This window comes from Acipenser ruthenus, chromosome 14 (assembly GCF_902713425.1).
Source record: "Acipenser ruthenus chromosome 14, fAciRut3.2 maternal haplotype, whole genome shotgun sequence".
Lineage (NCBI taxonomy): Eukaryota > Metazoa > Chordata > Actinopteri > Acipenseriformes > Acipenseridae > Acipenser > Acipenser ruthenus.
In genome coordinates, this window is record NC_081202.1 from 30,949,141 (window position 1) to 31,000,622 (window position 51,482).

General features: G+C 39.9%; 1 protein-coding gene across 4 annotated transcripts; it reads left to right on the forward strand.

Moving 5' to 3' along the window:
- Positions 1-414: 414 nt before the first annotated feature.
- dusp16 (dual specificity phosphatase 16) lies at positions 415-51,251 on the forward strand. Of its 4 annotated transcripts, XM_058986343.1 has the most exons (8): positions 415-956; positions 13,244-13,408; positions 13,653-13,934; positions 15,110-15,248; positions 36,741-36,904; positions 39,449-39,608; positions 48,124-48,247; positions 49,967-51,251. In XM_058986343.1, the coding sequence occupies exons 3-8, from the start codon at positions 13,704-13,706 to the stop codon at positions 51,144-51,146; spliced, it is 1,998 nt and encodes a 665-aa protein (XP_058842326.1). In that variant the 5' UTR covers positions 415-956; positions 13,244-13,408; positions 13,653-13,703; the 3' UTR covers positions 51,147-51,251. The 4 variants fall into 4 exon arrangements, with proteins under 4 accessions (XP_058842326.1, XP_058842325.1, XP_058842327.1 ...); XM_058986342.1 differs by having other exon boundaries at positions 13,244-13,934; XM_058986344.1 differs by having other exon boundaries at positions 949-1,028; positions 13,244-13,934.
- The last annotated feature ends 231 nt before the right edge of the window (positions 51,252-51,482 follow it).

Genomic DNA, 51,482 nt, shown 5'->3' on the forward strand with positions numbered 1-51,482 from the left:
CAGAAATGAACAGCTACAAAAATGACCGTATACACATAATTGTAGATTCATATTGAATAGATAAACAAAATGAAAACGCAAGGAACACTGGGGAATAAGCACGTACGCCTGTGTTAATCACTTTATAAAAATAATGTTATTCATTAGGTACAGTACACCTGGACCTTTGATGGAAAAACGTGACGTCTGGACACCTTAAGAATAGGTGAACTACTGTATGTTTATCTTTGATTGTTCCTGGTACGGTACCTATCGTATTAGCACATGTTTGTTTCTGTTATATTATCTTTATATTTTGCCAATACTATTTGTCAAAACATGTTTAACATCCAACATTGCTGACAACTCTGCACATGGGAAACCAACAAAGAGTTAACAACAGAGCGGAGCTTTCAGCAAAGAACTGGTAACATTCCCTGGCAGTTAAGTGACTACGATGAGCGAGTTAGCAGGTCATTTGAATACAGCCTGACTTGACTGTATTCGGGCTTCGTTCGAGCTCCTCCCATTATTAGCACAAGCTTAGAGAAACCAAGTATAAACAACATAAGAATTAAAAGTGACCCAATTAACCAAAACTAACGCTGCAGGTCAAGCTGCAATTTTGTAACAATTTCTTGTTCGTTTTTAAGAGTTTCAAACAAAAAATGTATAAACTATAGAATGATAACGTTAAATTATGGTTTTGTTCCTTTAAGAAGTTCGGTTTAGTCAGAGTGGGATTGGTTTCAAATGACGCCATCCTTTTATTTTTATCTCAATTACCTCATCCATGCTTGAAGTTTACTGACCAGTAATTCTTTTTTCTTTTAGTTTCAATTCTTGTTTTGTTTTTTTTGTTTGTTTTTTGTATTGTTTTTAATTCGTAAGTCAAAGCTGGAGCCAATTCCAAGATTTAAGATTTGAGAAGAGTGTGGGCAAATGGACTATCCGGCTACCGGTTTTAGAACAGTGAAGTAAGTTACCAAAAAAAAAAAAAAAAAAAAAAAAAAGAAAGGACAAACTTGAATGTGTGTCAGCGGGGCCTGGTAAGTGTTTCACATGTGTTTGGGGCGTTGGGGAAATTGAAGGGTAATAATGGTACATTTTGGAGACGGGTATGTACAAACAGAGCATTTATATCAAGTTTTTACCGTCTATTATTATTTATTTATTTATGAAATGAAGTATTCTGTTAGCGTCGTTGGAGTGGTTTTATTTTGTTAACTGGTTAAAGTTAACTGGAATCCGTTTAAAACTGCTTGGAAATGGTATCATTTTTATTTAGTACTCTCGAGACACCATAAAGAGCGATATGTAACGTGTATAATCATACAGTGAAAATACGAAAGTCCCCTCCACCTCCCCAAATTATTAATGCTGTGTGCTTATCAGTATTGTCCCATGAAAATGACTTGTCTTGGTGGTTAATGTGAAGACACACTTTTCTGGGTTGATGATACGACCTGTAATGATGGTACAGAGGAATGTGTTCCAAAAAAGTAATAGAAATAGCAGTGTTTTGGGTATGTTGTGTAAGTTTACAGCTATGGCCAAACGTTTTGCATCACCTAGAATTTTAGGACTGAGACAATTGGGTTGAAAAAACCAAACCAAAAAAAACACTACAAGAACATAATTTAAATGTTACATTTAACATAATGTAATCTCAAAAGTCTACCGGTCCATAATAGTAGTGCAGTATTTCATGTTAGATTTCGAAATGTCACATATTTAAATTTGTCTGCTAGCTGCTTATATCTACGCGGTACTACTAGATACACTCCGTATTGTGTAGCTTATATTACATACAGAAATTGATTAACTACTAATGTGATACAAGAAATATGCATGACATTGACAATATTAAAACAAATATCACTATACTTGAAAACAGTTATGTATAAACTAGAATACTAGAAAGCTTTTCTAAATGTTTGATATATAAATGAGAATGTAATTGTCGGTCTATATTAATATCTATATCGTATCATTTAAAAACTTTGCTCTCAATGTTCAGAATTGTGGAAAGTAATAAAACTTTAACGCGTTTTAAAGTAAGGATCTTCTAAATTTCCCAAAATGTGGAATCTAAAGCAATACTATAGAAGATAAAATCTGCACAAGAAGCAATTTGTCATCTAGGTTAGACGGCCAGCTATTGTATTTATTTCTGTTTGACCTTTTGAGAGCAAGAAAACCTGACATTATATAAACAATGCATTACGAAAATACACACACACACATATATATATATATATATATATAGAAAGAAAGAAAGAAAGAAATAACTTCTCTATTTAGTGGTTAGGTAACCTTATATTCCCTCACCATGAGGAAGCTTTGATTTTCGCTCTTGCAGTATTTGCCCTCAAGGTGCAATGTATATTTAATTGTAACAATAAATCAAAGAGTATGCAAATTATGTAACACTGTAGTAAGACAATCAAGATTAAGGTTTACAAACTTTGACTGCACTCAAATTACTTTGGATTTTAACTTTTTTTTCATTCTTTTCAGTTTTAAAAGCAGCATGTTACTAAAATATGTTTTCTTGGTATATACAGTTAAAATAAGTTAAGTTGCCAAGCACCTGAAAATATGAATGTTGTATTTTATATTGTCAGAAATTCCTGCACTGTGAAAATAATTAGTATTACTGAAATGACCGTTATTATTAAAAATCCCTGTGAGGAAAGTGGTCAGTTCATAAGCCATTTGACTCCATATTTTCAGTGTTGTGGAAACTCATTACATCTAACATTTGACCTGTGACTTAAGATGGCTGCCATAACATAAGAAAAGTTATGAACAAGAGGCTGTTGGACTCATAAATGCTTATCTTGTTCATAGTAATTAATTTATCCCACTACTTTATGTTGTTGGTTCTTAAAGAGTAAGTAGCGGGGTTCCGAAAAATATAACGTTTTATGTCCCCACATGTTGCTACAACTGTAAGTAACGCACCTGCAATTTCTTTTCATTGTTAACATCCTGACAATGTTCTACCCAATGTCTTTAGTCTGTTTCAAAGTTATTTTCAAAATGGCCGCTCTAGTGCACTGGGGTTTGAGATCTGTCCTCCTAAATCACTGCAGGAAGAGCGATTTTAATAAATAAATAAATAAATAAATAAACTTTTCTGTTCCGTACCACATCATGGATCATTATTCAGAGGTGCAAATCATTTTAAAAATTGGTGCTAAACTGTTTTGAAAGTTTAGCACCAGAGAACCTGCTGACGCCAAATTATCCAACCCCAACCTAATCAAGCGCCCCCCTCTCCACTCTACAATCCTTTTTTAGTGTTTTGTGGATGAGTGTGGGTGGGACGTGTGCAGGAGCACCCAGAGAAATATTTCACATGGTGCGCAAAACCGAACCACACTAACATCCCTCCATGCTGATAAAGACACTGCCTCACCATGCTGGAAAGTGTTTCAGCCAATCAGAATGCTGCATTTTTGTTTCACAGCACCTACACTGTCACACTTGAAAACTGCAATCAAATTGCATTACCGTTTCCCTTTCTAAACATTACTTAGGCTGGTTCGTTTGGATGTGAACTAGTCCTTTTCCATTTTTTTTTCAGGACCGAGTCCATTTGTGTTCACAATGCAGTTTTCAAGTGAACTCGGTTCGTTTATATGGTGTGTGAACCAGATGTTTACACTGTTCTGCAAGGCGTATTGAAGATGGCAGCTATTGATGTATTACTCTAGTTTTTAATGTAGCATGTTTTAGATTCTTACATATTGGAAGAAATCACTGGGGGAGCACTTCGCTAATTTAATTAATACATGTCAGGGGTGTGCAATTCGTATCTCCCAACGCCTGGGACAACAAGATTTGCCGTTATACTTTGCCCATCAGACAAGTTGTTTTTATGTATTTATATGTCTTATGTTCGTTCTGTTGCTAGAAAGACACTCCAGCTATATTTCTAGAAAGCCACACAAATTTCTGAAAACTGAATTGTGGAAGTCTAGCACCTACACAAACAAGTGTTTACGTCCCACCGCATCACTTCTGACTGGCTAGCTGTGGGAAAAAGAACTGATCTGCTATTGGCTACAAAGAAACCCAGAAATGGATGCCTGAGAGCCTCTGGCAACACTCAGACTAATCTTTTAAACATAAGGGATTTTCTATGTATTTTGTAAATTAGCAAATAAGTGGTACTGCTTTCTTTATGCATGAACCTGACGTTTTAAATGCACCAATCTAGTAAAGATACAAAAAATAAACACAATAGTGTTTACTGTTTAGAAGCATTTCGAGACAAAATTTCCCTGGCAAAAAAAAAAAATCTTTAGATTTTAGTATTGCTAACCAAGTTTTCTGTTTACTATATATATATATATATATATATATATATATATATATATATATATATATATATATGAGTTATCCCTAGATTTGAACAGAAGCGATATTAGTTATTTATTGGACATGCACAATCCATTGATTTGTGAAACTATTAAAACATGAAGATTGCCAAATATGTTTAATGATAGAAATTAAATGCATATATATCATATTTTAAAATAAAATACACTAAATCTAATGGCACTGTGTATGTATGTATTTATTTTTCAGTGAGAGTAGTGCAGGGAAAGAATCTTGCCCTCCACAAACCAAAAAAAATAAAAATAGAAATATAATAGAAATAAACAAAAGAAAAAACATTTTGATTGATTAAGCCTACTGTAAATATTGTGTGCATTTTGGTAGAAAAACATTAAACAAATGGAGAGAAACTTGACAGGTTATACACCAGTCCTTTAAAAATCTGGGGTTCAGCAGTTACAAAACTGAAAGAACGTCAAGAAAAACCAGAATTCCACAAAGCAGCAGTAATAGTTTTGTATCTGTGATGCAACAAAATCAAACACCTGTACATCAGGAGTTAGATTCAGCTTAGAGAAAGAGTGAAAAAAAAAACCAAAACAGGCAGAAGCTATTTTATATTTGAATACCTCCCAAGTATTGCTTATTATAGTAGTACTCTTAGTATGTTACTTAAATTTACTAGCAAATGTGTTCCAAACTGAACGGAAAGGAACATTTCCTTAAAGTATGTTACAAATTTGTTGAGGTGAGGTGAGGTCACAGGGAACCTTTTGTGTATCTTGAAGAATTTAGTGAACCCGTCAAGCTACAAGGCTAGATCCGCCCCTGTTAATCCCTAATTGATTGATTGTGTTCACTGTTAAATAAAACCAACATCCTACAAGTTCTATTCTACTTTTTTTGCGTGTGTTTTGTGCTACAGGGAGGGAGCAAGTAGATTTTTTTTTTTTTTTGTCCCTTGGACTTTTTTTTTTTTCAGAAATTGCACACCCCTGCATGTATTGAATGCCTAGGAGAATAATGCAGGTTACACAAATCTGCACAGTTCTCCTACTGTCGGCATTAAACAAAGTAATTAAGAAACGACTGAATATATTTTATTTTTGTGAGTTTTGTTTTGTCCAGTTTGGTTTGGATTTTGGTGTCTGACCAAATTTCTGTCAGTTTCAGTTTCTCCCACTGTCCAGATTTCCACAGTGAAAAACTGGGACTTTTTTTTTTTCTTCAGTTCACTGATGCCATACCAGCTCTGAAGCCATTCAAATAACAGTATATAACACAATAATAGTTTAATAATTAAACATTGAGGTGGTCTCTGAGTGGCTCATCCAGTTAATGCGCTGCTGCGGGGAGTGCAGGATGAGTCACACAGTTTGGACGGTGCCAGTTTGCATCCATGCTGTAGAAAGATGCCGAACTTTGCTGGGGACCCTGAGGGGGGTGTCACATTGGCTCTGGCGCTCCTGGGGCGGGGGGTGGGAAACCGGCAGGGACTTGTTCTCCTCATCACGCAACAGCGACCCCTACTGGCCAGACACAGAGCACAGTAGATAAGAAGCGGGACGGATCTCTGTCTTCCAGGATCGGTAACCCACCCACTTCTGCTCCGGGTTGATTGGCGTAAAAGTGATTCTGGCTTTAGGCTTGTGAGATCGGATGACGTTCATACGCCCTCAAAAGGTTCGTGTTGTGTTAATACATTACTCTGCTATTAACTTGTAGATCACACTGATTTTGTTTTGTACTTTTAATAAAAAGCAAATTACAAATTAAGTCTGAAATGGACAATCCCAGTTTTCACTGGATGTCTGGTAACACTAATGTAAACTACGCGCAAAATGTTTACTTCCGAGTCAGGTTGCCTTGTGTTGTTCGTTTCCTATGTGCACAAGGACCGAGTAAGGCTGTTGTTCTCGTTGACATTTAGCAAGTGAACCAGACTCGGTGTGTTTGCCAAACAGACCGAGACCACCTTTTAGGTGGACTTGGTATGGTTAGTTTCCCAGACAGATTTTGTTGTTCACACTTCACACCAAACGTACCTGTGTGGACCAAACCCTCTAAACGAACCCAGTGTGAACACAGTCTTAAACTAAGGGGAAAAACTATCGCTCATATTTCATGCTGGTTCCATTTCTAATCATTACTCTTGCATCACTACAACTAATGTAATCCTTACTCGCCCCCGAAGCATGGCGTATAATTCGTTTTTTGTGACAAAACACCCAGTAAATAAAATAAAACATCAATAATAACACAACTTGGAAATGATGTGTTAATGATTAGGAGAATGTATATTTAACTTTAATATAAAACACTGATAAAATTACATTTTAAATGTGCACTTACCATGCTCAATCCTGGAATTCAGAATTCAGATCATGCAGTTCTAACATTCAATGCCGCCAATGTATTTTACGGCACTTAAAACTCCACTGCCATTACTGCCAGAATCACGGTTTGGTGCTTTTACTGTTTTCCCCTCCTCATCCGATATTTTTTCTGGATCATCAGAAGAAAGATTTTTGCTCTTTTTTTTTTGAAGGCTTCAACCAAACTTATCTGCTTCGTTTTGCTCGTTACTACCACTAAATAAACAGTACAATTCTATAAGCCTAAAATGTCTGTTTCTTGTCCACATTATGAAGCCAAAATTTTGCAAAACAATGGTAAGCACAGTGAGTAACGTGCATACGACTTAGGCACCAATTGTCATGTAGTCCAGACCCAATGAGAAACGATCACTATCGTTGCTGAGAGAAAAAAAAAAAAGTAAACATGTCTACTGGCGCCAGAATGTTATGTTTTTTTTATAACCCCTGTTATTGATGTAACAGTTTACGTAATGTATTTTCACTGCCTAAATCCAACTAGTAATGCTTCTCATTTTGTTTGCCAGTAGTGAGAGTTATTGGTGCACAACATAGTGGTTGAGAATGCTTGTGTCCCTACAGCTAGTGTTAGAGAACACACTTGATCAGGTCTGCATTTTTATAAAGTGTAGTATAAAGGAGGATTTGTTAATCTTTTTTAAACAATCATATTCAGAGGTGATGCTATAGTAACTAAATCAAGTAGACAAATGTTTTAGCTAATGCCTCAACCTAACACAATAAGAGAGATATACTATTCTCAAAGAACTGTTGACTATTTTAACAAAAAATAAAATATGATCATAAAAACATTCTTTAACTGAATATAGGAACCAATGTCTGTCGTACAGATGGCTCTAAGAATGTCGTAAACTGACATAATGGGGTGCTGGTGCTTTTAAATGCTATCTTGCACAGTTACAAAGTGAGTTAAGGAAAATGTAAAAAAAAAAAAAAAAAATCACTAATGCTGGATATACCATATAACAACACTGATCTGATATCTGACTGTATATAATGACATTATTCTTCATTACTTTATGGGATAATGGTCTGTAATCACTAAGTAATACATGCCATAGGTCTGTTACACAGTTTAGAAACTGGCAATTTTGTGAGCTCCGTGGCTGCATATTTGTAGCTGTAGATTTTTCAGAACCAAACAAAAATGCATAATGGCAATATTTGTATTGTACTGAAATCAAGGCAATGGCCACAACATGCTAATAATTTAATGAAAGGTTTTTGCATTGCCTAAATGTGGCTAGTAGGGCAGGTATACAGCTGATCCACAAACTGGCAATATTACTGGTACTGGGTGGTTTATAGTGAGCATAATACAGTATGTGAGACATGTTACAATTCACTCCTATATTTGGGCTTGTGAACTTGCAAGATACCAGTATAAATAGGGGTTAATTTGTGCGATCACACCGGATCCCAGATCCGGCACCTTTTGTCTGACAGGTGAGAATTGAACAGGGTTTGTTGCAAAAAAGCGCTCTAGTCTCAATACACAAGATGCATAGAAAATGTTTTTCTGTTCCCATGAATTGAATAACAAAAGTGTACTGTAACAAATATTACTGGTGGTTCTGCATTCCAAATGGCAAAACGCAAAAGTACTCAAGTTCTCAACAAAAGTGTCATCACTCATTAAGGTCTGAAAAAAGGGTAGCAGACCAGGCATGGGTTACATAAATACATGCATGCTGTATAATAATTAACTTTTAATGGAAGTATAGGTGATTTATTTTATTAAACTGTCTGCATACAAGCAGCGATGTGTAAAACTATGTTCTTAATATAACTCTATACAGAGACACACACACACACAAACTTATTTTTATAGGAAAACTATTTCAAAATGTTTTGACTTTCAATAGGTGTATTTTTATACCCACGTTTTTTAAAATGCTTCTTGCATGTTGACTATAATAATAATAATAATAATAATAATAATAATAATAATAATAATAATAATAATAATAATAATAGTAATAATAATTAATAATTAATAAATAATAATAGCACACCACCCAACCGTGGGAATTTGGAAACTTGGCGCCTATGAAATCCGGTACCTTTTTGCTTAAAAATTAACCCTGGAGTATAAATATAAAAAACTGATGACAAGATTGGACTAAGACATTGGGCTCTTCACAAAGCTTTAACTCATGAGACTTGGCTTCTTTACAAAGACTACTGAAAAATACTCAGTACTTTAAAAAAACTTTTGAATTTTTTCATACAAGTTTTTAGTTTTAGTTTTACTTCATAGTTTTTAATAAAACAAGACTTTTAGGTTTAGGGTCAGCAAAAACAAAATGTTGTAAGAAGAGCCAAGGTCTCAGCCAGTGTAAATTACTAGACAGAAAGTTCATGTTCTGTTGCTTCCTGTAAACAATGATAACATGAAATTTCTCCCACTCCTCTATACATTCCTGACTTGTGCCATATTGAGAGCTGAATGTTAATTTAATGAACACAGAGGCAGGGTTTCCATTGAAAAATAAAAATGTCTCACCTTTTTTCACGCTGTTTTGGTAGTACCTACCTTTTGGGTAATTTGTGTTGCCATGTAGTTTTCTTTTAGGGAGAGAAATTCTCCATATATATATATATAATATAATATATATATATGAGTGAAGGAAACAAACCCACATATAAAAAAAATAAATACCAACATTCCTTAAAGCGCTGTGTACCACCCATGTATTATTTGCTAAACATTTTTTACTGCACATCTATTTATTATAAACTTAATATACACGTACATATATGATACATACACGTTTTCCTGCAGAACCATAGCTTCAGTATTTCTGGACCTTATCATAGTCTATGAACTGAGCTCAAATCCAAAATACTGGTATGGGGGTGTGGAATTAAAAAAGAAAAACTTGTCCATAGGACAAAATGCGAGAAAAATCTACTTGCCCCCTCCCCCGTCGCACAAAACGCACACAAAAAATTAGAATATAACGAGTAGGATTTTGCTTTTATTTAACAGTGAACACAATCAATCATTTGGTGGTTTTAATAAACATTTTTGCTTTATGAAATTAAAAAGTGGCAAAGGCAGCATTATTGCTGGCACTAGGTTTACAGGCTCGTCATTTTTATTTTTATTTTTTCTCTGATACATGGTTAAAACTAGTTATTTCCTGATGTTTTATTTAAATGCTATCTGTTATTATACAGCACACTTACCTCACGCAGAAAAATAAAAATAACACAGCTGCCTTCATTTTAGGAATAATGGCAAGTTATGATGACGTGTCGCTTAAAATAATAAACCATGCAGCCTTATAAAGACATGGGGAATACGAACCATTTGCATTACTGGCAGTCTGTAGTTTTCATAGGGCACATTATAAAATGCTTTGCTGGAGAGAAGGACACATCTGGTGTCAATTGGAGCCCTCCTAAGTTTTATAATATATATATTAAACACAAATAAAATAGGATTTTTTTATTTGTTACTGGGGATCCAATGTACCAGCAGTCAGAGGTTGCGTTAATGCAAAATGTTGCATCCTAGATGTAAATTAAGTCCAATGGATGGAAAAATATTTTGTCGTGCGTTTCACAGGATGCAGATGAAAATACTTAAACAAAAAAAATTAAAACAGCATTTACCAAGTACACTCCTGAAGGTGGCAGCATTAAGCCTGAGTACTGTATTGCTTTTCAGACGTTTGTGGCGGTCAGACTAGTGTGTGTCAAAATGGCAAAGCAGATGTCGATCGGGAGTTTCTTTTCTAAGCAGTCAGCATCTAATGAAAAAGATCAGCAGCCTTCTACTACTGCAGGAGAGTGTGTGAGTACATCAGTGACCAAAGCAGTAGGCAATAATGCAGAAAAACGCAAGTGAAAAATCAGTTCATATAACTCTGAATGGGAGAAGAGATACTTGAGGCTTGTTTATCGAGACGGCAAAATTTACTGTCACGTTTGTGAAAAGTTTCTGTGCAGAAAAATGCATATACACGCGGATGTACAGATTTTCAAGAATCTTCGCTTAAAAGGCACAAACATGGCGATGCTGTTATAGGAATGCAGAAAAAAATGAAAACGCTTGTAGGTGAAGGTAAAAAACAGAGCTCAGAATCCCGTCTGATTACCAGGCGCTCAGTCTATTGGATGGGGCAAGAAGAGATAACAAATGAGAAGTTCTCTCCAACGCGACTTCAGAGCTTAAATACAAACCTCAAACTTGATGATTTTATATAGACATCACTCACCTGTGACACGCATGCAGCATGCCTTAGCCGAGTGTGTAAGGGAAGAAATTATCCAGGAAGTAAGTGCAAGTTCTTTTGCTGGAATTTTCATTAATGAAACAGTCAATGTAAATATTAAGGAGAAATAGATTTTTTTATGTATGCTACATGAAATCAAAGCTGCTTCTCAGCTGATTGGTCATTTTGACTTGCCTGAAACTATAACCAATAAAATTACATGTGTTCTACAACAGCGGACTATCCCACCACATACATGTTACTTGATGTGATGCCCATCATGGACAGACTCAATAAATTCTTTCAATTAGAGAATGTAAACCTTGGCCTGATCAAACCGTCAGTAAAGACAGTTTAGATTTGCTTGGTGATTTACTTCCCTCTAGCGGTGACAGAGAGGCAGACTGAGCGAGAGATCAAAGACCAGCACTTCAAGGGACACAAACTTAAGTTCTCTTGTCAGACAAATGTAAATAACTATAAAGCCACGAGACTGGAAGTTATTCAAGAACTCGGATCAAACCTTGAGAGCAGGTTTGTGCCTTCTGACACGATCAATGCTTTCGACGTTGTTTTTAACCAGGTGGCATTTCCGACTGATGGTAGGGAACTACGCGCCTACGGAAAAGAAGCTTTGGAACATCTGATTCAATGTTTTTTGTGCAGAGACCCAAGGCATACCGCTGGTTACAGATGCTGACGACTTAACAAATGAATTTCTGCCCTTTTGAACTCGCAATAAAGAACCACGGCGGATTGAACTTCACATGTACTTGTCAGGCATTGACAACAGACTATGCGGATATTTTCCCACAGTTCAAGACTTTCAAACATAGCCCTTGTCATACCCGTCTCTACAGTGGAATGCGAATGTGGTTTCAGTGCTCAATCGCATTCTCAACTCCGAGAAGCCGTTTAACTGAAGCACACAGCGAAGACTTGATGATTCTTTTGCTGGATGTACCTTTTGACTGTGTTTTTAAAGGATTTTGCTCACATTTTTTCACGTTTTTTCCCCTATATGTGCCACTGTTGCTAAGAAAGAAAAACAACCCAGCTAAACTGCTCTATACACACTCTTCTCATTAAGAATACCACTGGGATATTTTGTGAAAGCTATCTGATAGGATTTTCTTCATTGACTCGAATGTTTCTAATTCAGAAATACAGGATGCAGTTACAACATTCCATGATCAGACCCCCACCTCACGGCTCTTTTTTTTTCTCTGCTGCATAAATTATTCTGGGACTAGGGCAGAAACCCATGAATGGGAGAATATTCTTCCACTGAAGAACAGTTTCAACATTTTTGCACCCCCGCGGGTTGCCCAGGACTGAACTGTGGTCACCAGTAGATAGTAAGTTGACCCATTACTAAACTTAAAAAACAGCATATGCGATGAGGTGGGGAACAGCTCAAAATGTAGTTGCACAAGGAGGAGGAATGTGGCAGGGCTGGTGTAAATAGTGAGGTGATGTGTTTTATTTAAGTTTCGCAGGGCTAGGGTTAATTCCATCCCTGCTGAATACACGTGTGGAATGTTGCTATGTCTTAGTTGAATAATGGATCATCAATCAAGTGCCAGTCACATGGTGTAAGAAGGAGAGAAATCCTTTGTTTGGTGGAGAGTAGGTTGAGTTTTTGAATTGTGTTTGTGTTATGGACTGTTTAGTGAAGGGCAATGCCCAGCCTGAGCAGTAGTGTTATTTTATTTTGGCCCCTGTGCTTTCTGTTGTGTATAATAAACGTGCACAACAGCACCCAAAACTGCAGCGTCTGACTCTGGGTTTGCTTTCTTGCCGCTGACGAGCCTTGACCGCAATGCTACCCTGCTACAGACTCTAAAATGCCATGTCATTGTAAATGCCTTAATTCTTCTGTACATTACTGCAATACCTATAAATAGTTAGTTGTGAAGCAAGTGGCTGTTCCACAGCATTGTGGTCTTGGCTGGTTTCTTGAAGTAGAACCCCTAAGAAACAAAACTTAAACCACCTGATTTTCTTTACTTACTTTATTGCTACAGTAGCAGTTAATAACATGGTCCCTAAAGCATTGGTGAGTGTAGTATTGCAGTCACACCCTACTTTTATAAACACAGTTGCTCAGAATATTATGAATAGCCTTCAGATTAGTAGAAGAGGTGCCACATTGAAGACATTTCAAAGTTTCTAAAAACATTGTTGTCAAGACTGAGAGGGAAGGCGGTTGAGTCACAAATAATGGCCACTCATAATCAAAACCTGAACACGGCACAAACTAAAAATACATGCCTTTTTATCTTCTCTTTGCAGATAAATACTTAAGTGTGAAGAATAGACTGGATAAGGGTGCAGAATGATGTAATCCCCAGGCTGCCTGAAGTGTCTTTTGTCCCAATTGTGCGATGGTGTGAAACTCTCCCCACCCCCCCAAACATCTTCCTCTGAATCAGATGTGGTGTTGAAGCAGCAACTGCGGTATCATCTTACTGTTTGGCAGGGATCCTGTTTTTTTTTTTTTTTTTTTTTTTTTTTAAAACAACCAAAGAAAATAAAACAAACACGCACACATAGAGCAGCGATTTCCTTTTGAACATTTTATTCCTTTTGAAATGGCCTCTGCTTTTCTTCTGCTGGGCTTCACCAGCATGACATCATGCATCTCTGACACAATGAAACTGTTTATTCCCTGAGGACCTTTCTACTTACGTCATTGTTCTAGATTGTGAAAGAAGGCGAGTGAGGGGGAGAGAGACAGGACTGTTTTAGTACCATGGCGGAACTGAAGAGCGGAGTTGAGGGGATGGCAGCAGAGAGTCTGGTGGCCCGTCTGGAGAGTGGCACAGGCAGGGTGCTTCTCATTGATAGCCGCCCTTTTGTGGAATACAACACCTCACACATCCTGGAGGCTGTCAACATCAACTGCTCCAAACTGATGAAGAGGAGGCTGCAGCAGGACAAAGTGTTAATCACAGAGCTCATTCAACACTCTGCCAAGAAAAAGGTGGGCGACGCCTAGACGTGGTGTTCTTTTAGTTGTAACACATCTAGGTGTTAAATGTTGATATTTTGATTAAATATGTCAGATATTAATGATGGCCTTGGACAACAGTACAAGTTAGTGTTACAGAACACTCTGCAAGGTTTACAAGAAACTTTGTTACATTTGCTGTGTCCCATTTTGTCTATCACAGTGTTCTATTTTTAAACATATTCCTGACTCCTCTTGAATTTTCTAATCACACATTATGGGTCATAAATCAACTCTGCAATACATTTCTCAATATTTAGTCAGGAACGTTCACAAATAAGGAAAAAGAATCTCCAGGTATCACAATGTATCTAGATCACGCTCCTTCCTGCAAAAATGGTGGTTTTCTATTCCCACAGTATGCCATTCATTTGGAGCACCAGAATTGTTGCAGGAGGGAGCATGAAGTGCATACGTGTTTAGAAGAGAGAATTTTCCTGGTGAACGTTCCAGAGAAACTTTTTTTTCAACTAATATTAGTTGAAAAAAAATTAGGTTTACAAAAAACCCCCCAAAAAACAGGAATATGTTAAAGAAATTGCTGCAATATGGACAAAGCAGGGTACAACACATTTAAAGTAATGTGTTTCTTTTAAACACTGCAGGGGGTTTGGTAACACTTTAATAAAATATTGATATACATATACACTGTTGCACACATGTAGTTTGCAGCATATAGTATGAGAGGGCTTATCATGGTGAGTTTTCTGATTGTCTAGTTAAATCATATAAACCCCACACAAGCTTACATTGTGCATGCCAGTTCCATTGTCCCTCACCTTGCCTGAGCACAAAAATCCCTAGTATTAATAATCTAAAGTAATTAAATAAACATATTAATACATATCTTAAGAACCTGTCATCCACCTGTGATGAAACTTTGCATGGATATTCTTTTGCACAAGTTGATGAATCATTTACATTGCATTAGTATGTGGTTCGGAAATAACATTTTGCATGGATATTTGTCAAGTTATTTTGCAAAAATGAATGCCAACCTAACAGAATGGGTAAAAGCATTCTATCCAGAGAAGAGGAAGTTATTTCACATGCTGTGAATGTAATTTTTCATACTTGAACTAGTGAAGACACTATTGTCCGTGATGCTCTGTACAGCTATTAATAGTATCTCCTGTTCATAATTCCAGCTGGAGATGGACTGCAGTCAGGAGGTTGTCGTGTATGACCAGAGCTCCCAGGCTGTGACTACTCTATCTTCTGACTGCTTCCTCACAGTGCTGCTAGCCAAGCTGGAGAAGAGCTTCTGTTCAGTGCACCTACTTTCAGGTAGGCCCATGCTTCTAAACAGCCTCAGCAGTTTTCAAAGAATTGAGAGTAGGGGCTAAGGTGGCCGGCTAATTAACTTTCTTCTACAATCTGTTAAAAGCTGGCTTGGTGCTCAAAACTTCTAGTCGTCCTCAATGATCCACATCACACAACCATAGCACAGTTTGATACAGATGCTTTAAAGAGACCGAGGACTGGATGACGGGGTGAGTTGAGGTCAGGACTAAGGTGCCCTCTCTGAGTTGTGGGGGAAACTGAATTCTACCCAAGAAAAACGCTTCTCAAAATATCCATCAATGCATCTAAAGGTTAAAGTGCAACTACAAACTGCTACATCCTATATTAAGCAATACAGTTCATGTGAGAGTGAGGACCTATGAGAGTGCATCTCAGTCCTGACCACAACAGCTTGTAAAAGACAACAGAAAGCTTTAAACAGGCAAACTGAATGCTTGGTTATACTATATATTCAAAAAGTGTGGAGTACAATCCAAAGGAAGTTATGATGAGATTATGAGTACCAAAGGAACATTGTTGTCCTTGAGAGAGACCAACGGAGAACAATCAGACTAATCCCAGGTCTTAAAGGACTGAAGAAAGGTTGAGGGAACTGAATTTGTTTAGCCTAGAAAAAAAGATTAATTGGGGAGGATTTGGTTTAAATCATAAAGGAGTTGACGAAGTTTACCAATACTTGAAGTGCAGCACAGAAATCAGGACTAGTTAACATTTGAGTGGAGACAGAGTGAGAGTATCGAATGGGTTATTTTGCCATGTTATTGATGCTGAATCATTGGAATACTTTAAGACTTGATTTCACAAAGTATTTTGATCAGTCAGCTACTAGAAACCAGACTGTCATTGACTCTGAATGGCTCCCTCTCATTTGTAAAATTCTTATGTTCTTATGTATAGGAATTGAAGTTCAAGCATTTTCAACCCTTATTAATATAACAAGATTCTTAAAGTTTTGTGTCGGCTGCAGTTCTGGTCTTGTGCAATTCATCTGTTTTGTTGGTTCAGTAAAAGAAAAACCACTGCCCATTTTTATTGCTTTATAGGAAGAAAGCTACTATAAAATACTATTAACATTTACACAAGGTAAATAAAATATGATGTGCAACATGAAAATGGAGAACATAAGAAATAAAAAGCTAGACAATAGTTTAATATACTTCAGGTTTATTACGTGTATTTTCAGAAACCTTATTGGGAAATCAATTTTAGAATGTCTGCTACAGTAAAGTCATGTCAAGGGCAGTTCATCCCTGTAAAGCAAAACGTTTGCATTATAAGGGTGAGAAATATGTCCACATTTACAATGGCACATTTTTGTATTGTTTTTAACAGTGTTTATAGAGACAGTTCCACAGCCAAAGTTTATTACACAGTAATCGCACCACTGCGTCATCATCCTCATAATATTGTCTCAAAAGCCCTTTGACACACAACTAAGGTCCATAACACTGTGTATGATTCAGAGGTTTATTCAGTGTGATACCAAGGTGGGATATGTCCAGTCATACAAAAGTCCAAAGAGGTAATGTCATGTGTAAAACCACTGGGATCTTGTGTAATTTTACTATTCTTTTCTATTATATTAAAAACTGCACTGTCCTCCAATCATTGTCAATTTTTACACCTCGATAATATAATTCAAAGTTGTCTGTCCATTCCCTTTTAAAAGGTTCCCACAGTAAAAGCATAGCAACGTGTAATAAAGCCGGGTAAAGCATAGGCAGTGCTTGAGTCCCAAAAAAGGAAGTGCCAGAACACACTATATTTCAACGATAATTTCAATGACAGTTAAAAATTAATTAAAGCCCGATTCACCCAGGACTAAAAATAGTCACATAAACCGATGATTTCGGAATTTTTACCGACATCGGTGAGATTGTCCCATTCAAACTGTCCATTTCTTTTTATCCTAGATAATTCTCAGGTGCTCCGATTTCGGATGCAAGTTTACAGAAAACAACAATACATGTACAGTGCCGTGAAAGTATTTGCCCCCTGTCTGATTTTCTGCATTTTTGCATATTTGACACTGAATGTTATCAGATCTTCAACCAAAACCTAATATTAGATAAAAGGGATTACTTTTTCACACAGGGGCATTGGGTGTTGCATAACTTTTAGCAGCAAAAACTGCAACCCAACGCTTTAGCAGCAATAACTGCAACCCAACGCTTCCTGTGGTTATTGATTAGTCTCTCACAGTGCCGTGGAGGAATTTTGGCCCACTCCTCCATGCAGAACTGCTTCAATTCAGTGACATTTGTGGGTTTTCGAGCATGAACTGCTAGTTTCAGGTCCTGCCACAACATCTCAATGGGGTTTATGTCTGGACTTTGACTAGGCCATTCCAAAACTTTAAATTTCTTGTTCTTCAACCATTCTAATGTAGACTTGCTTGTGTGTTTCGGATCGTTGTCTTGCTGTATGACCCAGCTACGCTTCAGCTTCAGCTCACGGACAGATGGCCTGACATTCTCCTGTAGAATTCTCTGATACAGAGCAGAATTCATGGTTCCTTCAATGATGGCAAGGCGTCCAGGTCCTGATGCAGCAAAGCATCCCCAAACCATGACACTACCACCACCATGCTTGACCGTTGGTATGAGGTTCTTACTGTGGAATGCAGTGTTTGCTTTTTGCCAGACATAACGGGGCTCATGTCGGCCAAAAAGTTCCACTTTTGACTCATCTGTCCATAGAACATTGTTCCAGAACTCTTGAGGATCATCCAGGTGCTTTTTGGCAAACTAGAGACGAGCATTCATGTTGTTCTTAGTGAGCAATGGTTTCCGCCTTGCTCCTCTGCCGTGAATCCCATTTTTGCCCAGTGTCTTTCTGATGGTGGAGTCATGAACACTGACCTTAGCCGAGGCGAGAGAGGCCTGCAGATCCCTGGATGTTGTTCTAGGGTTCTTTGTGACTTCCTGGACGATTTTACGCCTTGCTCTTGGAGAGATTTTGGCAGGACGGCCACTCCTGGGAAGATTCACTACTGTCCCAAACTTTCTCCATTTGGACAATATGGCTCTGACTGTGGTTCGATGGAGCCCCAGAGCCTTAGAAATGGCTTTGTAACCCTTTCCAGACTGATAGGCATCAACAACTTTTTTCCGGAGGTCTTCGGGAATTTCTTTTGTTCATGGCATGATTTGCCTCTAGAACCTGTGTGCTGACAACTTCACTCTGATGGTAAGGGCCAAAGTTAGTCAGATTTATATTGGGCAGAGCTGGCCCAAGTCAGGCCTGGTTGTTAACCAATGCACTCAAACAGCTGACCCTAACTATGCAAGCAAGATATTTCAGTTTTTTATTTTTCTTACATATTTCCCAACATAAAACCAATGTCACCTTACAATAATTGATTTTGAGTTTCAGTGTTTTAAAATAAAATATCAAACAGGACGAAATTTCAATGTATTATTTGTAATTCAGTAATATGAGAGAATTGGTCAGGGGTCTGAATACTTTTGCAAGGCACTGTATATAGATGCCTATTTCTGTATCCCCATAAAAACCGCTGCACTTGAGTACCTGTGGTTCGCTTTTCAGGGAACAGCGTACGAGTTCATGGTCTTCTTGTTTGGCCTCTCTCTCTCGCTCCCCATGCCTCTTCAAGTGCAGGGAAGCTATACAGGCCCCTTTTGAGACTCAAAGGTATTGGATTACTCTTATTTGGACAATTGGCTCATTGTGCCCAGTCTCCAGCTCTGGCAGACACTCACACGTAACTGTTGGGGCTTGAATTATGTGAAGAGCCAGCTCACGCCTTTTCAGACAGCCTCCTGTCTAGGAGTATGCATGGACTCCGGGTCCATGCTGTCCACTCTGTCGGACGGCAGAGTGCAGAGAATAGCCGCCTGTTTAGAGCTATTCACCTCATGGTAGTGACATTCCACAATTTCCGGGCTTGAGGGCAGCAGCTTCTCAGACCCTACCTTTGGGTATCCTACACATGTGCCCTCTGCAAGCCTGGTTCAACAGTAGGGCTTTTTCAGTCCATATTATTATTATTATTATTATTATTATTATTATTATTATTATTATTATTATTATTTGTTTATTTAGCAGACGCCTTTATCCAAGGCGACTTACAGAAACTAGGGTGTGTGAACTATGCATCAGCTGCAGAGTCACTTACAATTACGTCTCACCTGAAAGACGGAGCACAAGGAGGTTAAGTGACTTGCTCAGGGTCACACAATGAGTCAATGGCTGAGGTGGGATTTGAACCGGGGACCTCCTGGTTACAAGCCCTTTTCTTTAACCACTGGACCACACAGCCTTCTCGCATTGAACCGCACCGTCTATTGACGTGTTCATCACTGTCTAAAGGCACTCTTAGTGCAAACAGCCTGCCCATCTGCGCCTCGGCGTAGTGTTACCGCAAGGGAGGCCATCACCACGAACATGCCCAGTTTGGGCTGGGGCTTTGTGCAGAGTGGCACTCCACATAAATTTTTTGGAACTGCAGGCAGTTAACTAGCCTTGCAGTATTTGTTGAAGAAGGTTTGAGGGAGGCATGGGCTTGTCCGTGCAGACTACGTTACTGTGGCTTAAGTCAACCACAAAGGCGGCCTCAAGTTGACCAGTCTCCATCGCTTGTCCCTTAAGCTTTGCTCTGGGCACATGAGAACCTACTCTCACTGCGGGCAGTACGTCTGCCCAGGGTGAAAAAAACTGGACAGCTGACCTCCTCTCAAGGAGGGTCCCGGCGCCTCAGAGTGGAGGCGAACCCCGAGGTGGTAGCCTCATTTGGGAGAAGTTCGGGAGAGCAGAGATATATCTCTTGTCTCCCAGGAATCAACCCACTGTACCCTCTGGCTCTCCATAATTGGAGCCTGGGACCCGCTGGTGGTAGATGCCTTGGCACACCAGTGGCCAAGGCAACTATTGTTTGCCTTCCCACCTCTCGCCTTTTTTCTGCTGTATGTGGAGGAAATCAGGCACCGGGCTAAGGTGCTCCTAGTAGCCTCTATTTGGCCCAGGAGAGACTGGGTTAAACCCTGATGCAGCTCCTGAGCAGCCAGCCATGGAGACTGCCCAAGCGTTGTGACCTGCTCAGTCAGGCACGGGGGACCTTATGGCATTCTGACCCATCGAGTCTGTAGCTCCTGGTCTGCCCACTGAACGGCTGAATTTAGCCATCTGGGTCTGCCCAGTAGGATTATTGATGTCTTGCAACGTGCCCCAGCAGCGTCCACACCTTCCCAGTATGGGTACTAGTGGAGCATCTTACAGACGTGGTGTCTGCTTTGTCCCATGGCAGTAATGCTGCAGTTTTGCAGGACCTGTTGATGAGTTGAATTCCTATCTACATTAACCCTTTGCGGTCCTATGTCGGACCTGGTCCGACATCGCAGTTTTCCCTTTCCGGTCCAATGTCGGACCCTGTCCGACATCATCGAAAAGATGCAAAAAACAGGTCTCTAGTCGTTTTTTCTCTGGAAAAAGCAGAGAAAACCATTCAATGGCCAAGTGAGACCGATAGGAGCCGAGAGAAGCCGAAAAAAAAGGGGGGCGTATCTCACGAATACTGATAGACCTAACACCACATAGATAACACGGACATACACAAACAAGATAGCTGCTTCCGCATCCAGCGCTCAGAGAATATCACAGACATTTGCAGAGCTTTTTGAGATGTTATTGTAATAAAATAACGACTTGGATCGCATTATTCAGGTGTTTGGTGATAAAACGAGTGATCAAGAGATGATTTATGGTATGTACTATTATTACGAGTTATTTGAAAAATATAGCAAACGAGGGGTGGGGCGGTGCTGGAGATGCAGTACTGAGTGTCCTGTTGATATGCAGTGCCTTTAAAACCTGTTTTTACTGTGAAAAAAATACTTTTAAACAGCGCGTCTAAAATAAACTGCGCGTGTAAAAATAAATCGGACCTGACGCGCCTGACACGTGCTGAATAAATGGACCGCAAAGGGTTAAAGGTCTATCTGGCAGACATTCAGCTTGCCATGTAAAATTGACTCGGTCTCCCCAGGAGCTCTGCTTCTTGGCGGGTCAAACGTTTTGAAAGTGGTTCAGGGGCTTTGGCCGCCTATGAACGACTGTTCAACGTTAAACGTGCTCAATGCACTCTTGAAGACTCCATTTGGCCCACGCATTCAGCTGAGCTGAAATGTTATCGCTCAACTGAGTGGGTGAGTGAGATGCAGGGTTTCTCCTTAGTGAGAACCTGCTTAGGCCAGGACAAAGGTTACACTCTGTACCGATCCTGCATTTTGCCGAACACTATCTCGGCATTCCGTGTCAGTGCAGGCCCTGGCGTACTCTGTTTACAGGACAAAAAAGGGAGGCAGTCCAGACGATGTGTTCTGCCTGGGACTAAGTCTCTGGTCAAGCTCTGTCTATACAGAGGCTTTCCAAATGGATAGCAGACACATGCAGGACTGCCTATGAGCTGGCTGACTTGCCCCCTCCAAAAAGCTCACTGCCCATTCCTTCATGGGCATGGCAACTTCGTGGGCTTTATTCCAGGGTGCATCTGTTAATGACATTTGCAATGCAGCAGTGTGGGCTACTCCCCATACCTTTACTAGGTTCTACAGACTTAGGTCGTGGATCCTCAAAACCCTGTTTTAGGAACTAGTGTTAAGTGCGGCTTCCGGATCTACCCTTACAACGTAACATTGAGTTTCTCCATCATTTTAGCCCTAGCTACTTGTTACTGGGGTTCCTAATGGTAATGCACAAGGCAGCCTCGGCTTAGCCTTGTAGCATTCCAGTCGTTCTGCAATATTGCCCTTGCGATGACTTTGGTACACTCACCCATTCGGTAATGGTTACATTTCATACTTGATAAGGAATGTTGGATTATTATCATAACCCTGATTGCCTGAAATAGAAATGTAATCATTAACCTTCAAGATTACTGCATCCATGATTGCAGAATACTTGAAGGAAAAATGATGCTGGTATCTGTGCGTGCAGTGTTCTTATGCCCTCTGGGGCAGGCATGACTGCGTCACAGGCGCTGGCGCACAGCTTTGGTATTTCTATTCAGGCTTCTGGGTCTTTACAGATAAATGCTCATTCAGTAATGGTTACATTTCTATTTTAGGGAACCAGGGTTATGATAATACCCTAAAGTTTTAATTTGCTGGACCCGACTTTATTTTATTTATCTCGGAGCCTTCAACACTACGCTTCCCGTGATCAGTGAATGCTGTACGAAAATGAAGGGTGTAGCTAACTCCAGTCCTTCACGTTCCTATGGTACCCACATTATACTTTAATCATTCACATCAACTCATATTGCAGCAGCATTGAGGAAACAATGGATATGACAATAAACTGAGATCTGGTCATACGAACACAATCCGTGCCAGGCAGGTACAAGGGTCAGTAACTGCTAAAGAGAGAGAGAGAAAAAAAAAATAGGATGGCGCTAGAGCAAATTTCAAAGGATAAATATCGGGATTTACTTCCTGTGCATCAGTATGCTGGATATTTGCTAGGAAATCGGGACTGTCATATAGGGATTGTTGGCATGTATGGACTAGGGTGGGAGCAGGGGAATAAATGTTATAAAGATAAATCAGGGTACCCTGCATTGTGCAAAAAAAGGTGTAAGTAATAAATTAATTAATCATAATTTTATAATGGTTGCAACCCTACTTTTTGGGTTCAATAAATTGGCAAGAGCTGTACAGTATAGGGTATAGATTGTGGAAATCTGTTTGGTAGTTTTAAAGTTACAGAATGGAGTAAAAATGTGTTTTTACAAATTATTCAGACCAAATTATTCGCTCAAATAACTAAAAAACAGCTGCGAGTTTAAATACCTCTTTTGGTAGGCTGGTAGAACACTTCCTGGGTGGTTGACCCAGGGCGTGCGGTAAGAATTGTCTTAACGCACACCCTGTCGGGGGTTATTTCTTACATAAATACTCCAAACAAACAAAATAACTACAAACGTGTAATGATAATATATTTTTCAATTGTTTATCGCAGTCTATAGCAGAAATTTCATGCTGAACAGTATAGCAGCAGTGTGGTTATTATGTTAATATATGAATCGCTTTTATTTTTATTTATTTATGTATTTCTTAGACGCCCTTATTTTATAATACTACTGTAGAAGCCTTAGGGTTTTGCAAGTTGGACTCACTCTGTAAAGTAGAGTTTAGTCAAAGATATTCTATGGTTTAGTTTTTTGACAGGAAGTTACTTCCTGTTTTGCTGTTCTGGGAGAAGTAAAATGGCACTGTAAATTCGAAATCTGAACTTTTGCAAAGGACGGTAAACTAAAAGAATAAAAGCCCATTTCTGGTTAAATAAAACCCATTTTATTGATTAGCGTATGCCTCGGAGTCCTAATAAATACGTACTCTTACACAAGCAACCATCAGAGCTATTTTATCTCAAAGACTCACCCGCGGACTACATCAAAAATTCCAGTGTTGTGAAAAAAGTCTTCAGGCCATCATTAATTTCAAAACCGCTTCAAAAACAGCTATTATTTTCAATCCAGCACTCATTTTTCAGTGGCGGTTTTCATAGTGGAATCACTTGCTCAGTTGAATTGCAACATCCAGAGTACATCACAAAATGGCGGGGTTTTTTCAGTGCGTCAAGAAATGAGTCCAACATAGATAGGGATGGATCACAAAAAATAGCAATCCTAAAACTTTTTATAAGAGTGGTCTACAATCATACTTTCCATTGCATATACAAACATATTTTAAGTCAGCCTTCCAGTGAAAAAACAATGGATACTAAATACAAAGAAACTTAAATACAAAAAGCTGACAAAGCCGAAAGAGACGGGAAATTGCCAGGTAAGACCGCCACTGCGCTCTTACTTAACCCATGTTCTGAGAAGGCTTTCCAGCACACACTGCTTAACTGGTTCAGAGGGTGGGTTCACTTCAGACAACATAGGTAGTCACCACCACTGGGCAGGTCAGTGGGTTGCTGAGGATTCAAAAGTTCTCTGAAACAGCCCAATACAGTAGATATCCTTTAGAGGTTTTGAAGAGTCTGTCCTTTTGTGATTAAAACCAAAAGAACTCAAGTAATGACTGTGTGATATTTGTTTAATCTCTTAATTTTTGTAGGTATTCCAGTGAAGTTGTGTACTGTTCATTTATCAACAACATTACACAACTATGTGTAATTTCCGAAACAAAGATGACCATTCTGTGGCAACCTACATACACGTTCAAGGTGTGTCCATTTCTGCTAAACCAACAAAAAAAAAAAAACTACTGTAAACATGAATCTCTTCAGTTAAAAATCAATAAAACAAACCCGATGATTGACACTATTATGTCCTTTCAATGATCTCATTACTATGCCACACATACATCACATTTATTTTCCAGCATATTACACATGTGGCGCTTGTCAACAAAATTAATAAAAATAGCTCAAAGGGTTTAAAACAAAGAAATGTTAGAAATGTTTGTATACCTGGAAAAAAAAAGTAACAGCAGACACAGGGGGGTCCCCATGACCAGGATTGAGAGCCACTGATTAGGCTGTTTTCAGAGAACTTTTGAATCCTCAGCAACCCACTGACCTGCACAGTGGTGGTGACTACCTATGTTGTCTGAAGTGAACCCACCTACTGTACCAGTTAAGCAGCGTGTGCTGGAAAGCCTTGTCAGAACATGAGTGAAGTAAGAACAATTTCTCATCTTTTTTTGGCTTTGTTAGCTCTTACTGTCACTTAAAACTTAGTTTTTTGTATTTAATATGTATGAGTATCACAAGCAGCATCAATTACATGTACATAAACGTGTATTTATTTTTTAATTTAAATTATAAAAACATGATGACTAACATTTTAAACTACATGTGAATGTTTTACCTGTAGATAATAGGATTTTCAATCAAATATAAACTAGCTATGGTAAGTCACCAGTAAATTATGCAAATTGGTATTATCGAAAGGTTGAAACTACATTCGGTAGTGTGTGTTCCGAACCTTCAAAGACAGGCCTTTTTAAAAAAAAAAATTATAGTTTGTACATGAATCGCTTCATTTTAAAATCAAGTAGAAACGAAATTAATCCACTGAAAAAAAACAAATTACATTAGAAATGTTTTAAATATCCACATATAAATATTCTGCTGTGTTGTTGCTGTGGTAGTTACCTTAGGGAGCTTTTAATTAAGGCGCTTTCAGTCTTTGAGCTCTGGGGAATCTGTTTGCTGTTGCTGTTATCAGGTAACCAGGTGAAGCACCAGCTGAAATGGAAATAAAACATTGAATTAAAGCCACTGAATCTCCAGACAGCCGCAGTGCCAGTTCACAACATCTGCAGACAATTTAATTAACGTTATGAAATTAATTCATCTGGGTTTCACTCACAGCACAGCTTATTTAAGTAACCAAAGGGAATCGCAGCTTTTTTTCAAATTTAATTACAAGTGTAGTGCAGTGTTTTAAATCAAGTACAATATGCCCCCTCCACCCCTAAGGTGGGTGGTTATACAGTTGTTCCAAAATTTCAGACAGTTACACAACCCTAGTTTCAATATACATTGAATTTTATTATCCCCTGTGGAAAATGCCTGTTCCTGGCAATGGAGTACATAAGAACATTTACAAACATGTGGAGGCCATTCAGCCCATCTAAGCTCGTCCAGTTCCTAGTATCTGGTTGATTACAAAGTTAAGTTTTAGAGGATCCAAGTGATTCTGCCTCAAACATGACTAGGTAACTGTGGTAATGTGCCCCGCCCCTGTGTGCATTTCTGTGTTATATGTTGCGTGTGGTGTGTTAATGTTGGTGTATAGATATGGCTGCACGGGATATAAATGGATGTGTGTAGCACAAGTTATTTAAAATGTATAATTTTATTTAGGCACGGGGATTGCACTTCACTTCACGTACATTTAAAGTATTTAATATGTGAACACGGGGTTGAACAGAATTAGTTCACGTACTGGGATTCAAGTGAATAATTAGTAATTGAATCCTGGCACAACAGTATATATAGAGGCACAAAGCACTCACTCGGGGTTGTGTGTTCAGGGCGAAAGAACGGGAGAGAGTGCGAGGAGTTAAAAGTAATAATAAAAATAAATAACTAATTGCTACGTCATGCTGGAGGACCAGCACGGTACTTGTTTGTTTAGTGTTCGTCCCTGTGTGTTGGTGTCTATTCATTTTGGTTATCTGTCTATTTATTTTGGCATAAAGTGCCATGTAAAGTGCTGGATATTAAACCGCGCAACAGCGCATTCATTTACCATTTCACCGTCCTGTCTGTGTTTGTTCATTTCCTGGTTCTGACGTCACCACTCAGCCAGACTGCCACAGTAACCCATTACATACCCTTGCTGCTATTCTGTGTGGAGAAGTGTCTGCTTCCCTCTTGTCCTAAGTTTATCTACACTTAATTTCCAGCTGTGTCCTCTGGTCCTGGTGCTTAAAGTAATGGTTTGGGTTAACTCTGTCAATTCCTTTTAAGTTTTTAAAGACTTCATAGAGTCTCCCCTAATTCTTTTTTTCTATGCTAAATAGATTTGCTTCTTTTTAGTAGCTTGGCTATTCATAGTGTGGGGGGTACAAGTATGGTTAATGAATGAGCATGGTATACCAGTTTGACAAACCCCTCACAAATGAGGCTTCACAAGTTATTTTTGTCAGATCTGCAGACTATATATACCTGGGGATATTTTACATAAAGAACAAAGCCAAGTATCCATTTGTGAAGAAAATTTGGTAACATTTAATGAGAGTAAGCAAAAAGAAGCTGACCACAAACAAGTAAGACCTAGAAAGCCTATTGTCTGCATCAGAACAATAAACGATAGTTTCGACCCTTCAGTCTTCGTCAGATCGACTGATATATTAAATCACAAACTTATAGTCCCTGTTTCTAATGAGCAAACATGTCCCAACATTTGTCAATCAACATTCAGCCTTTAACAGTTAACATTAGATAACAACAGCACTTAAGATGGTTAACTCCAATATCAATGTTTCAAGAATTTCTACAATAAGATTACACGTGAACAATAGTTGTAGTCACCATTTGAGATAAACAAAACATATCGGCATTCAAGTCAATTAACATTTAGCTTTTAACAATTAACATTCGGTAATAATGACGCTTAAAGTAATTGACTCAATACAAATGTTTCTATAGTAAGTCTATAACGAGATTACACAAACACCTTTTTGAGAAAAAGGTTGGAAATCTTTAGGTGACAATTTCTTGCAATCTTTCTATCAAATTAGTAGAACATATTCAAATCAGTTGACATTTTGTTTTTATCAATTAACAGCCAGTACTAGACTGGAACTAACTAATTAAATCAGTGTAGAGAATTTGGTGATAGGTCTGCAATATAATTGAACTTGAACATGGTGGGAGGATCTAACAAGCATACTCTATGAGCACATCGAAGGCATAACGAAGAGTCGAGAGTGCAAGATTTGACCTTAACCTCCTGGACCACACGGACCATCCACACCTTGAGAAGGCGAAATTACAGCTAACAGAATAATATACTGACTTGTGCTATTGATACTAATTTTCTTTTCTGGTTTTGTACCGTATTTTTACTAACTGTTTGCTAAAATTCGTAAAAAGAGTTAAGTGTTGTGTGTTTTATTGTAAATTGTCTATGCAATTTCGGCTGGGAGAAATTTGTAACAGAGTGCTAATTTTAAAGTAAAACCTTTACACGTGAATTAATTCTTTATTGTGCATTTAATCGTTCATTCTCCCTATCTACAGATTGTATAAGTTATGCCATTGTGTAAAAAAGTTACCAGTAAAGCCAAGTACCTGACCTTAATTCTCCCAAAGAACATTTAAAACATGGAATGGAGAAAGTATTTTGACAGTTTTCACCTAAATGAGTGTACATACAGTACACTAAGCTAATGAGTCAACTGAATAATTCATACAGTAGTCCCTCTAATTCAGACACTGTTATGCTGTACATTAGGACAGTGGTGTGCAAAGTATGGGGCGCACCGTCCTCAGGGATGCGGAGAGGCGCTAAGGGGGGTGCGACTATGACATTTTTTCTGTACATTTTTTAAGGATAGAAAAATTTAAATAAATACATAAATGACAGCTAATTAGTCCAAGTTCTTGCCTTTCAAATGATCCGTTGACGATCACGCTAGAACTTGTAGAACCGGAGACATTATGTTTGAAGTGGCGCATGTAAGTAAAACTGCAGTGAACAGAGCCGAAATGGCGGCTTCCATGTATGTTCAGTTTTAACTTAATACATAAATGTTAGACACATTCTTAAAAGTTTTTGGCATTGTAGTGTGCAGAGGAGGCAGGGAATCGGAGACATTGGCTCTCGGAGTGTAAGGGCAGCTCTGTAGCATACAATGCCAAATCAAACACTTCATTTAGCTTCAGATTTAGCTGGCAAAATAAATATTTTATTTTGTGAAAACCCAGATTTATTTTTCAGATTTAATTGCTGAACTATAAATGTGTGTGCGTGATTTATTTTATTTATATATTTATTTATTTATTTTAAGCCAGACTCCTTGTTTCGGACCACTTGTCCATCTCCCGACATGTCCTGTTTAGCGAGGTTCTACTGTGTTGACTCTAGCAAATGTAACCCCCATGTTTTTGTTTTTTGTGTGTTTTGCAGGTAGTAACACTTAATGTAGAATAATGCTACAGCTTGAGAGAGAACTTGTTTTTGGTATAGAGTACACTGTAACTTTGGATATTAAAACTTGAGGTAACTTTTAATTTTGGAGCCATTATGAGTTAGTATGTCAGCTGTCTACTGCCCCTTATTAAAGTTTACCATAGTAAAAGCATTGCAAAGTATAATAAAGCATAGTGAAAGTATGGTAAAGCATAAGCATGCATTGTAAAGCCCAGAAAGGTATGGTAAAATATATTAACATGCCAAACTATGATCAATTGACTGTATAAACATGGTTATAACATGAGAAAATCACTGTAAATTTTTATAAGGGGCAACAGCTAAAATATTACATACTACCTATTAATGTATGTTTTGCTCATTTATTAGTAAGATCAGGAACCTTTTAATTCAAAATATGTGAATGCATACATATTGCACAGCCTGTCATTGGCAAAGGTCACTTTGAAACTGCCTGAATGCCTGACAGATTTGGAAAGATGAAAAGTTGATTAAATTGCTTGATCTGCCCTACAAGCAGTGATTAAACTCCTTTCAATGTTTTGCACGTTTAAAGGTCATCAGGGGACTTGCTAATGTTCCTGGGTTTTCAATAGCAAAATATCCAGTAGTTAGTTTGTTTTTCTTTTTTTAAACCCCCAATACTGCCTGATAATGCAACATCAACTACCCAGTCACCTCTTTATGCAGTGTGGAGTAGTGGTTAGGGCTCTGGACTCTTGACCGGAGGGTCGTGGGTTCAAACCCAGGTGGGAGACACTGCTGCTGTACCCTTGAGCAAGGTACTTTACCTAGATTGCTCCAGTAAAAAACCCAACTGTATAAATGGGTAATTGTATGTAAAAATAATGTGATATCTTGTAACAATTGTAAGTCGCCCTGGATAAGGGCATCTGCTAAGAAATAAAATAATAATAATAATAATATTTCTGTGGACTGCAAGGAAATCTTGAGTATATTCTTGTTTTATTCATTTATTTTGTTTATATAATTTTTGGTTTTAAAATGTACTGGTCCCTTTCAAGTATGAAATGTAATCTTTACCAAAATGGGTATTTACCTCCTAAAGACCCGAATCCTGAATATTTTATACCAAAGCTGCTCACCAAGCTTGTGACTCAGTCATGACTCCACCCCCTCACAAATCCATGTGCCATTTTTTCTTTTCAAGACTAACCTGATCAGAGCCTTGTTCAGATAAGTACTTTGTTGCTTCTATCTGTATATATTTTGCTGCTTTTTTTTTTTTTTACACAAATTGTGATATTAAACTAATCTCTGTAATCATTTTCTATTACGCGTATTGCGTGCACTAGAGGCTGTTGCTAGTAACGTCCCACGACGGCCTTGTGCCCTGCGTGAAGCCAGAGGCTCGAGTCGCTCCTTCCCAGGGATCCAGCAACAAAAGTCGACTGACTGTGCTCTCCCCCAAGGCTGCATAGCTTATGCATAGCTTATGCAGAACTTATTTTCTTTCTCGTATATGATATTTAGGTATGAAATTCTGGGTGGGCCCAGAATTACGGTGGAGGGGCATGCGGTGTACAAACCCTCACAGTGTTACATCACAGTATTAGTTATTGTACACAAAGTTCACAAAGAAAAGAAACTTTTACGCATATTTTATCATGATGAGTTAGCTAAAAACATTAACTTCAAACACACAATAACTTATGCTAAAATAAACTGGGCATTAGTAATAAACGTATACCGTATAACAATGAAGAGGGAAGTCGAAATGTCGGATACCAGACTAATCTCTAAGTATTCTATGAAATGATTAAGCACTTTATTAATCATTAAAATAAATGTAAAATAAATACCTGGTGATGTCTTCTCCCCGCTCCACCCCACTACATGACAAGGCGTCGGGGCTTGCTGTTGAATATGCCAACAATACTGTCGTAGTTGAATCACAGTTTCAAATTCCCTTACCCAGACTGACATGACATGTTTCCAGCACACTACCTACCTAATATATAATATAGTAAAAGATTGAAACCACTCTGGTTTGTTGCCCCTTTAAAAACATGACCCAACACACACAGGAATGGAATTTTTCTGCGCGATTGCGCTATTTTTTTAATAAACAAAAACAAAAACAAACAAAACAGAAACAAATACCTAACTCCGTTTTTGGAGCGCTGACTACACATGCAAGTCCCTGACTAACTCGCAGGATGGCTAAGCCGTTTACCTGCCAAACAAACACACAAAAACCCACACAGGTTTGACACAGCACTTACTTTCGGTACGACTGCTCAAGTCAGAGCACACTGTCTGCCTCCTTCTACTCAGCAGCCTCGTACAGACAGGCTGCACGTCTTAAATACTCTGCACTCAGTTCTAATTTTTAATCACCCCCGGGTGCAGGGGATAACAAACAATAAAACAATTACAATTCTGTGCATACGCACGTGTTTTTCCTGCAGGGAGGCTATATATATATATATATATATATATATATATAAGCAGACTGAGGCAACAGCTGTACAACCCTATACTGTACATTGCATTGCTTACTCCTTGCATCATGCCCGGGTTCTGTCCCTGAGAGACATGCAAGGCCGGTCTGCCTATGGAGGACAAGCACAGCAGGTGCTTAAGAACATAAGAACATAAAGTTTACAAACGAGAGGAGGCCATTCAGCCCATCTTGCTCGTTTGGTTGTTAGTAGCTTATTGATACCAGAATCTCATCAAGCAGCTTCTTGAAGGATCCCAGGGTGTCAGCTTCAACAACATTACTGGGGAGTTGGTTCCAGCCCCTCACAATTCTCTGTGTAAAAAAGTGCCTCCTATTTTCTGTTCTGAATGCCCCTTTATTATTATTATTATTATTATTATTATTATTATTATTATTATTATTTGTTTATTTAGCAGACGCCTTTATCCAAGGCGACTTACAGAGACTAGGGTGTGTGAACTGTGCATCAGCTGCAAAGTCTCTTACAATTACGTCTCGCCCGAAAGACTGCGCACAAGGAGGTTAAGTGACTTGCTCAGAGTCACACAATGAGTCATTGGCTGAGGTGGGATTTGAACCAGGGACATCCTGGTTACAAGCCCTTTTCTTTAACCACTGGACCACACAGCCTCCTATCTAATCTCCATTTGTGACCCCTAGTCCTTGTTTCTTTTTTCAGGTCAAAAAAGTCCCCTGGGTCGACATTGTCTGTACATTTTAGGATTTTGAATGCTTGAATCGGATCACTGCGTAGTCTTCTTTGTTCAAGACAGAATAGATTCAATTATTTTAGCCTGTCTGCATACGACATGCTTTTCCTGTCTGGGGCCAGTGCATGCCACGGATGCACTGGTTAATCGCAGCTTCTGCAAGATTTGTGCCCCTTTCTCCAAGCGCACACTTGAGAAAAATGGTTATCCCACAGCTCTAAGGAGCTCTGTACATCCCTTACTCCTCCTCCGCTTTCTTCCCCATCACTCTCTCTCAGAGAGGTGGCTGCTTCCTCACCCCATGGCTTTGTGCCAAGGGAGAGCGGACGACTCATCCGGAAAAGTATCCTAGGCAGGAAACAGGGTCTTCATGGTCTTCCTTATCCTTCTTGAGCTCTGCTTCTCCTTCCCCTCCCCCGTGGAAGAGGAAGAAGAGTTGCCGTTCCAGACGATCAGCAGACTGAGCAGATGGAAAAGATCTGGGCAGCTGTTTCCCACCAAGGAACTGTTCTCAATTAATTACTGCAGGAATGTTCGGTGCCACCTGCCCAGTCATGGGGCTGCAAGCACAGATTGTCCACAGAAGGACCTCTGAGCAGGTGGGCAAACAAGAGCTGGTGTTCCCATCCTGAGGACGTGGAGTCGGAGAGCACGGCCCCTGCAGTTAAGTACTCATGTCAGCAGAGCTCATACTGCTAATCAAAAGGGCCACTGCATCCTTGCAAGTGCTCTGGCCTACAGCAGGGGAAACAAGGCAATCGATTTGCTGTATGAAATCCAGTCTTCCCGGGACCATCTGGCAACAGCTCCTGCTGTTCCCTGTTTGATGGAAGCCCTATATAGGGTGCATGATGCGGAAAAGCTGGGCCTGGCCCATTTTCCAACAGTTGAGGTTTCCATTGCTGCCTTGGTCCAGATGCTTAATTTGGCGCTCCTATCCAAGAATGCTGCATGCCCTAACAAGCAGCGCCGGGTTTCTGAGGTGATCCTCAAAAGAGCCTATTCAGCCGAGGCATTTGCCGCACGGCAAGGGAACTACAACAGCATCCTGGTAGCCTACCAGTCACATTTGCTGCGGTCCCTCTCTGAGAACCACAGGCCCTCACCACAACAGCTGGATGAGCTACGCCTGGTGAACAAAAACCTGCTCAGTGTGTCCAAACAACTGACAGGCTGTAGGCAGAAACCTGGCTGCGCTGGTAGCCGCCCGCAGGCAGCTTTGGCTTTCTCAGGCACAAAAACCACTGATGGACACCCTGACCAGTCCAGGGTATTCGTTTAGTCCTGCAGTGGATGAGAATCTGCAGCGCTCTCAACGTGTGCAGGAATCCACTAAGGAGCTGGTTCACCTGCTTCCCAAGCGACCACCTCCAGTACGTAAACCAGTGGCAAAAATGGAGAAAGGGTTCTACTCCAGGTATTTCCTAGTGCCAAAACGGGATGGTGGCCTCAGACTGATTCTCGACCTCAGACAGGTGAACCTGTATCTGACCCAAAGGCGGTTCAAAATGCTGACAATGCAAAAGCTGTTGAGTCAATCAGGCCAGACGACTGGTTCACCAAGGTGGACCTCAAAGATGCCTATTTCCACATCCCCATAAAGCCAGCGCACAAGAAGTAGCTGTGGTTTGCCTTTTAGGGAACAGCGTACGTGTTCTGTATCTTGCCATTTGGCCTCTCCCTAGCTCCCCATGCCTTCTCGAAGTACATGGAAGCTATCTTGGCCCCATTGAGACTCAAAGGAATCGGAGTAATATCTGGACGACTGGCTAATTTGTGCCCAGTCCAGCACAGGAGAGGCCCACATGGAACTTGTCACCAGCCACCTTCAGCGGTTGGGCCTTAGGGTGAATCCTGCGCCAGTTCATGCCTTCCCAGAGCCTCCTATCTCGGGGTGTATTTGGACTCTGGGTCCAGGAATACTGTAATCTGCCAAGTTTTTAACCTGTAGTACTTTGTATTTAATCACATCCTGATGTAACTATCACTATTACCTGCTGTATTATTGAATTGTGGTTTGTCAAACTTGTACTTTACTTGAACAAAAGTTATTGTATTTCTTGCTCTTATTGTATTACTTGTATTGTAACGCTTGAAATGTTTTTGCTTACGATTGTAAGTCGCCCTGGATAAGGGCGTCTGCTAAGAAATAAATAATAATAATAATAATAATGCTGGCCAGTCTGTCGGACGGCAGAGTGCAGACCATAGCCGCTGTTTGGAGCTCTTTCAGCTCAACAGAGTGCTAATGGTAATAATGTTCCAGAAACTTCTGGGCCTGATGGCAGCTGCTTCCCAGCCTTCCATTGGGTCTCCTGCACATGTGTACTGTGCAGGCCTGGTTCAACAGCAGGGTTTTTCACCCACGCTGAACCGCGACCACCTATTGACAGTGTCCTACCACTGTCTAAAGGAAACAGCCGGCCCATCTACGTCTAGGCATAGTGCTGGGCAGCTTCACCAGAAGGGAGGTCGTCACCATTAATGCGTCTAGCCTGAGCTTGGGCACTGTGTGGAATGGCCGGGGTGTGCAAGGTGTGTGGAATCTGCCATGGAAGGGTCTCCACATCAGTGTTTTAGAGTTGCAGGCAGTTTACCTGGTCTTGCAGAATTTTTTGCAGGAGGTTCAAGACAGACATGTGCTTATCTGTACAGACAACACAACAGTGGTGGCTTACCACCAGGACAGCCTCCAGTCACCCAGTCTCCATCGTGTGGCCCACAAGATTTTGCTGTGTACACACAAGAACCTCCTCGCTGCAGGCAGTGCATCTGCTCGGGGTGACAAACTGGGCAGTGGACCTCCTCTCAAGGGGAGTCCCCAGCAGCTCAGAGTTGAGTTTTTCAGGTGGTGAACCTCATCTGGGAGAGGTTTGGGAAAGCAGAGATAGACCTCCAACTATCATTTAAAGCAGCTTTCTTACTTGCTATCACCTCTGCAAAGTGGGTGAGTGAGATGCAGGCATTCTCTATAGCAAAAGCCTGCTTAATTTTTACAGAGGCCAGGACAAAGGTCATGCTGCATACCAATCCTGCATTTTTGCCAAAGACTACTTCGGTGTTCCATGTCAACTAGTCTGTGGAATTGGAGGTTTTCCCTCCACCTGCTTTCCAGTCTGACAGAGAGCGACGGCTCCATACGCTCTGCCAAATTCAGACCCTGGCATACTATGTTGACAGGACGGAAAATTGAAGGCAGTCCAAACTATATTTTTTGTCTGCTATGGTCAAGCCCTTTCTAAGCAGCGGTTGTCCAGATGGATAGCAGACACAAAAAGCTGAAAAGGAGTGGCAAACCTACTGAGTCCACCATTTCATGTGATCCTGGTGAGATTTCAAGTGATCCTGGTTCTCGGAGGTTTCACATGTAACTCCAACTGAACCGCACTTAAATCTGCATCAACCAGTCAGACAAAGTAGGTGTGAAAGTTCCCTTTTAATCATTTGTAAAATTGCAAAACTAGTTTATGACCAGATATGTTAATAAAAATCTCAAAATAATAGCGATTTTGCAAAGCAGAAAGTCAGGGAAACTAGTGTTGTGTTTTAAATCCAACAGCCTATTCAGTAACCCTTTCAATTCTATGTAAAGTCTAGTATTGCCCATGATCATCACCTTACATTCATCTTAATATATACCCTGGCCCAAAAAATGATCCCCTTCATAGTTAATCGTTATGCCACCCTTTTAAGTGATAGTCTCAGAGAAGGAGCAGTATTTGAGGAACTTCTGGCTTACTTCAATGAAAATAGGACTCCTTTTGTACCAAAACTGCACAGGAGTCTCTTTTTAGTGTAAGCATATGTAAACACTAAGCATCTAATTTTAATGATTTCAACAGCCAATGCTCTATGTACTGGTACTGTAAGTCATTGATACACAGCCCAACAAGTCAGTTCTAGTCTGGGTCTTTGTTCTAGTGATGTCCAAAATTAGTTAATGGACCCTTAGCAGCTTCAATCACCAATGTAGAACCTGCTTGGAATATAGACCAAGGGGGCCGTTTACCAAAAACTTAATTAGCATTGTGAGAGCATCGTAAGAACAACTTTCTCAAACTGCTCTACATGTCTCCTGATGCTCTTGAACTTCTACTTGAGTTTACAAGGAGTTTGGGCAGTAATCCACAGAGATTTAAAATACATTAAAACACCATTGGGAGAACACTTACACACCATTTGTGTGTAAGTGCACGGCAGCTAAACAAATAAGTCTTTTAACCCTTTAGTCATCCAAGGAGATTGAATTTGTTTTTCCCCAAATATACCCTTAAGTGATAGTTGAAAAACAAGTGCTGCTCATGAGAAAATCAAGGGGATTTGGGGAACTCAAGTCAAGATCAATTGGAAGCAGTTATATCTTACTAGAAAGAATAACCTTGAAGTCACAAGTACTGGTGTTACAGTGAAACTGCCCCTGGAGTGGAATGGTTCTTGAGATCCACCATTGGTTTAAATCAGCTGAGTAGACCCCAATGTGTTACTCGTAGTATGGTTCAAAACTACATGAGGTCATGTTTAGTGTTGTGTAGGCATTCATGGGCAGGCTTCACCTGAGTAAAAATCTGGAAGCTACTTATGTTTTTAAGTTAAGGAGAGGCAAGCTTGTGTACGAATGTGTGTATTTATTTATAGATTGCTGTACTATTCTCTCCATGCAGGTGGATTTGCAGAGTTTTTCAAGTGCTTCCCAGACCTGTGTGAGGGTAAATCTGCTGTGACCCCCACCAGTATCTCCCAGCCGTGCCTCCCCATAGCTAACATAGGACCCACACGAATCCTGCCGCACCTGTACCTGGGATGCCAACGTGATGTCCTCAATAAGGTGAGTACCAGCAGAGTGTCCAGCCCTTTTAATACGCGCAACTATGAGATAACAATAATTGCATTAGTGATATTTAAAATGTACATTTAAACAATGTCGGTGTCTTGGCATATACATATACATTCAAATTTATAGTCATCATAAAAAAGTGGAGCTCCATGATTTATTTCCACTCCAACCACATGTAAACATGCAAGATTATCAAATACACGGGCAGACAGGTGCCTTGATATTCCCTAGATTCTGCTACTCTCAAAAGTTTGCGCTAAATCATGTCGAGATTGTCACATCTGAATCAGCTCTTCACTATCTATATATATATATATATATATATATATATATATATATATATATATATATATATATATATATATATATATATATATATATATATATTATATTATATCTATTATATCCTTAAGGAATAGAAAGAAGACTAGTGTTGAATTGATAACAGAACTGGTGTCGTTGTCCATCCATCAACAGCCCAAAGCACCTTTTGAACATTGTTCCATAGTCCAATTTCTGTGTTCTTGTGCATATTTTAGCCTTTTATTCTTGTTCCCCTTTCTTAAGAGGTATTCTTACTGCAACACATCCTTTAAGTCCTGATTTCAAGAGTGACCTTCGTGCTGTTGATTTGATGGACAACGACACCTGTGCCTTCTGCCAGTTCTATTGTCAATTCAACGCTTGTCTTCTTTCTATTATCTTCAAGTATTGCTCATCCAATATATATATACACAGACGTGCTCAAATTTGTTGGTACCCTTACAGCTCATTGAAATAATGCTTCATTCCTCCTGAAAAGTGATGAAATTAAAAGCTATTTTATCATGTATACTTGCATGCCTTTGGTATGTCATAGAATAAAGCAAAGAAGCTGTGAAAAGAGATGAATTATTGCTTATTCTACAAAGATATTCTAAAATGGCCTGGACACATTTGTTGGTACCCCTTAGAAAAGATAATAAATAATTGGATTATAGTGATTTTTCAAACTAATTAGTTTCTTTAATTAGTATCACACATGTCTCCAATCTTATAATCAGTCATTCAGCCTATTTAAATGGAGAAAAGTAGTCACTGTGCTGTTTGGTATCATTGTGTGCACCACACTGAACATGGACCAGAGAAAGTAAAGGAGAGAGTTGTCTGAGGAGATCAGAAAGAAAATAATAGACAAGCATGGTAAAGGTAAAGGCTACAAGACCACCTCCAAGCAGCTTGATGTTCCTGTGACAACAGTTGCAAATATTATTAAGAAGTTTAAGGTCCATGGAACTGTAGCCAACCTCCCTGGGCGCGGCCGCAAGAGGAAAATCGACCCCAGATTGAACAGAAGGATAGTGCGAATGGTAGAAAAAGAACCAAGGATAACTGCCAAAGAGATACAAGCTGAACTCCAAGGTGAAGGTACGTCAGTTTTTGATCGCACCATCCGTCGCTTTTTGAGCGAAAGTGGGCTCCATGGAAGAAGACCCAGGAGGACTCCACTTTTGACAGAAAAACATAAAAAAGCCAGACTGGAATTTGCTTAAATGCATATTGACAAGCCACAATCCTTCTGGGAGAATGTCCTTTGGACAGATGAGTCAAAACTGGAGCTTTTTGGCAAGTCACATCAGCTCTATGTTCACAGACGAAAAAATGAAGCTTTCAAAGAAAAGAACACCATACCTACAGTGAAACATGGAGGAGGCTCGGTTATGTTTTGGGGCTGCTTTGCTGCGCCTGGCAAAGGGTGCCTTGAATCTGTGCAGGGCACAATGAAATCTCAAGACTATCAAGGCATTCTGGAGCGAAACGTACTGCCCAGTGTCAGAAAGCTCTGTCTCAGTCGCAGGTCATGGGTCCTCCAACAGGACAATGACCCAAAAACACACATCTAAAAGCACCCAAGAATGGATAAGAACAAAACATTGGACTGTTCTGAAGTGGCCTTTTATGAGTCCTGATCTGAATCCTATCGAACATCTATGGAAAGAGCTGAAACTTGCAGTCTGGAGAAGGCACCCATCAAACCTGAGACAGCTGGAGCAGTTTGCTGAGGAAGAGTGGGCCAAACTACCTGTTAACAGGTGCAGAAGTCTCATTGAGAGCTACAGAAAACGTTTGATTGCAGTGATTGCCTCTAAAGGTTGTGCAACAAAATATTAGGTTAGCGGTCCCATCATTTTTGTCCATGCCATTTTCATTTGTTTTCTTATTTATAATATTATGTTGAATAAAAAATCAAAAGCAAAGTCTGATTTCTATTAAATATGGAATAAACAATGGTGGATGCCAATTACTTTTGTCAGTTTCAAGTTATTTCAGAGAAAATTGTGCATTCTTCGTTTTTTGTGGAGGGGTACCAACAAATTTGCGCACGTCTATATATAAATCAAAGAACATTATATACACATACACATTAAATGAGGAGTCTTTTCTACATTTAACAATGTAAATTCTACCAGAATGTAACTGTCTGCAGTTGGCATTGTGTTTCAAGGGAAATGATAGAACAAAATGGGTTTTGTTTTCTTTTATTTTTCCTTTCAGGAGCTGATGCACCAGAATGATATAGTTTATGTTTTGAATGCCAGTAATACCTGCCCCAAACCTGACTTCATTCAGGAGTCTCATTTCCTGAGAGTGCCAGTCAATGACAGCTTCTGTGAGAAAATCCTGCCCTGGCTGGATAAATCTGTCGAGTTTATAGGTAGGCGCTTAAAGATTTCTATAAATTTTTTTTGGGTTTTACTATGAAACCCCTTTTATTTCCCTGGCATCAATTGTATCTAATTTTGCAATGTCTTTTTGCAATTGCAATACAACAACTATTTTTCCTACATATATTGCCAAACTGCTGTCTGTGCACTGTAATATCTTTGTAACTCAGGATTTGAGGTAATGGTCATATTTGCAGCGCAAATATTGACTCTGGGTGGCACACACAGTAAGACTGCAGATTTTAGCAGAGACGAAGCAGGGAAAAAATGGACCAGAGAAATTCAAAACCTATTTTAATATGTCAGCTGGCAATACAGTGTTCTGAGGCGTGGCATGTTGTCGTCTAACAACAATGTTAAACATTCTAAAAAATGAGTACTTTTTAATTGGTTATTTTAAAGAGTAAGTAGCGGGGTTCTGAAAAATACAGCGTTATACGTCCCCACGTGTTGCTACAACTGTTTAAATAATGCACCTGTAATTTTTCCTTTGATTGTTAACATCCTGACAACCTCTTACACTTATAACTTTGAAGTCAATTTTAAAGCTCTTTTTCAAAATGGCCACTCTAGTGCACTGAGGTTTGAGATCTGTCTTCTAAATCAGGGGTTCTCAAACTGGGGGTCGCGGGGATGTCTGAAGGGGGTCACAAATGATTTGGTAGATTCAACTTTTATGCATTTATTTTTAATTTATGCACATTGACTTACAAAAACAGCACGCCCTCCCTGTACTCCTTCCTTCATATCTGTGGGTCCCGTCTATCTTTACGAAACCAAAAGTGACTATACTGCTGTTTTTGGAGGTTACAGGCTAAACTGTGAAGGGTGAACAGCGAGTCTCTGTAGAATTGGGTATTATAATTATGTGGTCCTTTCCTTGACTTTTCTCACCGATTTATTCTGGTAATCATAAAAGAGGAGTCAAACAATGAAGCAAAGAAGAGTTCATCTCATATGAAACTGTAAAGCGAGTCGCTCTACTTTCCAAGCAACCAGCTGAGCGACTTCTGTAGACACAGGCGATCACGTGGCAATTCGTCAACTCTGATTGGTTCTTATAATGCTGACTGCACGGCTTGCATATTAAGAAGCTCTAATTTTAAAAATGTCGGCGGTAAAAAAAAAAAAAATTAATCGGTTTTCTCCAACTTTTACGCGACTTTGTTTTTTTCTTTAGGGAATATGGCATTTAAAATAACAGTTGAAAAAATAACAGCAGCCAACTCTTCCTCGTTAATTACTGGACACATTACGACCTGTGTCACCTCGGTTGTCAAAAAATAAATAAAATACAATTCTAAGCTTGTAGACACGGGAGAAAAAAAAAAAAGAGTGTCAACTTGGTTGTCCAAAACCAAAAAAAACTACTTCACCTTGTAGATTAGAATAAAAATGTAAAAAAAAAAAAAAAAAAAAAAACTCGGTTATCATAAAAAAATGAATCTTGTAGGCGCGGGAACCTTGGCACAAGTAATTGCTCAGATGTGGACACTGCAATTGCTCGCAACTGAGTTGCGCGATTTCGGGAGGAATTGGGTTGCGCAACTGATCGCTCAGGTATGGACCCGGCATTATAAACAAAGTGACCAGTTTACAAAGACAAGCTTTTTTGTTGATGACTTTGTTTTAGCGAACTACCGTATTCCTTCTAATTTAAGATGCCCTCAAATTTAAGACACAGCCCAAATTTATCACCCTCAATACGTATTTACAAAGATACAACCTCGATTACGCTGTTGTATCATACAAAACTGACACGGAACTTGTTTATTGTGCCGCGCACTGTATAGTACTTGGCGTCTCACTTACAGCATCGCACATCCTGGCAACAGCAAGCACGACACAACACTGCACGGCATCAGGCAACACGTAACCCAGCAACCGCAACAGCACTGAACATTGCTTGGCATGTCAAAAAATAGGGGGGTCTGATCAGCATTTCCGATCTGTCCAAGCTGGTACTGTTTGTTAGAAATGCTGAAATTGTAAACGTTTCTCTTGGAATTCCTCAGGAAACTTGGTTTGTTTTTTCTCAGCAGTGTCACATTGCTGCTTGTGTATTTGTGCAGATGCCATTGTTGTCTTTTTCTCTGCAGTCAGTCACGTTGCTGTTTGTGTACTCGGGTAGTCACGTCTTTTGTTGGCGATTTTTTTAATATACGCATCACCTATACTGTACTCGAATTTTAGGACGCAGGCTATTTTTGAGAAGCAAAAAAATTGTTAAAGCGCGTCCTAAATTCAAAGGAATATGGCACATTGTGTAATAATATGGATCGTTTTTCAAAAAGCCTGCTTCTAAGACTGCCAGTGAGGAATGTGAGCATGGAAGTCATGTGTCAAAAGCAAAAAGTCGGAAATATGACAACAAATATATTGAGCTGGATCTGTGACTAACCCGCAACCGCAGAGTGTTCTTTTGTGGTGAAATACTTGCTTATGAAAGTATGCTGTCATTTAGAAACCAAGCATCCTTCCCTGAAGGATAAACCAATTTTTTTTTTTTTTTTTTTTTCCCCCAGAGTATGTTGGCAAATCTGAGAAAACAGGATGTCACTTTTCAAGCAAGCAGTGTGAATACTAAAGCTCTCCATGTGTCCTACATGGTGGCTTTAAGCCCCACACCATTGCTGAATCACTATAACACCTTGTGCTGCTGACAAGTCAGCCATTATTCTGGGACCTGATTCCGCAAGTAAATTAAGTTATATATCCCTTTCAAATGATTCGGTTGCACGGCGCGTCAGGTTTCAAGAAGTATGCTTTCAACAACAGGAGCACAGGCAGTTTTGCACTTGGGTTTGAACACACAGTACCGGCACAAATTATGGAAATAACAAATGATTTACAGTAAGACTAGGGGTAGAGATTGTATTACCATTTTCCCTCTCAAACCCTTTACTTATTAAATATCTTGTATCCCTGAATAGATCTCCTCTTAAAAAAATATGCTAACTATTTAGCAAGACTTCTCACAAATTCAATGGTAACCCAAATATGATTAATTTACTAACATTTGTTCTCGATGTTACCTAAAAAAATATTTTCCTGAGTGGTGAGTGCCAAGACTTCTACAATATTCAATGCAGTGCTGTCCTTGGCAGTCCTCAGCCAGAAAACCATTTTTGGAATGTCATACCCAGTCATTCTGCATTGGTAGTAAGTGGATCATATTTGGGGTACCACAGCACTTGTGGGAGAGACTGTTCATTAAAATATCTTGCATATTTTTAAAGAGGAGACCATTTTCTATTCAGGGATATAAAGATATTTAGTGAGCAAGGAGTCTAAGTGAAGTTATCCGGCAACAAACTCTCCATCTCCAGTTGTACTGCTTTCCTTGAAAAAGGAGAATATTTCAGGGTTCCATTCTACTTGTGAGATGTCTTGCTCATTAAAATATTATCTATTCAGGGATACCAGGGTATTTAGTAAGTAAGGGGTCTCAGTGAGGAAACATGGGCAATACAATCACCACCCATAGCCTTGCTGTAAATCATTCATTTCCATAATTTGTGCCGATACTGTATATTCACGGTGTTCATTAGGAGGAATTGGCAGTTGTAGGAGGAGTAATTTAGAAATCAGCCAGACTTTGTAGTACGTCTCTTTTGGTTTCTTTTTTAATGCAAGTGAAGTACTGCAGCAGGAGCGAGATGGCAAGGAAGAACTGGCAGGTAATTTATCGCGTATCCCAGGAGACTGAGCGGGAGCTTAAGCCGGAGTTTTGTCAGGAAATCCAAACAGAGGCAAAAGAAAAGAAGATTGTGTGCGCTCTATAGGGCTCCCCTTTCACCAGAATCATCATCTGGTTCATACCAGAATCAGTACCAGTGACCCGGTTCGGTCCGGTTTGACACCAAGACCGTTACCAATGCTCCATTTTTTGTGCAGTCTATGTACACAACAGTTTTCAGCACCAGTCAGCTTGCTGTCTGTTCTTGTGCACATACGTTGCACGGCTGAACTGTTTTTTCAGCCTTGCACCATGCCTGTCATTCACTTTTTGTGCTGGTTGCAAGAGAAACATTCCAGCAGAGCATAAGCACGACAGGTGCACCCACTGTCTCTGGTTTCCACACTAATCCTGCTTTTCTCCCAAAAAGCATTTCTGTTTGCCATAACCAGTCAGTGGAATTGGAGGCCTTCCATCTACCTCCTTTCCAGTCTGACAGGGAGATAACGCTCTGTGCAGTTAGGGCACTGGTGTATTATGTTGACCGCACCCAGAGTTGGTGGTAATTTAGAGCAATTGTTTGTTTGCTTCGGGTCGAAGTTCCACAGACAAGCCCTGTCTAAACAGTGGCTGTCGAGGTGGATTGTAGACAGTCAGGATTGCATATAATCTAGCCAACCTGCCCCCACCAGAAAAGATCACTGGTCACTCCACAAGAGGCCTTGCAACCTCTTCAGGGTTTACAATTCGTTTTAAGGTATATGGCTACTTACAAGGTAATAGGGGCACCGATCTCTTCGAGTAAATGGTGCATTCTGCAGTATTTTTGCATAGTTTAAGCATGTACTAGACTAGTAGTGGTCTGCTTGCAGTCTGACAAAATATTTCATTAGTGCAATTTGTTTCAGCACTGCTCAGAGCAAGGCAAGATCAACAAGAAGGAAATTTGACTTTGAGCATCAAGGTCCCTGCAATACAAAACTGGCAAAAAATGAGTATGGAATTGGTGACCGCACCTTTTAATTGTGTACAGTTGTAATATGGGAAACAGCATGCTGCAGCTCCCATGCTCAGCGTTAGTGATGTCCTGGTCTGACCGCATGTAAAAGACTGCTCTTATGATTACATGTTAATGTTTAGTTTTCAGTAAAAAAAAAAAAAATTTTAATTGCATACAAGTTTGTTCTGCTATATATGATATTAAATACACTACAGCAAGCACATTGTCATATTTTAGATGTTTTAATTAGCACAATCTGAGAGTTAAATGTAGTGAAAGGCAGTTTTTTTTTTTTTTAAAGCAAAGTAAGCAAGCTGCAGTACGTTTAATTTAATACCCAAAATGTTTTGGCATACACTTCAAAATTACAGTCCCAATTATTTCTGTGCGTTCTACTTTCACTTTAAAATTGACGTTTGAGAAATTAAACTTGTTTTCCCTGCAACAGCTGACCCTGCTTTAGTACAAAACTGTCGCTACATACTGTTCATTATGGGAATGTCTTAAATTACCATGCCTGCTGCTTTGGCTGAAGAGATATTATCAGCTCATCATCTTACTAGGGAATCTTCTGCACAATTAAATCATCCTTAAACTCCTTACAGTAAACAGTGTAACTGAGTCTGTTTATTTATCTAGGATATTTGCAGCTGCTAAAGAAGATGCAACAGACTAAATAAACCTGTTTGTGTTGATTCAAAACTTTATTTAGGCACTTTATGATTTGACTGGCGAAAGATAATGTTGGTGTATTGGAGTTCAGGAATAACACTTTTCAGCTTGATATGGTAAACTTTTCACTTTCTTTTTTGTTTGCATTACAGCCCTTCATTAAAAGGGCATTTTGTTAATGGCATGTGTGCAACACACAAACCTTAAGTGTGTTTTTATTTTTCGCTTCTATCACAACTGTTGCATGAAACTGGGGTTACCGTATTCTGCTGGTGTTAATAAACAGCACCTATCTGAACTTGCAAGCATTTCTATATCATCTGACAAGGGCTCAGCTGATATCCCATCATGCTTTTTTTTTTTTTTTTTTTTTAAAGGCGTACAGCCTGTATACCTGAAACTCCAATATGACAAGCTTTTTCTGGGGTTTTTGTGTGTAAGCATTTTTTTACATTTCGCCACAATTTGCAATTCTGTTTTAAATCCTCCGTATTGTAACAATAATATCCCGCGAACAAGCCTCCATTCCTAATTGTAATCTAATTTTAAATCTCACAAGCAGAGTCTCTAAAAAAAATGTAGGAATGTGCTGCCACTCAGTAGTTGGAGTGGGTTTAAAGTTTTCAGAATGATATATACAAGTCAGGAAGGAGGGGCATTGCCCAGCTGCACTGGGAAAGGTGGTTTTGTAGTAGTAGTATTTTATTTATTTATTTATTTATTTATTTATTTATTTATTTATTTATTTATATATATATATATATATATATATATATATATATATTTATTAGTGGTCAACGTGACGGTATGACAAAAGATTGACTGAATGATAATACCAGAAAATTGTCGGAATATTTTCTAATAAGTATTTTGAAAACCCTGCTCTTGGGCGTTATTCCAAGGTGCAATTGTTGCAGACATTTGCAACTCTGCAGTATGGGCCACGCCTTACTTTTTCCCTGTTCACACTAGCATTTTTATACCGGTATTGTTGCAGAACCGTAACAAAACAGTACCGAAACATCTGTCCAGACTGGAGTTCTTGTCGGTGTCTCAAAAAAAAAACTTAAAGAGCAGGTTTCATACTGGTACCGTTTTGATACGACTTGGAACAGCTTAAGTGTGGACAGGTAAACGGACACAGTATCGATACAGTTAAGTCAATATTCTGAAGCACGCGCAAGTCTTGCTTTACAGTTTAAATACTTTAAACAGCTTTCCGTTATCTATTAATAACGATTGAACACCAAAACAAAATACTGTACATGGACGGGACGGCAAAACTTGCTGTATTACATAACAGCGGCTCCATTTCTAACAGATGTGACAGCGGTCGTAATGGAAACCTAGTTCAGAACCCGAACACTGTCGATTTAAACATACATGAATGTGGACAGGTATATCGCAACTGTATCGGTACTGTAACAGTACTGAACAGAGTTAGGACAGAAAGTCATTTCGTACCGGTATATTCTATACCGAAACAAACTGTACTAGTATTGTACCGATGCAAGTGTGAACAGGGCTTTTTACCAGATTCTACTGAATGAATGTCGTGCATCAGCAGAACCCTGTTTTTTGGGACCAGAGTGTTAAGGGCAGCTACTCATTCTGCCTTTTAACACACTTTTATTGTTCCACTTTGTCTTGGGGTAGTTACACACAATTTAATTGGACTTTTTGAATGCAAAACACAAAATCTCCTACTACAATACTCCCCCCTCCTGTAACGCTATTGTCAGGAGCCAATCCTATTTGTTTCGTGTCGCCCCGGTGTTGCCCTCGCGCCGCCTTTCGTGTCCCCTGTGGTGTGAAATATACTTTTAATTTTGACGCATCAGTGCAGATTTTAGCTTGTCTCTTCGTGTCTGGGGTGTAGCGGCCTTAAGTGTTTCAATCTTGGCAGTCCGGTTTGGCTTGCCAAACTCCCTTTATAGCTCTGTAACACAGTACAAGTTGAACACTGCTGTCTGGATATTTTGCTGTGTTAAAGACACGTTTGGAAAGGCTCTTGTAGCTTAGAAATAATTTTATATACCGGCCCTAAATGTGTTTTTTCACAATCTAGTATAGATACAGTACATGTTAATGGTGTAATCCCTAATATTTAAAGGTCCACTTTCCTCCCCTATTTAAAGCCGCCCCCCCCCCCCCCCCCCCCGTTGTTTAACTTTTATTTCCTAAAGCATTTTATTTAGGTTAAAAAGTCTCTTGAAGCCACACTAGAGAACAGCCCTCTCCTCCATATTCCACACCTGTTGCGGAGTCTCCAATGCTGCCTTTGCAGACAGAGTCCATCTCCAATTTGAACCCCACCTACATGCACTGTGCTCATTCCATCCTGCTTTTTACAATGTTTAAATGTGAGTGGCATAGGTACAGAGTTCAGTCCTCTGAAAGGGACACTCCAGCACAGAGAGCATTGGAAATATTAGAAATTAAAAGAACTGGGCAGCAGTGTGGAGTAGTGGTTAGGGCTCTGGACTCTTGACCGGAGGGTTGTGGGTTCAATCCCAGGTGGGGGACACTGCTGCTGTACCCTTGAGCAAGGTACTTTACCTAGATTGCTCCAGTAAAAACCCAACTGTATAAATGGTTAATTGTATGTAAAAATAATGTGTAAAAAATAATGTAATTGTATGTAAAAATAATGTGGTATGTTGTAACAATTGTAAGTCACCCTGGATAAGGACGTCTGCTAAGAAATAAATAATAATAATAATAATGAGGGGCAGTGACATTTCTACTGAGCTATTCAGTCTATAGGAAAATGCATTTTAAAAAAGTTACTAGGGCTTTAACAGAATCTATTAACATGGTTTTATGCGCCATATCAACCTAACAGTTTCCAGTCCAACACAGGAGAATTTCGAATGACGTAAACATTTGCCAACATATGAAACATGAAAAGCTTAGCATTTTTAACAGATTTTTAAAGCACTACAACACTTGCCATATGTAACATTCAATACAAAAACTCTAATTCTTCACCAGTGTTTTAAAAGGTTATTTACTTCAATGAGTATTCAAACTATTGTGTAAGACACCACAGAATTATATTTTGGCTTGAGAGAGATTCCTCCAGTACTTTTGGCTTAAGAAAATGTATTGTGAAATACTTGAGTTAAGAGGTTATTTTTCACTGTCTTTCCAGAAAAAGCTAAAGCATCAAACGCTCGCGTTTTGGTCCACTGCCTAGCTGGAATTTCCCGATCTGCTACAATTGCTATTGCCTACATCATGAAGAGAATGGACATGTCACTCGACGAAGCATACAGGTACATTGCTGTGATACTGAACCTCAAAACAGCACTAAAACTGCCTGAAATATGTTTTTCTTAATACAAGATAAAAAACACAAACACAGGAAAGCATAATGCCGTATATAAATGTCAGGTTTCAATAAGTAACTGCTTGCTTGTACTTTGACTTCTATTTTTCTAGAAACCTGCTTGTCCAGTTGCGATGAAACTTCTTTAGTAGTCTGTCTGTCTAAACGTCTGTCTAAATGTATCTAGAGAACCCCTTGTTCAATTATGTTTAAACTTGCTAAAGGACACCATTGTATTAATAGTAGCATAATTCAGGGGCTGTCTGTATTTCACACTTGCATGGATGAAAGTGACTGATGATCATTTTAACTGAATCTCCTGGGGGGGAAAAAACAATCTTTTTGGCTGGGGGCCACCTGGGGTCTGCACACGCTCTGAGCTATGGGTCTGCACACGCTCTGAGCTATAGGTCTGTATATGCTCTGAGCTATGGGTCTGTACACGCTCTGAGCTATGGGTCTGTACACGCTCTGAGCTATGGGTCTGTACACGCTCTGAGCTATGGGTCTGTACACGCTCTGAGCTATGGGTCTGTACACGCTCTGAGCTATGGGTCTGTACACGCTCTGAGCTATGGGTCTGTATAGGCTCTGAGCTATGGGTCTGCACACGCTCTGTAAACAAAAAACCTAGGGCTCCCGAGTGGCGCATCCAGTAAAAGCACTTGCCTAGAGTGCAGGATGCGCCCTATAGTCTGGACGTCGCGAGTTCGAGTCCAGGCTATTCCTTTGCCGACCGAGGACGGGAGTTCCCAGGGGGTGGTGCAGGGGGAGTTCCCAGGGAGGGTTAGGTCGGCCAAGGTGTCCTCGGCTCACCGCGCACCAGCGACCCCTATAGTCTGGCCGGGCGCCTGCGGGCTTGCCTGTAAGCGGCCCGAGAGTTGCGTTGTCCTCCGACGCTGTGGCTCTTGGGTGGCTGCATGGTGAGTCCGCAGTGTGAAAAAAAGCGGTCGGCTGACGGCACACGCTTCAGAGGACAGTGTGTGTTCGTCTCCGCCCTCCCAAGTCAGCGCAGGGGTGGTAGCGGTGAGCTGAGCTTAATAAAATAATTGGCCATTCCAAATTGGGAGAAAATAATAAAAATAATTGGCAACGACTAAATTTATTAAAAAAAAAAAAAAAAAAAAAAAGCCTACCAGTATAAATTAGTGGCAGTTATCAGTGCTATGTTTTGAATGCAGTTTATTCATATTGTCACTTTACAGTGCTGGCAGGATGCAGCCTGCCTGTTTCTCTCCCGGTCAACTGTATAATTATTAAAAGCGAACTCCACCACCGCAGGTACTTTTAGTGTACTCTCCTTGTTGTTGTTGGTGTGTGTGTGTGTGTTTTTTTTTTTTTTTTCTTGTCTGACAACTCAGAAATCACTATTTGCAAGCAAAGACACGACAGGGAGTTGAAACTTTGCTTGCAGGGACTAGAGTCAAGTTGAGTCATTTGATGGCAAGGAGTAGAGTCACGAAAAATTGCGACTTGATGTTGAGTCATTACAACTCTGGATGTAGGTCATGGTGATGTACTTGTTAATGATGCTCAAACAGCAGATCTAATTTTGTATTTACAGATGTGGTGAAGTATGTTACTAAAATAGGTGTTTTATTAGACCACTGTAGGATAGTTTAGAAGATACTGGTTTTACTGAAAATTATTCTTTTTCTTTTCATAGGTTCGTGAAGGAGAAAAGACCAACCATCTCCCCCAACTTTAACTTCCTAGGGCAGCTTTTGGATTTCGAGAAGAAGATCAAGAACCAGACAGGGCAGATGGGAAGCCTTTCTAAGTTGAAACTGCTGCACCTGGACAAGGTCGGCGACCACAGCTCTGGGCAAGAAAGCGTGCTTAGCGAAGGCAACACAATCTCGCACAGCCAAAACTACTTATCTGAGAGCTTAGATCCCAGCCTAAGAGAACCCCTTACACTGCCCTGCACGCTCGCCGATTCATTCATCTTTAACAGCGCAGAGGAGTGTTTGCTGGCACAAAGTCTGAACAGCCTCCATGTCTGTACAGAACAGCTCCAGGATAGCAACAAGCTGAAACGCTCCTTTTCTTTGGATATTAAGTCATACGGGTCAGGCAGTAACGGGGTAGCCGGAGCAACGCACATATTCTCCTCTTCAGAGGATAATGTGGAATACTACAAGCCATCCATTTACGTGGAAGGCAGCAAACCTTGCCAGTTCTCTCCCGTAGAAGAGGTCTCGGAACAGATGACTCCTGAAAGGAGCCCGGACTCGGAACAGGCAGCCACAGTTGACCCAAGCAGTAGCGGCAACATCAGCAGGCAGCCCAGCATTCCCAAGACCTCTCTCCCCACGCAGAGATCACACCTTTACTCGCTGCAGAGGAGCGGCAGCATGGAGGACAACCACAAAGCTGCCAACTTCTTGTTTGGCCTGTCCAGCAGCCAGCAGCACCTTCCTAAGTCAAGCTCTGGGGTGGGGCTGAAAGGTTGGCACTCAGACATCCTGGCACCCGCAGCTGCCTCCTCTCTGGCCGGCAGCTGGTACTTCTCTGCTGAATCCTCTCGCTTCTACTCCATGTCAGCCATATTTGGAGGCGGGGCAGCAGGGTCTGGCTACTCTTCAGGCTACAGCTGTGGCCAGCTGCCCATAACTGGCTTCGAGCAGGCTGGGGCGGTGCGCAGGCGACAGAAACATGGTGACCGGGGCAATTCACGGCGCAGCTGGCATGAGGAGAGCTCCTTCGAGAAGCAGTTCAAGCGGCGAAGCTGTCAGATGGAGTTCGAGGAGAGCATGTCGGAGAACCGGTCCCCGGAGGAGCTGGGGAAAGTGGGCAGCCAGTCGAGCTTCTCGGGCAGTATGGAGATCATTGAAGTTTCATGAGAAGCAGAGCAGCATGAGGTAGTCCTGAGGATTGGGCCTTTAGAAAAGCCTAAAAGGGATTCTTCAGGCATGGTGAGACAGTATTGGGGGGGGGGGGGGGGGGGAGTGAAGTGAAGTGGAGTGAAGATCACCCCTGTAAAGGTGGCTGGCTGGTTGACCGTAAAACAAACAAAAATCAGCATATTTTCCACAATAAGTCATAAGTGCACTTTGCCCAAGACTGAGCCGTTTTTTCTCACCTTTCCTTTTTTGTTGCTTTTAGCACTACAGAGTCAATTTTGGCAAAACAGAAGGTTCTCACCCAGCTGTAATCTAAAGCTCAATTCAAACTGGACT

What these genes read in the sequence shown, in the direction of transcription:
- dusp16 (XM_058986342.1), top strand. Translation starts at nt 13,704, where the DNA reads ATGGCGGAACTGAAGAGCGGAGTTGAGGGGATGGCAGCAGAGAGTCTG. An exon ending in AACGTGATGTCCTCAATAAG is followed by an intron (nt 36,905 to 39,448) that starts GTGAGTACCAGC and finishes TTTTCCTTTCAG; the next exon opens with GAGCTGATGCACCAGAATGA. An exon ending in TCACTCGACGAAGCATACAG is followed by an intron (nt 48,248 to 49,966) that starts GTACATTGCTGT and finishes TTCTTTTCATAG; the next exon opens with GTTCGTGAAGGAGAAAAGAC.